Below are 72,089 nucleotides of genomic sequence, written 5' to 3' on the forward strand. Positions count from 1 at the left end.
TCACTCGGTTCATACTAGAATTTGGAGTTTTAGGTCCACTCTAATGCCATTTTTCATCAGAATGTAGAGGATGAAACCAAATCTTTATTTGCTATGAATGATGTTCCATGCATAATGATTGCTCGTTATGGGAGACCTTCAAAGGTAATTTACATGGCATGAAAATAACAAGAGAATGTAGGGTCCTTAAATCTCTTAGGGTAGCATGAGGCAAGTTGAGGATACTTTGAAAGGATTTATGGATGATTATACAGCCACAGGCAATTGAGTCTTGCTGCATGAAATCAAAGATCATGTACAGGAATACAGAGAGGTTGCACAGTCGGCGAAAACATTCATATAATGGCAAAGTTAAAGTTAGTTGGTGGGGTAAGAGCGAATGACCAGTACGCTTCCTTGCTTGAGCTATTTGAGGAGGGTCTTTCTGCAGGGTCATCCCCTAACTTGTTGCCTTCACTCTTCTGTTTTGGGAATCCATTTGTGTTGGGTTTTATTACTCTGCTCACATTAACACTGCTAACCAGTGCTGATGTGCTTGTGCTTTCTCGTTTAAACATGGTGAAATTGGCTTACACCCAATTGGCGCATAAAATGTTTACTTGTAAGTCCCAAGTAAAGTGGTACTACATGTACCCAGGGCCTGTAAATTAATGCTATCAGTGGGCCTGCAGCACTGTTTGCTCCAACCACTTAAGGAGCCCTTTTTCAACATGTTTCAGGACTGCCATTGCAGCCTGTGTGTGAAGTTTTACACTGTCATTTGGACCTACCAAAAGGAACCTTTTTGTCAGGCCTAAACCTTCCTTTTTAAACATTTTAGTCACACTTAGGCTAGGCCGTAAACAGACCGGAGGGCAGGATGCAGTGCATTAAAATAGTTGGACATCTACTTTTAAGTTTTACATGTCCTGGTAGTGAAAAACTCTTTAGTTCTTCACTAGTGCAAGGCCTACCTCTCTCATAGGATAACATTGGGTTACCTTATTACATTTAATGAATGATAACTTTCAATTGGGAGCAGGTGTCTAAACAAATTGTAGTTTAAGACCCTCTTTAATGGTAAAGTCAAATTTTAAGTCACAATTCTGAAAATGTTACTTTTAGAAAGGTGGTATTTTCTTGTCCCAACCATGTGGTGCTCGTTTCTTGTATCCTAGGTTACATGACTAGGTGTAGCTGGCAGTTGTTCTTTGTGAAGTACTCCCAGACAGTGAGACAAAGGGGTAAAAGGTGTTCGCAGGATGGGCCATCTCTGACTTAATAGGGGAAGGAGCTGTCACCTGATTGAAGAGTTGCAACTGAGAAACTTCTCATCCAGCTGGATCCTTAGTAACAAGAAATTATTTCACTCATAAATTATTAGCAAGCTATTGCTAAGTACTCTATATTGATTGGAAGGTGATGCGTTGCACTAAATTATGAGCACTGTTTGGTGTATAACTTTGAAACAATAAAGAGATTTTAATAAAGGTCTTCTAAATAATTAAGTATGTCAGAACTCCTAAATGTTAAACATCTTACTGGGAAATATTGAGAGATTATTACAAAATGAAAGCCCGACTCAACTTAAAAATCAAGGACATTCTTAAAATCTGCCTATATCCTGAAAAGTGATAATGACAAGAGAGACACCCTCAGAAATGTATTAAGACAAGAATGGGGAGATGAGATAATATACACATCTGCAATATGGCTAAATCCCTTAGAATAGACTTGTATTTTTGTAATATTGTCTAGAAAAAGTGGTACTCTGGGATAGGCCAGCTGCAAAGAGGCGAGGCAAATAGATTTATATAAAAATATGTGAGAAGGATATATCTTCTAAACACCATAACTGTGACATTATTGGGGATTCAGAGAAATTATAAGTATGTATTCAGCAGGACCTATACACACAAGAAATTAAACAAGAACAGACCAAATTAAACTTATACCCATAGAATAATATTTGTTCTATAAACACTTCTAAAAACTACTGTCACAAAATTACGAATAAACATGAATAGAAGTTAATGGAGAGAAATATCAACAGGTGTCTGAAAGATAATGCCGGAGGGGATAGAAACTATCTCCTCAGACTTTAACAATAGATTGAAGGCAGATGCAACTACACCATCTAAGGCCAAGGAAAGAGTGTCTCCTATTAACACAGTGATAATGGATTATCTTTAGTTAGCTGAACGCTCTGTGATTAAATTTCTCTTCTCTTTGAAGTCCATTCATAAAACTTGTGGAAGTTTATTTTTGCATTTGCATGGTTTAAATTCAATATACTTCTGGTAGTAGGATGAACTCTCAATTGTTAATCAATCACATGTCCCAATGCATTTCGGATCTAAAAATCTTTAGCAGAGATTTTTGGTTGATCATCTGTTAATTGGAGGATTTTAAGTTGTGTAAATGATTGGAAATGCAGGTAATTGTTTTGATTTATACAACACGTATATATATGATGACTTGCACATGTAGACTTTCTTATATAGGCATGGCAGCAAGGGCTGCTAAGTTGGACTGAGCACAGGTTAATTTCCAAACAAGCAATTCATATCCCAACAAGCTATCAAAAATCAGCAGTGGCTAGATATTTTTATATCACATACATAATTTACACCAAATCAGATGTATAATTTAGTGAGTGATTCCACACCCAGTTGAGGGGGTAGGGATTAACAAAGAATCATACAATAAAAGGAATGTAAATTGATAGAGGTTCTTGAAGCAGTGAGCCCACATTGGATCAGTGAGGATCAAATTTAATGCGCTTTGTGTAAACACATACCAAAATGCTAAAGATGACGTAGTAGGTATATATTATTTATGGCATACCATTTAAAATAGGAATATTTAAATGTGGCATCCATTTGGGTGTACTGCATGAGGAAACTTAAATACAATATTTGTCCAGATCCCAAACACATGAACACAACAAACGTCAATGAGGCATTAAGCATAAGGAACTTATTCCAAAATTGCTCTTAGTGGTTAGCGTTTCACATGGTTCAGCCAATACCATGCTACATATTTACATAAACATTGAAATACTATTACATTGGCTGGTAGTAGCTTTATCTCTTCTGCAAAGTCCATGACCTGGTGTCTACAACTGTCATCAGAGGTTTTTGTCCTCTACATTAGTAGAGGTTATCTACTGATGATTAAAGATGATGCTTTGGTAACAAGAGTAGATTAATCACAAACAGGAGAGAATGTTGTTATAAATAGGATGGAGACGTGCACTGCTATGGAAAAATGATTGTCTAAAAAAATGTGAATGTTAAAATGACATTATGGTTAAATTAAAAAGTAAACTGTTAGACTGATATTATGGTTAGATGAAAAAATTTAGAATGTTAAAATGATATGGTTTAATGATGATATAGCAAATAAAGTCGCTTATACTGTTTTTTGATTCATTTTGCTTAGATTTTTTTGTGGTGAAGATTCTTTTAAACCGAAACGCATTGAGGTATGTGATTGATGACAACTGATGGTTTCTTCTCGGGCTCATTTCATATATATATTACTAAATCACAACTATCTGTAGATGGAACTTAAATTTAAAAACTATAAATAAAAATGTTTATGGCTTTAATGAAGAGAATTTAAGAATAAATAAAACCGGTGAGTGTTAGTGCAAAAAGGCGTTCCTCGTTCTATTATTGATTGATAAATGCAAGGCGCCTAATTTGCGAGCACCCTCAATCAGGTCTTGAAATTAAACTTTCTGATACTTTCTCCTTAACCATTGGCCACTGCTGAGAGCACCCTCCCCTGTCACTCCACTAGTCCCCACTTGACACAAACTCACCTTTGTTCCTAAAATGCAATTGACATTTAAGGGAGATATTCCCAAAAGGCAAGCCATATTAGTCTGTTAAATGTGGAAGTAAACTAGGGAGGAAGCCTCTGAAGTCACCTTGTAAAAGTATGTTTTATCTGGAATTGATCTTTTACTCCCGGATCACACCCCTAAGTGTTTGTAGACCTATCATGTCCAGTTTTATTGTTAAATTGTGTCAATTATAGTTTGACCAATGAAGGATGTCAGTCAAAACATGGAGGATCTCTTGTCATCCAGTTTTGAATGTATGCTCTGAGCTCCATAAATGGAGTGAGCAGGACAACCATCACTAATAAGGCCACACTCTATTAGTCGCTATGTTTTGCCTCTCACAGTTTTATGCTCATCTTGGTAAAAAATTAATATAGAATTAGAGCCCCCTGTAGTGGGCTCTATCAGGCCATTAAAGACCCGCTTCAGCATTCAGCTCGAGCTTTTAACAAGGGAGCGAGCCTTTAATGGCCATTAGAGCCCACTACAGAGGGCTCTAAGGCTATTAGAACATTCCATCACTAGAGGGCAGAATGTTTTAATTTGCAAAACAAAGGCCTCACAAGCCCCAGGGAGGTTGAAATCCCCTCCACTCCATGAGACCTTTGTTCACAGCATCAGCTGTGAACAAACATTGGAATGTTGATTCTCCTGGGCTTCTAACAGCAATTAGAAGCCCAGAGCACTCCAATGTCTTCAATAGAAGGCTCAACATTCCAATGTTCTAATATACAGTGGTACAGCTGATCTCAGTCTTCTAAGTATGGCATTCAAACTAAAATATTCAGTGGAATTCTGACTTTTCTTTCTGTAATCCCCTTATCCTTTTCCTGCACAATTTAGCACTGCACAATATGCTGATTTCCGAAGCGAATATATATAGTTTATTTTTCGCTTGACGTAGATGCTATTTACCTTCCCTTCATCTTTCTGCCCACGAAACCATTCCCTGAAGCTCTGGTGCGAAGGATTAGGTTAGTCTGCAAGAAATAACCTGTCAAAATGTCGATTCGGTCTCTTTCCAGGTGTGTGCTAAAGGTTTATTGTAATCAGGAGGCCCCTGGGAGGCACCACGCATCAGCATGCTCTGCAGCACAACACTAAGTCTGAACACAAAGTAGGAACAGCAGTGCATACAAATGAGCCTCAGAGAGGAACAGCCACCAAAATAGAATGCTTACTGCAAGGAGACCTTGCTCGTGTATACAATTCTGCCCTCTCGCCTCAGCTGTGGAATACTTGAACCACACACTCTTTTGAATTGCTAAGTGGGGTATTAAGGACTGTCTGTTGCACACACTTTACAGTCATATTAAGGGCTGTGTGTTGCACACACTTTACAGTCATATTAAGGGCTGTCTGTTGCACACACTTTACAGTCATATTAAGGGCTGTGTGTTGCACACACTTTACAGTCATATTAAGGGCTGTGTGCTGTATACACTTTACAGTCATATTAAGGACTGTCTGTTGCACACACTTTACAGTCATATTAAGAGTTGTGTGTTGCACACACTTTACAGTCATATTAAGGGCTGTGCGTTGCATACACTTTACAGTCATATTAAGGGCTGTGTGTTGTATACACTTTACAGTCATATTAAGAGCTGTGTGTTGCACACACTTTACAGTCATATTAAGGGCTTTGTGTTGCACACACTTTACAGTCATATTAAGGGCTGCGTGTTGCATACACTTTACAGTCATATTAAGAGCTGTGCGTTGCATACACTTTACAGTCATATTAAGGGCTGTGTGTTGTATACACTTTACAGCCATATTAAGGACTGTCTGTTGCACACACTTTTCAGTCATTAAGGGCTGTCTGTTGCACACCCTTTACAGTTATATTAAGGGCTGTGTGTTGCACACACTTTTCAGTCATATTAAGGGCTGTCTGTGGCACACACTTTACAGTCATATTAAGGGCTGTGTGTTGCACACACTTTTCAGTCATATTAAGGGCTGTCTGTTGCACACCCTTTACAGTTATATTAAGGGATGTGTGCTGCATACACTTTACAGTCAACAGAAGGGTGACGAAGTGGTTTGCCCAGTTCTGCAGCATGTAAGACTTTGTATTCATTTTTTCAAATAAAATACAAGCAATACATATTGTTTCTCCATTGTGTACTAATTAGCACACATGGTGTAAAGACAATTAGACCCAGTTCTGACAGGGTTAGAACTTCACAGGTATGCTGTGGTCTTTTTATTTCGCCATCTCGCCGGAATGTAATAGATCTGTTTTTATATGTTCAAAAGTTAGAAAGAAACCCTCATGAAACTGGTAAATAAAAGGAATCATGAATTCTTCAACTGTTTTTTTATGATTGTTAAATTACTACTTTTACCATAAGATTGTTGAATTTTAATACAAGTGATAGTGTGTGTGTGTGGGTGTGCTACGTCTGCGCTATCCCAAGACAGGAACCAGCAAATTTTCATCACACAATCTAATAGTTGTGGTTCAAACGTCGTTGCTCTATTTCTTGACAAGTTCTGCAGCACTCAGAAATATTGCAGATTACAAAATGTCAAACAATAAGATTACATGTTGCTAGCGGGACAGCTGCTTAACATTGTCAATGTTCTCTAAATGTGATGAATCACTCATGTTTATTTAGCTATTTAAGCTATATAGCAGCAAATAATGAGCGATTGTGCCCTGATTACTTAGCACTAATGCCCTGATTACATTACGGGAATCTTTATTACTGTTAGTCCTACTCATACTTAACCCAGTCATTACCAATGAGGATTGCCACCAATCACATGAAAGTTAAAATAAAAGGAATGCTTTCACTATCCTCAGTCGCCCTCAGCTAGGTGCTATAAAAGAATAGCATTCTGCAGCACTTCTTTTAATCCAAAGATTTGTCGAAGGGCTGGACGTTAGGGAAGGCTGGTGTAATGACTGATTCAAGGACGAGTAGCACTAAGAGTAATGAAGATTACCAGTAAGTAATTGGGCACTACCTCTACTTCTCTCATCCTTGACCTAGTCATTAACAATGAGTTACACCAAAGCAATAAGGCCTTCGATAACATAAAATATTAAACATGACGGACACATAATGCAAAACCTGGTGATTTCATGCAAAATAAAGTGACCAGAAAGAACTGTAGAAGATTGGTCTAGGCCATTTTGGTGTTGCAGATCACAGTACCCTTGAACTAAAGATCCTCTGAGCAGCCTGAATATTGTGAAGTCTGCAATGTCTTCTAAAGGTGTGCCCTGATTCCCAAGTCCCAGTTTTGCAAATCTCATCCAAAGCAACACCTTGAAATTTCACCAAGAAGCCTCCACACTTCATTTGGAGCAATCCTGAACCTTGCCTGGATCATACTCTTCCCCATTCGAAAAAGTAAACAAAATTGTTTCCTTTCTCGGCAGACTCAGAGTTACTTTAGAAGCCTTTAACAAAATTAACAAACTAAGAGCCTGTCTTCATAAATTTGCTGGATCTGCTAAAATAAATGAACAGGGCACACTTAACATCCAACAAAAAGAATAGTTCTTCTTTAGAAGACGAAGAAGGCTAGGAAACAGGAAAAATAAATTCCTGATAAGTATGGACCCATGAGTTAACTTTGGTTACAAAGGCAGGATCCAACCTCAAGGCAACAACATCATTCAGAAACCGCAGGAAAGGCAGACATTACAATAAGGAAGCTTTAAGATAGCCACTAGAAAGAAAACCTCATAAGTGAGAAATTGTGAAGCCACAGTTTCCAAAGGTTCAAAAGGAACAGCCTGTAAAGATCTTAAAACCAAAAGGAGATCCCAAGGATGAATTGAAGAATGAGAGACAGGATACAGGATGGAAAACCTCTTACACATTCTCAATACCATTATTCTGCTTCTTTTTATGTTATCAGCCTCCTGGGAGGCTTTGATGGCATACCACAGCACTTTTAGAGTAGCAAAAATGGAAGAATATCTGAAACAGAGGAAGAAACTGAAGAAAGTGTTTGAGACAGAACACCAAGAATCAAAAGTGCCACAATGTTTAGACAAATCTCATATTTCAGAGCAAAACAATCTTCTAGATCCCTATACCACATCGGTCTCTTGACCGAGACTCAACCTCTCAACTTCCAAGCCAATAGATTGAGATGTAAAGAAAATAGAGGGATGCATTGGTTTAGAAGAGAAGGAATGTGGGGTGGAACCAAGAAGTTTGAAGTGCCTTTTCTTTGACAGGTGGAAACCATGGTCTTTTGGCCAAAAGGGAAGAACCACCACTTTACGTGCTTGTTCCTGCTGAATCTTCCTCAATACCTGCTGAATCAATGGAAATTGAGGAAAGGCAAACATCAGCTTCTTCTGCCATTTTAAAAATCGAGTATTAACTCCCCAGAACCCTTGATCTGGAAACTTGGGACAGAACCTTCTATGAAGAGCATTCATCCTGCATGCACAAAGATCCATGTACAAGTTCTAAAATCTCCTGACGATCTTTTGAAATATTATCTTGGACAGAGTTAGGTTTAGAGAGGAGGAAAAGAATATACTCAAGTAATCCACCACCATATTGTTCAGACCCATGAGGGGGACTGCTGTGATTGACAGTAGATACTTCTCTGTCCACAATGCCAGAGAGCATGCTACATTGTTCAGTGACTGCAAGTGAGTGCTGCCCTGATGACTGATACAGGCCATTGAAACAGAGTTTCAAACCTTACCAATGCATTGGAATGAAGTAGCTGAAGGGCTCTGGATACAGCTGTGAACTTTTTTTCAATTTGATGATATTGATGCTTCTGTCAGAGTCCACCTTGCATGGACTGACAGATTTCCCAGAGCAGTGCCCCATCCCAAGTTACTGGCATCTGTCCTCTGTGCTGGTTGTAAAGCTCTCTTACTGCATCACCATTGCACAAGCAAGAATATTACTATATTTGTTATTGTCTGCCCAATGTGTGTGAACATCAGGAGGTGGCAACAAAATGGAGAAAAATGGATTTTCTCGACAGCAGTGGACATAGAATATCAAAGAACACCATCACCTTGCCCAAGGAAAGGCAGTGTACCTTTCAGAAAAAAAGACCTTATGTGATATATAAAGGGTTCAAGGACGGCTGAATTAAAAGTATCACCCAGAGCAGATGACATCTCCAGTGCCCTACAAAAATGTGAGAATACATACAACATCTGTTGAGTCTCCACTCATGCTGCGGTAGTGCGCCCAGTGGCTCCTTTAGATTCTGCCAGGGGGAGGCCAGTGTCCATTACAACAACTGGAAACCCCTTATCCTGCTGCTTGGTCACTACAAACAGGCATTTGGAAAGCCTGGCTTTTAATCAAAATAATACATTAAGAAAAATACATTGTAACCCCTATCACCCTAGGATGAAGCAGGGGGCAAGGATTTACCTCCATCTTTGGTCTAGGAAGGAGGGCTGTACAATAGTCTACTTACCATTCATTAAAATTCTTTAACAAGATATGGGTACCTATGGCTCTCAAATATCCCTGCGTAATTAAGTGTTCTGGGTGAGTGGGACAGTCGACATTCCCTTACCTTTAATATATTTTTTATTACTCACAAACAACAGGGGAGAAATGGAAATGTAACCCTCCTCCCTTGGGTAAGCTGGAGAATGTTATTCAATACTCCATACCCACCACTGCCCTTAGACAAAGGGAGTTGGCTTAATGCTCATAATATCCTCCCCACCATTGGCCAAGGGCAACAGTTCAAACCCTCATTCCTCGACCAATTTCTTTTTGAAATCTCACGATATCTTCCAATGTTGCCAATTACAGGGGAGATGTTACAAACAAGAAATATAGCCCATAGCTCTGGCCATGGCCGTTTGTTGTATTTGTCCTTAAATGCACAAATATATCTATTTTTATTTACCTGCTCAAAAATGTGAAGCAACTCAGAATACACTACATTTTGAGGGTGCTGCCTCAATTAATACACTCTGAGAGAGAATGAGAGTGAAAGAGAGAGAGCAAGAAATAGAGCATCCTTGGAGAAAGCGCCACAGACAGCAGGGAGCCATCATCTTTAAAGGCCTCATCCACCTGCCAGAATTGAGAGTCAAGTATTACTGGGACAGCTGACCACTGCTGTGGCACCCTGCTCCCGATTGCAAATAGTGTATATTTTTCCTCACTCTTGCATCAATAGAGGCACATCTATAAGGCCAATCAAATTCTCTAGAAAAACTAAATTTAAACCTGAAGTCACAGGGACTATTGGGGCATCAAGAAACATAGCCTATAGAAGAGTGTGTCTTAGAAATTTAGAAATTCCTTGATTTGGTTTGAATAGTGTCAACAGCACAAAGCCTCAACTAATATAACATTCAGAAGTTAATGTACTATCTTAATATTAGTTCTCAAATTCCACCATCTTCACTCTACCTAAACTCCCCCACAGACTCTGAGAAAACGTTTGCACACATACAGTACCACATTATATAATGAAAAATATCACATATCGCATCTATAATGAAAACACATGGACATCCATTTTTAAGAGATAAGCAGCACAATGCTATAAGCAAAGTACCGTTATGCTGTCATATGAGGATTGCACCCTATGACCATAACAATAATCTGGCTACTGATGTTCTCTATCCTAGAAACATTTAAAATGAAAAAAGAACTAACTTCGTACACAAATTAAAAAATGGTGCATCATTATATAATTTCTGTATCATTTTTGCTAACTAATTACACCAAAACACAAACTCTTAAAAGATATCCATATACTTATTCAGTGTCACATGCACATCTCATTTCCACCTTTACAACTTGCTAAATTCCTGTCTTTTACAGTTTTGTGATGTAGCCACGATAGCCTAATTTTCACACTTAACTTCACTTTAATGTTTTTTTTTTCAGTGAATGTGTTGTAATTAACCCTTCCTTTATTAACTAGGGTGAATCCAGGGATAAGTAAAGATTGTTTTGGTTTACATTTGTTTGTGTATCTCATTCTTTCCCTCCAGAAGGCATACCTAATGGTCCAATTCAACAGGTGAGAAGGAATAAGTAAAAGTGCAATGAAAGTGTTTACAACATACTGCCTGTCTTCCTCTGTTTTACCCTATAGCCAGGGGGCACTTTCTACAAAGTCCATTGAGAATTGCCATGCACAGTTTGAGTTGCACACCTTTAGCTAATGTAGGTAGTGTTGTGTAAAGTCCCTTATTTTATGTGAGTCACACCCTGTAGATTTTCTTATCGCCCAAAGGAGGCTACTGCCTCTACTGGGAAAAGGAAATGGACAGGTATTATTGCCCCTCCTCTGTCTTGTACTTACAGAAATGTGAATGTTTAGAATCATACTTTCCTGCCAGTGAAACTCTTACTCTTGCACGGTGTGAGGAACTTTATTATATGGTATGTGTGACCTCACCATGTAATAAAGTCAAAATTCTGTATTAGGTCCAGCCTCGTTCGTTTGTAAAGCCTTAGCTCAGTTTTCGGTAGCTGTGACTCAGAATAGTCAGGTTTTATCACACGTGTGAAGTATTAACACCTTCCATGCTCATGACGAGCTGAGCTCGTCATGAGGCACGGTGCTCTGGTGCTCATGCCGTGGAACGCTCACAAGCGGGGATAATTCCCCTGCTGTGCTGAGCCTTCCACGGGAACGGGTACAGCTGTGACGAGCTCAGCTCGTCATGAGCACAGGAGCACTGTGCCTCATGACGAGCGGAGCTCGTCATGAGAATAGGGGTGCTGTGCGCGCCCCCCACCCCTCAGGACAGCGGGGGAATTACCCCCCCCCCCTCCCACCCCCGCAGCGAAGGGGCTAAGTAGTACCAAAACAGTTGAATAAGAAAAAAAAGAATACAATATAAATCTGACAAAAAATTATAACACATTGATGTATTTGCATCTTTAAATAGACACCTTAAAGACAAAAACCCACTGCTTTTCACTTAGTGCAATAAATCATTCTCACCTACTATGAAGTGCGGTTTAGGGTTAGCCTCAACATGGAGCTTCAAAACAGCTGATAGGGCACTCTTATGGTGACGAACTGTGGCAGGGAGCCAATCACAGGGACCAAAAAATGGTCCAATAGATTGGTAACCTAGCAAATAAAGCACTCTCCAGTCCAGCTCTAGAGTCCAATAGGTGAACCACCATAGGAACAATGAAGTGATGCAAGGGATACAGGAGACTGAAGATGCTCGAAGCCACTGAGGATGTTGAGCTGGTATCAAAGGACTTCCTGTGGTAACTCCTCCGTCCACCAACACGGATGGGGCAGCTTTGGCTTCCGGGGTCTCTGTCCTGGGTGAAGTACAGCCAAAAACCACTTGCCACTGGTCTACAGGTCTACAGTAACAGTGAAACCAGTGGTTCAATTTAGCTTGCAGTAGCAGACTTGCATGTTTTGAGGGTTGGACTCAGTCTCCGAGGCTGCACTTTGATGTCCAGAGGTGGTTGGGCTTCTTGGTGATGGGATCTTAAAGGAGCAGTCTTCTAGGCTTTTATGACTCTGTGGTCATTTATCTGACTCCTGGAGTCACCTTCTCTGTCCAAGGCATGGGGATGGCTTTTCTGTAAGTGAAACTCCACAGATTTATTTTTATTTATTTATTTAACGATTTGTAAAGCGCCTGGTGACCCGGAGGCATCCCCGCGCTGTAAAGAATTGAAATGGCCGAGTGAGGAGAAGAGCTTATTTGGGAAACAGCAGAGTTTTAAGCTGTTTGCGGAAGCGTAAGTAGACAGGTTCCAACCGCAGACAGCGAGGGAGCGAATTCCAGCATGTGGATGCTTTTACTGAAAAGCGATGGCCTCCAGTGCGTACCCTCCTGAACTTAGGAACATTAGCCAGTCGCTCATTATCCGAGCGCAGGGATCTCGAGGCTTTGTACGGGGTAACCATATCTCCCAAAATGGAAGGGCCTTGTCCATTGAGGAGTTTGTGAGCGATGCACACTGCCTTAAACTTGATCCTCTCTCGCACTGGCAACCAGTGGAGAGCCTTAAGCGTTGATCTGGCCGAGGCTCCAGAGGGAAGACTCATTAGCATCCGGGCAGCCGCATTTTGGGTACGTTGTAGCTTGCCCAGAGTAGTTTCGGGGGCTCCTAGATAGACAGCATTGCTGTAGTCCAATCGTGCCAGGATTAGTCCTTGAACCAGGAGTTTCCTTGATTGAGGGGGGAGCAGCGGAAGGATCTTGCGGACTGATCGCATAAGTCCAAAGCATGTTCCTGCTGTTTTAGTTGCCTGGGTTTTCATAGACAAGTCTGGTTCGAGCCAGACCCCAGACTCTTGATTTCCTTCTTAGCGGCGGGCACCTCACCCATAGCATCGGGCCAGACATAGTCCTTTCTTTGATGGTCCTAGAAGCAGCAGGTGTAGTCCAGTCTTTGGTGCAGCCTCTCTTTGCTGGGTCCAGGAAACAGCAGGGCAGTGGTTCTTCAGTCCTCTCCATTTCAGACGTGATATCAGACTAGGGTGCCGGGGGTAGCTCTTTATGTTCATTTCAATAAATGGTGCATTCGATGAGGACACTAACTTACTGGAACTAGGCACCCCTGGTGTCGGAACCCCTTTCACAGGGCCATGGGGCATGCAGGTGCTAGTCGGCCTAACCGTGGTGGTTGAGACCTTTTATTCCTGATGTTCTGGGGTCCTACATACTATGGATTTGAAGTAACTGGTTCAAGTAGCCCTCCTGCACTTGACTCTCAGACTAGTGTGGTACGAGCAGTCCAAGGCTCACTTGGGCAGAAGGTGAGGATACAAGATGGTGGATACAGGATAGTGAACATGGGCTTACAGCTCAAAGTATGCGCAGCACCAGCAATAATTAATTGGCCAGCCAAATACTCACTTTTATGAAAAAAGAGAATTCTTTTATTTCTACCACATACCTCAGAAAGGAGAAATGCAACATTCACAAATAACTACACAGTCAGGGCTATAGTGTTTCTATAGCTATTCCCTGTCTCAATCCCTCTTCGCACTAGTGACAGTTGTTATTCCTAATTCACTAGTGATAAACTCCAGACTATGCCCCACTGGTAATCCGAGTCTCAAGAGACGAATTTCACTCTAATTTAAAGTCAATAGCATTCCAGCACTATCGCTCTAACTTAACAATCAGTTTCCATCGGGTCGACAGGCCCGAAACGAGTCTTACCCACACCGGCAGGAGTGAAGAGTCTAGAATTCCTGAGTGTGCCCTATCCTTGGGTGCTCCCAGCGGCTGCAGCTGAGTTCAGGTGAGTCGGTCGCATGCAGCCCAGTTGACTATACTCAAGGGGTGCAGAGTATATCACTCACGGTTGAAATCCCAAAGCAGCCAGAGGCTCTCTGCTGCTTCTCCTGTGGAGTAAGTGTCTGGTTTCCCACCTGGTGGGATGTTGGTTGCAATGATACTACACAAGGCTATGGCCCTTACTGCCCATCAGTCTTTTCCATGACAACCCCTTCTGGCATATTGGCTTGTAGCCTCTGCACTATTCACAGACTCTGGCCTGGTCACCACAGCACAAAACAAGCTCCATTCATTGTGGCCCTCTACTGGCATATGGGGGTTGCCAACTTTGTCCAGCACACTGGCAGTGACTTGATCCGTGCAGCAGCATTTTACTCCCACCGGGAGTCCACTCAACAGGGCTGCCAACTGGACTTTCCTCCCTCCAATGCTCTAACCCTTCCATACCGGGCACACTGGTCTTGGAAAGCAGGCAGGCGCTGGTGCTCCAGGCTCCTGGGCAGGTGGGTTTAGATTTCCTGGGTGATGTCTCCTCACGCAGCAGGGAGACTAGCAGGCCTTAGCCCCCCATCCTGGTCACAGGCAGCAGTCTTTCAGAGCTTCACTTCCTTACACAACCCGTCTGGCTGCTTGGCAGATGACAATTTTTGGGGTTTCAAACTCCCTATCTTATAGTCTATTTCCAGAGAGCAAAAGGGTCTAAGTCTTTTGATGTTTTATGCTGGGTTCTGCTTCTTCTGAAGTGTCCACTCCTCTGCTCCCTTGTCCTCTTGAAAATCCACAGCAGGAGTGTCTCCAAAACCAGCCGCAGCCCGTGGAGGGAGTTGCGGTGGGGCAGGCAGGTGGGGCGGGGGAGGGGCAGGAATTTCGTAGCGCGCCCTGCATTTCATTTTGCGAAGCAGAGCACGCAACGAAATTCGTTTTATCAATTGAATTGTTTACTTACCTGTAATCATCCATATTCCGGTGTTTATCACCCCCACCCTGCCCCACCCCCGTCCCGCCTGCCTGTCCCACCGCAACTCCCTCCATGGGCCGCGGCTGTCCAAAACTGATTGCCCCACAACACAGGCCATGGGAATGACAAGAGTTCACAGCTGGATGTCAGCCACAGCAACATTCACTTCAAAAGGTTAGACCAGTGCCCCAGCCCTAGTTTTTATGATTTTCTTATCAGCCACATCTCCTCCCTGAGATGTTCCCAGGCCCATTCCTTGTGACCTTTCACTGAATCAAAGACCACCCTTTGAAGTGTACATAGAAAGCCTGACTCTCACCTCTCCAGTGTGTGCCACTTGATTATAGGAATGAAGCAATACACAAATCCGTCTAAGGGGATAACTCCAACTCCACTCTCTGTTTTTCCATACAGGCCTGGGTCTTCCAAAATGAAAACCAGGGCCCTCCATGTATTGTACCATCTTGTACTTTCACTAACTAAGTCCCACTCACTGTAAACTCTATTAAATAGATTGAGAGTGCAAGCAGCCAGTGTCCACCTTCTAAAGCAAGGTCTGCTGGTGTGCAGCTGGGATAAGAGGCTGCACGTGAACAGGTATGCACATTTACGCACAAATGTGCTGGCTCAAACCAATACCTGTCCATTGGTAACCCGTCAGAAGAGGGATCCTTAAATGATGTGTGCTGACCTGCTGTTGGCCTTATAATGTTTGTGCATATGAAACAGTGGTTCACTATGAGAGAATCATGTATGTATAAACGTTTGCAATTGCGCAACAAGGAATAACAAATTAATTGACTTAACACAGTGACATCAGCCATAACCTGATATTTAATACATCTTGACCGTGATCAGTGCTTGAGTAATCTCCCATTGCATGAAAATTAAACAAAACATACAGGTGTGTAAAATACAGAAAATTAAATGCCACAATAAAGGTGTGTTGCTGTTTGCTTTGTCAAGCTTCTTAATGTCAATACCGCAAGAAAAGTTATACAAGTCATATGTTTTCATGGCTCCCTGTTCCATGTTAGTGGGCATTCACAGTGTAAGTCAGGAGCGCTAAAATAAAATAGTGCATGCTCTCTTTATTATATATTATGGGCAACATCTGTACAAAAGTACAATATCACCACAGTTGGGCCTACAGATAGTGATGCACTTGTACTAGATAGAACTGGATCTCGGTGCAGATTTAATGTTACTTTTGTCATACTGTCAGTCCTTCTGGCACATGATGATTTGTTATTTCACTGACTCAACTTCTAATTAGATTCCAGGCTTTAGTTCCCCCTGCCCTACTGGACAAAGTTAATTACTCTACTGGCCAGCTGAAGGGTTACATCACTCGCCACTAGGGCCATTTGCCAGTGCTTGAGTCTTTTCCTGGCAAAAGAAAGGGTGGGAACAGAATCTGCATGTGAGATGTATTTGTAACACTGCCCTGGCCTGAGAAAGCTCAACTCCTCAGAAACAAATGAGGACAGGCAGACCTCTGAAGACAATCACAGGAGGGTTTGCTCTTTAAAGTTTTGGAGCAAAGGTACCAGGCAGCTATGGCAAGTAGGGGCAGGGCCTGGGCTCTCAAGTCTCCTTCTACAGAAGTCCCAAAATGCTGTGCAGGAGTTTTGGGACAGGAGTGTAGGTTGTGTCATTCCAGTAGTGGACAGAAGTGCCTACCTTCTAGAACTTTTCACCACCCCCTTAAACACATCTGCACAGAAGAGAGAAAGAAAGAAAGAAAGAAAGAAGAAGTATTGCACACGAGCCTGAACAAAACTAGATACTTGTCTGGAGTGCAGGAGCACTCTGGGCATAGACTGGATGGGACTCCATGGGCTCCCCTTTCCAGGCCAGTGGAACTGGACACTTAGACATCTGAAGGACAGTAGAGGGATAGACCTGCAGGCAAACCCTAGAAGAGAAGGTTTCTCCTGGAGCTTCTGGAGTACCGGGCCTGCAGAGGGGTAACTCTTCTTCTTTCCTCTCACTGCGTACTATTCGCAAGGTGTCCCGCTTCTTTACTTTTTCCGCTCTCAAACTTATCATTCTGGCTATGGTGGTGTCCCGCCTGGACTACGGGAACGCTCTGTATGCCGGTATCCCTGAATACAGTTTGCGCCGCCTACAACAGATCCAAAACCAGGCGGCCCGCCTAGCCTTCAACCTTCCCAAATTCCACCACTCCACCCCACTTCTGAAATCTCTCCACTGGCTCCCAGTGCGGGCTAGAATCCAATTCAAGCTCACGTCCATCACTTTCCTGGCTCGATTGGACCTTGCACCGGCCTTCATCTCCTCTGAGATCGTTCCCTATGTCCCCTCCAGGGACCTACGCTCTTCTTCTCAGTCTCTCCTCACCATCCCTCGCTTCCGGAGAAAGAAGTGGGGCGGCTCCAAATTTGCCATTCTAGCACCAACCCTTTGGAATTCCCTTCCCCTTCATCTCCGTGCCATCACCCTCTATCCCCAATTCCGCAAAAGTCTTAAAACCTACCTATTCACTAAATCCTTTGAATAAATGCCCATTCCTCTCTCCCTGCTCTTAACCCTCAGTCCCCACTAGCTACAGCGCCAAGAAACCGCCGGTATACGTGCGCTTTAAAAGTGCTTTTAAACTCAAACTCAAACTCAAACTCAAACTCATCAGAGGGCCACAGCCTGACCTCTGCTATAAGACGGCTTCCTTTCAACCTGTTAGCTGTGGGCCCTGACATGGAGGGTATTCTGCCTTGAGGGCTCTTGGTGCCGCTGGAACCAGCCCCAAGCTGAGGGCAAAACCAGGCACTGAACAGAGGACATGCCCTGAGTAGGGAGAGCAGTAACAAGGAGAAATTGAGTCCTTTAAGGAATATAAACATTTAGGGGCAAAGAGGTCTGACACAACCCCATGTAGTGGCTGAGGCCTGACACCAGGAACAAAACAACATCTCTCCATTCAAATTGGGCCCGAGGAAACCTGTGCAGAAATGTGTTCCTCCAGATGAGTAAAATTGGCAGGGCGCGAATGGCATCTCTCACTGGATATCTAAGAATACCCCGGAGGAAGGCCAAGATCCTTGAGGGGCAGCACAGGAAATTGGGGATGGGGGGAGCATGTGTAAGGCCCTCTTATTGGTGTTTTGTCCCTGGGATACTCCAGTTTCTGGTGACTGATGCAAAGATACTCATAAAAAAATAAACATGGAGTGCTGCAGCTCGAGTGCCCTACCCCACGGAGCCTTTTGTCTGCACTGACTACAGGTGAGATGGTTTGTGTATTCCTGCTCCTGCCCTCACCTTCCTCATGTGGGCAGGAGAAGACGCCAGCTCCCATGCAGCACCCAGAAGAAGCTGCACTTAGGTGCCTAATTGTGGAATTAGAAAATAAACAGGGAAATAGTATTTTTATATCGCAGTGCAGGGCTGCAGTTCAAAATCAAGGAGCACACTGTGGTAAATAAAATTACCGGACTATTTTTCCATACATTAAATATCAATAAGGATAGCTCAATCAAATGAGAGGCAGAGTCCGTGGTATCTGAGTCATACGGGCTTTAATTATGATCCTCGAGGAACAGGACATCATGTTCCATCACCACTAAGGTTCAGGAAGGGATATTCAACGCTTTATTAACATCACACATTATATATAGTAAAGCAGTATAATTGAAATGAATACAGTAGGCGTAACAAGTGAAAAGTAAAAGATAAGAACACATGTGCGTAACAGGAGGCGTGTAAGAAGGCGTACACATGGGCGTGCACTTGACATGTCAGAGAAACGTCACAAGAAGTGACATAAGTGGGTGGATACATAGTGAATTCCTGCAGGGTCAGCAGAAACATTTGGCCTAGATGCGCGCGCAACTGAGTATGACGTGTAACTGGGGAGAACTGGGGGCTTTGACTTTAGCACTAGAAGAGGAGACTGGTGTCTGGGATGTCAGAACGACCTGTACCTATGGCATATCTGGTATCTCATGTTTGGAGGATGTAGTATCTGAAGTAAAAGGTCTCTCGGGCAGAGGCCGTTCAATACTGAATGCTAGTGCGTGCATACGTGTCTTGGTGCAATGCGCGGGGCCATGGGCCTACCATGGTAACGGGTTCAGTAAATCACTTGCAAGGAGGACAGGAAGGCCGGGCCCATTTGCTCTGCAACCGGGAATATGTTTACCTATTTCACTAGACCGGAATGTGTTTTCGAGGAGGCTGAGCTGATAACTGTGGGCAAAATACTGTCTTTGACAGGAAGGCCAGGCTGAGCCGGGCACCCCGTCGCTGGGCAGGAAGTAAGGTAGAGGTCAGGGATGCATTCCTAAACTACAGCTTTCAGAGACAGAAGAGACTCGGAGCCTCAATTAAGGGCCTAGCTCGACGGAGCCAAGAAACATGGAGAAAGCGTGTGTGAGATTCAAAAGTGTACCATGTAAAGACGTTGGCACCATATGCCTAGAAGCCTAATTAACGTGGTTTTCATGTAGGACTGGATAGCTGACATGTTAAGGTTGGACGCAAACGCATATGCGTCTCTGTGGCATGCACGGAAAAGAAGTTACACGACATACAAGGAACATGGGTGTATGGATAGGGTGCGAGTGGGGGACACATTGGCTACCTTAAAATTTCTATTACCTCATTCCCTCCTTGGCCCCTACTTCACCCTTTAGGATATGTCTATCTTCATGAGACTATCTATATGTTCGTATAGCATCATTTGCTCATCTTTTTTTATTCGGGAACGGGAACGTGAACTTGGACGGGGAATACAAGCTGTGGCGCACAAGCCGCAAATCGCTGGCCCACATTGCAGACAGAGACAACAACTGAATACTATGACCAATATTATTCCTAGGAATGACAACAATTTCCATCCCCAGGCGGAAATCACACTCCAGAGCCAACCGGACCAAGTCCAAGTGCCTGGATTCTGGTGTATCTGATGAGCTATCTCATGAAGCCTTGTAATTGCTTTATACACTGACGGCGCGTTATTAGGAATAAACACGCAACAACTGGATCCGATGACTCTACAGGCCCCGCCCCTATCGGCCAGGATGACGTCAAGGACAAGGCGATTTTGAAGAACAACAAGTCTCATAGCAGACTGCTCTTCGGTCAGGTTACCTAAAGCAAAAGTAGTCTCATTCACTACTGCTTCCAAAGTTCGTGTTAACCTACGTATTAATTTACTATTTTGAATGGGGCCTATGAAGAAAAAGAACCCTTTATTGAAATCTGTATATTGCTCCAACGTTGTTTCAGTCTGATCGACAATCGGGGTCTTGATCTCCCTTCTATGTCTTACATGCACAAGATGTGGATTTCGATGATAATCAGGTGGGGCTAGGAAAACAGGTGGCAATAGGAACGCGATATAACACGTCCCATCCCAATCTAATGGCAGACGTACATAGGCTGTCTGACCACATATAAAATATGAATGGCGGAAGGCTTTGAAAGTAGACTTTCCTTTATCACTGAATTCGACCACAGTATTACAATCACTGTGTCCTAGATGTACTGAACCATTCTTTCTGACGCATAATTCGCCTTTCACTGGTAAAACTGTATTAGACGGCAAGTCCGAATTAGTCTCAGACTGCACATTCAGAATCATGAGGTTAAGTGTAAAATTACCTAATCCATACACTTCATTTTCTAGATCGGTCCCTGTCCTTCGGGGAAGACCTTCCTTGTCTGGGAAACATATTTTATTCATAACTGTATTCAAGTTCACCCAAATCCAATTGCCTTGGGAAACCGTGGACGTACTGTCTAGGGAGGACATTAAAGTAAACCATGCACCACACGAACCATTATGTGTAAACGGATAAGGAAAGAGGGGCAGAACTCCCTTGTATTTCTGATAGGGAGGGAGTCGGCCACATACCCAGCAATTGGTGGCATTGCTAGTCTGGTGAGAATGGTGTAACATACGAATGAATGTATTGTTGCGCATTGCTAATCGATAGGACAGTTCGTGGGGGGGCAGGTCGCTGAAAGTGTGCTCTACAGTATCATTAGAGGAAGCATGTACATGAGAACCAAAAGGAAAGAAAACATGTAGCATTAGACTTATGCATATGATCGTAAGACTCAGAAGAAACATAAAAATTAATGCGATAACACATCGGCTGTGCAAATTCTTGCAATATTTTTTTCTTTTCTCGATTTGCCTATCTCTCTGACTACTTGGGTCTATCTTATACATGTCAGAAACCTGTCTAACCGCTTCACCCGAGGGGGACTTAAACAATTAAACGCTGTCTGACTTACTAGACCTCAACTTGGCACGGTACTCCTGCTGAGGAGTTTTCTCTAACAGGGGGAGTTTAGAGTCAGTGTCTGAAAGGGGGCAGTCCTTTATTGCAGTCTCTGGACACAATCCATGGCATCGCTTCACGTGGCTGGAGTGCAACCATCCCTTCCGACCTTCTAGCTTTACTGCGGTCCTCGTCGTCAATAACACCAATTTTGGCTGCTTCCACCTCGGCTCTAGAGGGCTTGATCTGTCGAAATTCCGCACGTAGACGTGGTCCCCTGGAACGATTTCATGCGGTTTTACTTGGGTGTTGTCCGGGAAGGCAGCCACGACCTGTGAACGACAAGATAGTAGTGCAGACATCAAGGAAGCTAGGTAATCTGTCAGCATAGTACTGTCAACATCTGTTATTTTTCGGGGCATAGGCGTACCCCACATGTTTGGGGGACGTCCAAAAATTATTTCATACGGGGACAATCCAGTTCTGGAATGGGCTACCATTCGCATGTAAAAGAGGGCAACTGGCAAGGCTACTATCCAGTCTACACCTTTTTCTGCACAGATCTTCGCTAACCGTGTTTTCAGGGTCTGATTATGTCTCTCAACGAGACCAGCGGCTTCAGGGTGTCGTACGCAGTGGAATCTCCACTGGTATCCTAACAGGAGTGATACCTGTTTCATGAGCTCGGACGAGAATGGCTGACCATTATCAGAGTACACGACACGGGGCAAGCCGTATCGCGGGAAAAATTCACGGACCAGCTGTTTGGCAGTGGTTACAGCAGTGTAATCTGGGACTGGATATGCTTCTGTCCATCGGGAAAGGGCACATACGACTACGAGGACATACTTGAATCCTCGGCATCTGTCCATCTGGATATAATCCATCTGGAGGACTTCAAAAGGATGGTCAGGAGGATGAAATCCACCTTGTTCCACGGGGATACCTTTGCCTGGATTGAACTGACAACAGATCATGCAGGTACGCACTTTCTGTTTCGCTGCTGCACGTAAATGCTTGTTGAACCAAAGATTCTGTAAACTGTCTAACATGGCTTTGTCTCCTAAGTGTGCTGGACTATGTGCTGTGTTAATGATAATTTGGACCATAGAGTCGGGGAGGAACCATGTGGCTCTTCCCTTCGTCATCCATCCCTGATCTGTTTGGACCCCTCCTTGTTCAATCCATTTCTTGATTTCATCTGGAGTTGCATGTGTCTGTATGTCGAGTACATCTAGCGTGGGATCCTTAACTGTCATACAATGTGTCAGTGGAGTCACTTCAGTCTTTGTCGGGTCAGTCGGTATGTTTGTCTGAGTCTGAGCTGTGAGTTTAGCTGTTCGATCTGCCAGGTCGTTACCCTGGGAAATAGTATCGGTGACTTTAGTATGTGCTTTGCACTTCATGATGGCTATGGCTGTAGGCAAATGTATTGCTTCTAGCAGGGCTTGAATGAGGGGACCAAGTTGTATCTTGGCACCGTGAGAAGTTAAAAAACCTCTTTCTTCCCAGAGAACACCGAAGTCGTGAACGACTCCGAATGCATACTGTGAGTCTGTGTATATATTTACTTTCTTGTTCTTGGCTAGTATGCAGGCTTGGGTCAGAGCGATGAGCTCTGCTGCTTGGGCAGATAATGTGTCAATACGATGTGTTTCTATGACTTCAGTTTCAGTGGTCACTGCATATGCGGCTACTAACTCTCCTGTGCTTGTTCTCATACATGAACCATCCACGTAAAGTGTCAGGTCTGGATCGGACAATGCAATATCTGTCAAGTCTTGTCTTGGCTTTGTCACGGTATTAATGACTTCCACACAGTCATGTGGTGCTGGATCTGCTGTAATGGAGGGTAATAATGTGGCAGGGTTGAGTATGTTGCAACGTCTGATTTCTATGTGTGGTTGAAACAGTGTCAGTTCATAACCTGTCAGTCGTGCTATGGTCAAGTGTTGAGTCTGGGTTCGGTTTAGGAGAACTTACACGGAGTGTGGAACCTGTACTGTCAAGGGATGTCCTAACACTATTGAATCGCTTTGTCTGATAGCTAGAGCTGTTGCTGCAACCGATTTAAGGCACGCAGGCAAAGCCTGGGCTACTGGATCTAATGTACTAGAAAAATAAGCACAAGGCTTGTGGTGTCCTGCTTGATCTTGTGTGAGAACAGATAATGCTGTGCCATCGCGTTCTGTGACAAAAAGTGTAAAAGGTTTGCTGTAACATGGTGTAGCTAAAACTGGTGCTTGACATAAAGCTTTCTTCAAGTCATTAAAAGCTTGTGTATGTTCCTGAGTCCAAGGGAGGACAGTCGAAGTCGCTGCCTCCTGTGTTGTCAAATGTATGAGTGGCTTGGCTAGGTATGCATACTGAGGAATCCATTGTCTACAGTAAGAAGTGAGGCCAATAAAAGCCCGTACTTCCTTTTGTGTCTTGGGTTGTGGCAGATGTGCAATTAACTGAATACGATCTGGTGTCAACTGTCTACCCCTCTTGGACAGCAAGTGTCCAAGGTATACCACTTGCTGGGCACAGAATTGTAGCTTCGAAGGGGACACTTTATGCCCTTTTTCGGCCAGAAAATACAAGACTGTCAGTGATGCGCGTTCGCAGTCACGTTCGGTCCGTGCTGTAATTAACAAGTCATCAACGTATTGCAGCAGTGCAGTGTCAGTCGGCATGTGAATACTGTCTAGTTGTCGTTTCAGGGCTTGACTGTAAATACTAGGACTTTCTGTGAACCCTTGAGGTGCACGTGCAAATTTGAAGCTTCGGCCATTTAAACAGAATCCGAAAAGGTACTGGCTTTCAGGATGAATGGGAACACTAAAGAAGGCGTTCTTGAGATCGATTACAGTAAAGAACGCTGCTTCGGAATCAATAGCAGTCAATAGGGAAGAAATATCTGGGACTACTGGGTACTGTGGTATTATGCATTTATTCAGTTCTCGAAGGTCGATCACCAATCGGTAGACTGGAGGTGCATTTGGGTCAGTTCGTTTAAGAATCGGAATGATTGTAGAATTACATACATTGGAGTCAGTTTCTACAACTACTCCTTGTGCAATGAGCTCGTCAATAATTTTCAATAAGGCTATCACAGCCTCAGGTGGCAACTTGTATTGTCGGATCCGGGGTAGTACAACACCTTGTTTGAGCGTAACACGATAGGGTGTAATGTGCATACAACCTACATCAGTTGGACCTTGCGCCCATAAATGCTGTGGTACATTTTGCAATCTTGGATCAAAATCTCTCAACACATAATGACCTTTAAAGTCACGTAAAAACAATCTCACTCCTTCCGGAGAACAACATATCACTGCTCCTAGTGCTTTCAATGTTTTAATACCAAGCAAGTTTTCAGGACATGATTTTGTAAGTAACAAGTCTGTAGTAGGAGACAATGGACCAACTGCAAGGGGAACTGGCTTTGACACTTCGTTAACAATAGGCTTTCCTGAAAATCCAAGGGAAACATTCTGTGAGCCTGAGAGGGGTGCCCCTGGAACCTCGTCGTGACTGATGGTAGTTCTGCTCGCCCCTGTGTCAATCAAAAATTTTCTGTCTTTCCCTAATACCTGACTATGTACATAGGGACCCTCTTGATCTACAGGAACCTCGATAAGGGGCAAGCCAACCTCCCTCTCTAGGCTGTTTCATGAATACTGCTGATAATCGGGTTACTCTGACTGTGCATACTGGTACATTTGCTGTGTGACATGTTGCGTGGCAGCAATGGGTTGGGGCTGAGTTACAGCTACTGTCTGTTGTTGTGCATTCTGGGGAGGTTGCGTGTTCTGTGGAATATTCTGTGGAACATGTTCTGGTCTAGGTGGACGCGGTCTTTCTTTCGTCCGGCCTGTAGCAATATTGTATTTCAGAACGGTACATTCGTTTATATAGTGACCTGGCTGTTTACAGTAATTGCAATTTCCTTTAACAGGAACTGCAGGGTGACTAGTCTGTGTCGTACCTCTCTTCTGGCTATCTGCTGGGACGGACTGGGCAACTAGTACTTTCATTTTCGTATCTTTCATACGTCTCTGTTCATGTTCGTGTTCCTCTCTGATTCGGTTCTGGTGGTACTGTAACATTTGTAACATTTGGGAAGGAGTATTTGCTTGCCAAGTACTTTCGACTTTCAGTACTCTGTTTTTAACCTGTGGTAAGGAATTCTCGACTAGTTTGGTCACAAAAAGATGTGGATAAGATTCACTACTTGTTTTCAGGCCGCTATTAATAATAAAACATTTCTCGAATCTAGAATAAAAATCACTAGTGTCTTGGTCTTGTTTCTGTTTGCAGGCTGAGATTGCATCCCAGTCTTTCTTTTTAACTGTCAATAACCTAGGCAAGACTTGTACTAATAATCCTGGTAATGCTTTGGCTTTGTCCCCAAGACCTGTACCTGGGACTCGCCTATTTTCTTCGTCTTCTAATTCAGTCCAAATAATCTTTTTATCTCCCACCTCCCATTCTTTTTCTTTAAGTTTTTCGTAAATGCCGGCAGGCAACAATACCTTTAACATTTTAAGAATGTCGGAATACGTATAATCTCCCATGAGTAACATATCTTTTAATTCACGATGGAACCCTGCTGGATCTTTATCATGACAGGGCACTAATTTCTTAATTTCCAATAATTCCATTTTGGTCAGGGGTGTGTATACAAATACTCGTTGAAGCTCACCCCCTGGGGTCTGGACGGGATGAACTTCTCGTAAAGGATTCTGTCTGTCTATATAGAATTGTTGTCTTACTGGGGGTGGAACAGGAACGAAATGTGGAGTCAGGAAAGTTCTGTATTTGTGGCGTTGTTCTAGGATGGTATTAATTAAATCGGTACCTAGGCCTCTCCATCTTTTTAGGAGTAATTCCTCCAGTATATTATATAGGGGACCTGGATCAGAATGCTGACTTTCATATAGTGTAATGAGGTGTTGGATCATGTACATACCAACTAATCGCTGTTCGTCTGGAGAAAGGCTCAAAAATGTGTGCGCTACTATGTCATCTTTATATATACTAGTATTTCCAGCCCGTTGGACTGCTGACCGGGCTAGTTCTTGTTCAGGCATGGTACGAAGTTCACTACAACCTATTCTTTCTTTCAGTATTTTATCAGTGGCTTGGAATACATGAACATTGTTCTGGTATGGGAGAGAGGAAACGTTTCTGTTTTTCCAGACGAATTGGTCTGTCAAAAGGTCTGTCAAAAGAATTCTGTCTTGGAAGTCTCGCTCTTCCTACGTACGCTATTCTGCCTTGAGTTCCTGTGTCCATATCATCGTCCTCTGAGACGTCATCATCTGCTTTCTCATCTTCTCTCGCTGTTTTATCCCTTACGTGTATGTCTAGAATTTCTTTACGTATCTTTCTGTACATGGCTTCTATACAACTTTGTTTATCATGTTTTCCATTAGCTATGTTATCACTCCATTTAATCAGAAGTTTCATTTCTTCTATGTTTTTACCTGGCCGGTCTTGTTCCCTAATCAAACAATTTATCAGGAACTGTAAGATCATACTCTGAGTCTCCACCTTTTGGTGTGCCATGCTCTCGTGAATACTTTCTGGTTTCTCCCCCGTTCTAATAAAGTGATATATGTTGTCTAAGTGTTTAGTCATTTCCGGTAAAATAGTCAAATAGTTTGCAACACGTCGCAGACGTAATGAATATAATATCATCTCTCCTTCGCCTGGTACTGGATCATATCTACAATCTGTAAGGTACTGTCTAAGGGTTGCGAATGTAGCCGCTTTCGGTGTGCGTTGTAATGCTGCTTCTCTGAGTGTAAGTCGTTGTAGTGGAGGCGGGGTGACAGGAATACCTCCTACGGCGCCTCCTGAAGCAGAAGCGTAACCATCAACTAGATGTGTTGTTGCTACTGGTGTCAGAGCTTGAAAAGTAGGTGTAGGTAATGTAGGCAGACTCTGTGTTGTCAGTGTAGCAAAAGGATTGGTAGGACCGACAGTAGGAGGGACAGTAGCAGTAGTAGTGACAGGATGGGAAATGACGACGGGTGGGGGAGTCGAGTCTTGAGGGAGTGGGGGTAACGTGTCCTGAACAAGCTGAGCAGGCTGAATAGGCTGCTGTACATTATTAACAGGTGGTACGCGTACATTGGTGTATGCTGGAGCTACATCATCTAAATAGGAAGAAAGGAAAATGTCTGCTGCGGTCTGTTGGTGACGGAGTTTAGTCGGGACCAATGGTGGTGGCAAGTTACAGGGTACTTCCGGGGTCGCTTTAGGCAGGCCCTCGGCAAGAACAGGATACATGCCTGTAATAAGGGCATTTCTTTGTCGGTCTAATTGTTCTATTCTGACCCATTCACCTTCTTCTAGTAACTCTCTTTCTCTGGCTTTTTCAGATTCCTCTCTACTTTTCTCTGCCTTTCTGATTTCTTTCTCTGTTCTTCTATGAGCATTTCTTTACGCCACAATTCTATGGCATCTTTCTGGGATTGTCTGGCTTTCTTCTTCCATAATGCTTCTTCTACTCTCATGATGCAATCAGCATCCCATGTCCCTGAGACAGGCCATCTATACTTCTCTTCCAGATCTTTAGTATAATCCACCCACAAATCTAGATATAGTATGGCATCTAAGCCGTGCTTGTGGTACATAAAATGTCCAGGAGTGTCCCTAGGCGGGACGGGAACTGCTTCTTCGAATACCCCTTTCCTAGTTCCTATCTGACGTAATTTCGAGAACAGTGGCATATTTGAACTGACTTGAACGTGAACACAGTAATGAATAGCAAACAATCATACATACCACGACATTAAACACATTGAAACATTTCAGACTGATATTACCTGGAACAAAGAAAACATATATTCTGGAAATCTCGAGAAACAATACTAGAATACTGGATTACTAGATGCACTGCTAAAACAGTACAGACAATACCGGTCCCATAAAGAGACACGTCATACCGCATTCACCTAAGTGAACACGTCTGGACCAGGTCTATGTACCTAGACCCGTCTTGACCGGGCACAAATTAATGAACCCGTCTAGATGCGTTCCCAACAACGGTACTCACCGGGAAGCAGAAACTGAAGGCCTCGGAAACTGGACTGGACTGGACTGCGTCGGGCTACGATTTCTCCTACGCATGCGCTTCGGAACAGGTGGGCCTCCGGATACCTCGGACCTTGCTCTCTCGACTTGGGGCTCTGGTCGGGATCCTCCGCATTCCTCACCGCCTCGTCTGGATGCCGGACCGCAGTCTCCGTCTCCTCCGGGGGCCTGAGGGAGATAGCAGGAAAACCCGCAGGTGTGCACTGGATCCCTCACGGCTGTAGAAGGGGTCAAGGCCTGCGTTACATCGCCGGCGAGTGGGGAAGGGGGGAGTCCCTGTTCGGGCGCCAGATTATGTGGTAAATAAAATTACCAGACTATTTTTCCATACATTAAATATCAATAAGGATAGCTCAATCAAATGAGAGGCAGAGTCCGTGGTATCTGAGTCATACAGGCTTTAATTATGATCCTCGAGGAACAGGACATCATGTTCCATCACCACTAAGGTTCAGGAACGGATATTCAACGCTTTATTAACATCACACATTATATATAGTAAAGCAGTATAATTGAAATGAATACAGTAGGCGTAACAAGTGAAAAGTAAAAGATAAGAACACATGTGCGTAACAGGAGGCGTGTAAGAAGGCGTACACATGGGCGTGCACTTGACATGTCAGAGAAATGTCACAAGAAGTGACATAAGTGGGTGGATACATAGTGAATTCCTGCAGGGTCAGCAGAAACATTTGGCCTAGATGCGCACGCAACTGAGTATGTCGTGTAACTGGGGAGAACTGGGGGCTTTGACTTTAGCACTAGAAGAGGAGACTGGTGTCTGGGATGTCAGAACGACCTGTACCTATGGCATATCTGGTATCTCATGTTTGGAGGATGTAGTATCTGAAGTAAAAGGTCTCTCGGGCAGAGGCCGTTCAATACTGAATGCTAGTGCGTGCATACGTGTCTTGGTGCAATTCGCGGGGCCATGGGCCTACCATGGTAACGGGTTCAGTAAATCACTTGCAAGGAGGACAGGAAGGCCGGGCCCTTTGCTCTGCAACCGGGAATATGTTTACCTATTTCACTAGACCGGAATGTGTTTTCGAGGAGGCTGAGCTGATAACTGTAGGCAAAATACTGTCTTTGGCAGGAAGGCCAGGCTGAGCCGGGCACCGCGTCGCTGGGCAGGAAGTAAGGTAGAGGTCAGGGATGCATTCCTAAACTACAGCTTTCAGAGACAGAAGAGACTCGGAGCCTCAATTAAGGGCCTAGCTCGACGGAGCCAAGAAACATGGAGAAAACGTGTGAGATTCAAAAGTGTACCATGTAAAGACGTTGGCACCATATGCCTAGAAGCCTAATTAACGTGGTTTTCATGTAGGACTGGATAGCTGACATGTTAAGGTTGGACGCAAACGCATATGCGTCTCTGTGGCATGCACGGAAAAGAAGTTACACGACATACAAGGAACATGGGTGTATGGATAGGGTGCGAGTGGGGGACACATTGGCTACCTGAAAATTTCTATTACCTCAACACAGACAAAAGTGCGATCGGGAAGGCACTGGGTCACCTCATTTCCCAGGAGGGCAATGTGGTGCTAGTTTTGAAGTGTTGAAGGGCCACCTTGTTACCACAGTGGGCCCCCTTGAGATGAAGAGAACCTGTAACACAAAATTTAAGTTGCCACCCTAAATCTCCCAGGGGCTAGGTGTATGACCTCAGTAGACGTTTCAGCATGGAGCTTGGGGTTTGAGCCATAAGCAGCGGAGCCCAGGGGAGGGGAACTGTGTGAAGCAGCAAGCTTAAAAGTAGAAGACTCATGCATAAAGTTTATTGAACAATTATAATGCTTAATTGACAGTTGTCAACTTGCAGTGAATCATTACATCTTAATGGAAGGCATAGAAAAGCTATCTTGACTATGGCAAAGTTACGGTGAATAATTGCATGTCTTAATGAAGGTTATGAAAATGCTTTATTGACAATTATAAGTTAGCAGTGAGTCCTTACACACCCTAATGAATGTCATCATTGTAAGATGGTACCATCAGTTGTGATTTTGACGGTGTTCCATTGGTTTATTATGACATATTTCTGCATTTCTTAATATGGTGACATCCTGACAATGCCAGCAGGCATGCTTTTGATAACTTTATTCTATTATATTGTGTCCAGTGATTATGGATGGTACCAGGGACTTACAGTTCAAAAGTAGCTAGGAGTGGGAATTGTTAGGAGGGTGTCACCAATGGTGTTTACACCTGCCATCATATGCATATTTATAAATTAATGCATAGTTGTTAGAAATTGGGTTACTGGTTGACTGGGGTGTAAGCAGCAACCACAATCCAAGTCAGGGTAAGTCAAACCCCAAATGAACCTGTGCTCGCCCCCTGTAGCTTCCACAGAGCAGTCAGGCTTAACTTAGAGGCAATGTGTAAAGTATTTATGTAACACTTCAAACAGTAAATCAGTAAAAACACAACACAAAAAGATCCCACACCAGGTTAGAAAATAGGACTGAATATAATAGAATAAACAAGACAAAAATGACAAAAATCCAACTGATTGAACCAAAGATATTGAATTTTAAAGTTTTGAGGAAAAATAGTGTCAAAAGGCTAACACACCCAACTGTGAATATCTGGTCTTGCTGACTGGGACAAATTCACAAGTTGAGGCAGACCGCTGTAGAGCGTTGGCCGGCTGCAAGGAATTAGTTAGGCCAGCTGAACACAGTACCTTAAATCCTGGTTACGGAGCGTTGCGGGGGTCCTCGCAGCAGAAGTATTAGTTCCAAGATGCGGCAAGGCTGCGGTGACAGGTTCTGTTGCGTTACATTGAGGATACCATCGATGAGGGCTTGCTAAAGTCGGGGATGAGTCATTCATTTGGGGAGATGCGCAGGTTCCAAGGAGCTGCGAGGCTGCAATGCAGAGTTCGTCACCGTCATTGTGGCTGCTGTCAATGAGAGATGTGAAGCCAGCGGTGAGGAAGCGTTGCACAGTGGCAGTTCTGAAGGCAATGCAGGTTGCAGCGGCAATGCAAGTCTCTGCAATGGGACCAATCCACGCAGCAGCAGAGATGCTCCAGTTCCACTGAATCCACAGAGGTTGGCACAGCACCCTAAGCCCACTTCCAAGGGTTTAGGACTGTGGTGGCACCAAATGGTAGGGTAAACTCACAGATGTCAGAGTCCATGTGCAGATGTAAGGTTGTTGGGAGCCCGGTACATCCCTGAGGCTTCAGATGCAGGAAACCAGCCAACTATCCCTTGGAGTCACTCTGGGTTCAAGTGATGCAGGTCCAGTCCTTCTCACCCAGGCAAGAGGGACGCCAGCAGCAGGTCACCTCAGGAGCCCAGCAGAGTGCAGTCTTGCAGAGAGTCAGTCCTTCAGCAGCACTGCAGTTCTTCTTCCTGGCAGAGTATCCAAAGGTCCAGAAGTGCTCTTAAATGGTGGTGTCTGAGGTCCTTCTTTTATACACTATAGTGCCTTTGAAGTGGGAAAAAAACTTCTGAAGGCATGCCTTTGGAGTGCAAAGATGCGCTGCCTTCCCTGCTCTGGCTTCAGACTAACTACAGGGGTTATGCAGTGGAGGCAGGACACAGCCTATTCAGGTGTACATGAGTCTGGGCCTAGCTCCCCCCTCCCATCCTGCCAGGGATGGCCCATCTAGTCACACCTAAGCTTCTATTGTGTGTGGGAGGAATACACAAAACCCAAATGCCAACTATACCCATTCATGTGACCAGAGACAGGCAGAAGGCACAAAATGGCTACAGCAAGAAAATGCCATCTTTCTAAAAGTGATGCTATAACAAAAAGTTCTGTCTGTGACAGTTAGAAGTGTCTTGATTTGAACGGACCAAGTCAAATTAATTTGTGACCTTGTTTTGTATATTTATTTCACATCAAATTTAGAAATTATTTACACATTCCTTTGTTACAATTGAGTATGTCTTACCGGACATTGTCCTCTATATTAATGGAGACCTTTAAATCAATCAGGAATGGGAAAACAGATTCATCAAACACGTATATCTGATCGTTAAAATTTCATAAACCATATATGACTCAACATTGAAATGTACAAAACATTAGGAAACACTGGTTTACATAGATACATCACAAAACAACCTGATAGAATTATTTTGACACTATCTCAATGGCAAAACTGATGTGTCAATGCCAATCTAACTAGTAAGAGAATCCAGAGTAAATTGTTACTACGAGTTGGCATATATGTGACACTCTTGGTACAGGCTTAGGGATTCATGCAATAGTGATCAGGCATGAAGTGGATACTTTAATTGTATATTCCACTGGCCATCACATGGACTCTTCTGCTGTTACCCTGGCGTTTCTCGTCGACGGGTTTCATACCCCTATATCTTCGGGGTTCTCTTCAGGACCTAGACTGGCTGTTTTCTTAACTTGTGCGTTCACTCAGACAAAACTGTAGTATTGTCTTTTAAGTCATTTGTGGAAGAGCAGTAGTTTCCAGCCAGCATAGAATCTTTATTCCTTATGTCGGGGGAGATGATTAATCTGCAGTTCTTTTAGCACCTTCTCCATCAATAATCAAAAGAGAGCTTCATTTAAAGGTATTTTGAAGAACCGTGAATTGAATATCTCAGCTAACCATTCCATCCGTAGTCAGGCGGCCTGAATTCAGACAGAATGGTCAGCTGATATATTCCATAACTACGGATTCAAGAGACACCAAACAGAAATCATTTATCTCTTCCCACTTGGAAAGTACACTCATAAAATGTGATAAGGCAGCTCCAATGTTATCCTATGGGGGAGATAGGCCTTGCATTAGTGAAAAAGAAATTTAAGAGTTTTTTTACTACCAGGACATGTAAAACTTAAATGCATGCCCAACGTTTTAAATACACTGCACCCTGCCCTTGGGGCTGTATAGGGTCTACTTTAGGGGTGACGTATATGCATTAAAAAGGAGGGTTGGGCCTGGCAAAAGGTTTATTTTTCCAGTTTGAAATGGCAGGCTATAACTGCACACACAGGATCTGCAATGGCAGGACTTGGACATGTTTAAAAGGCTAATTAAGTGGGTGGCAGAATCAGTGCTTCAGGTCCTCTAGTAGCATTTAATGTCAGGCCCTGGGCACATGTAGTGTACTTTTATTAGGTACTTATAGCTACATTAAATATGTCTATTGGGTGTAAGCCAATGTTAGCATTAACATTAATGTACCCAGATTCAAACTCTCCAGGATGGGAGTCAGATCTTTTACTTATCTTGGTCCCTCACTCTGGAATTTCCTTCCCTTAGCTATTCGTAAAGAAACAATCTACACCCGTTTCCGCAGAGCCTGGTTATTTAACCAATAATCTCTACAAACTGCCACTTCCTTTCTAACCCAGTCCGCTCTGGCGCTGGGAAACCCTTTTTGCGTAGCTGTTGCGCCCGATAAATTCAATAAATAAATAAAATAAAAATAGCATGTTTTGAGCAAAGCACACAAGCATCTTAGCATGGCTAGCAGTGGTAAAGTGTGCAGAGTCCTAAAGCCAGCAAACAGGTCTGAAGCCAAAAGGTTAGGAGGAAACCATGTCAAGGATGCCAGGTCTAACAACTGTTTTGAGCAGGGTGGGCCTAATAAATTATCTTTCCTTTAATAAAAAAATACTTACTGGACAATTAATTATTGGGTGCTGTGTTTTGCATGGCTGCAGACGGAGGTAACCCATACCACCTTCCCTGAGTAGGCCTTGACTACTCTGCCTTTCTAGCAAACACAATAAGATGATGGACGGAGTGCTGAAACTTTTCAAACAATCACCACAAGCAGGAACAGCCCATGCAGAGAAGAGCGGTAGTGCGGTGGGGCAGGACAGGGGGGCACTCAACCGATGACTTGGGACATTTAAATAAATAATTAATATTCGTCGTCTGTCCAGTCCCCCACACCCTGTCCCACCGCTCTTACCTGCATGGGGCGCTTCTGACCACAAGTCAAGGGATCTGAGTTAAATCCATTGTACTTTTGTTCACCATGCCACCCCAGTTTGCCCAGACATGGGTCCCGTGCTTGCTGTGCCACTGGATCCAAGCTAGCCCGGCTGATGTCCGAAACCGGTCCCAGGATGCTTGTTTCCAGTCCAGTAAGGACCTGGCCTGGTAGTTCGGGCTGGCCTGTACCTTGGGGAGCTGGGTCATGACTGATTTGCATATGGCTGGGTGTAAACTGGGGTGGCATGGTAAGCAAAAGAATGATGGATTTAACCCAAATCTATGCCTAGAAAGGAGTTTTGAAAAGTTTCAGCATGTGGTCCACCATTTTGTTGTATTGCTACTCAGCCTTTCTACCATGAGAGAGTCAGGTGCAACAACGCAGTATTTGGTCAGCAGACTGAGAGTTGCAGACCTATTACTTGTGAAGGACTCATATCCTTTCCAGCGAATAACCCACTTTCCCACACATAGGTATTGGTACTTAAAATATTAGGGTATCATTTGAGCCAGTTAAGCTTAACAAAACTGCAGTTGGATAAGTCCACAAGTTTCCTGCTCCTAAGGAAAACTTTAAATTACCTGCAAAGATCTCCTATACACTAATATGTAACTTGATTCGAGGGTCTCTGGCCCTTAGGGACTACCAGGGTATCAAGGACTGCATTGGGCACCACTGTTATTTGGAGGTTATACATGGTAGATTTCCTTCGCCATCAAAGTTGGTGCCTCCACATGGCACAAATAAAAATGTGTAGGTACTTGCTGGAGAAGCACTTACACTTGCAGGGCAAGAAATGGGACTGCGTCCTGAACCCCTTGAATCAGTGCACACACAAACATTGTAATTTATATTAATTATTGCTTATTATGTCCTAATCTAACATAATTCACATGAATTATGATTATTATAATATTAGTGAATAACCCAGCCATTATGAAAGTGAACAGAACACAGACCCCAGACATCATTCATTACACAACCATACTGAATTAGTCTAAAATATCATATTTGGATTGCAGTTTTATATTTTTATTCTTGAGTCACATGGTACTGCACACATGCGTGTTGCAGACTAGAAGATCTTCAGTTAAGTGTTCTCACAGACAGCAAGCCACATAGCAACTAGTGTCTGTAAGAAAATGTTTCTTTTTGTTGAGAGTACCCCCCTCAAGTAATGTTAGAAATTTGATTTTTAGCAGGCTAGGGCATGCGCCAAAGCCAAGCAGAAACCACCACTCTAGTCAAGATAAGAGAGTTACACTCCTAAAATAACCCCTGCTCACCCCCTTGGTGGCTTGGCACGAGCAGTCAGGCTTTTCTTAGAGGCAGTGTGTAAAGCATTTGTACATAACCAACAGTAATACAGTGTAAGCACGACAAAAGGACACCACACCAGTTTAGAAAAATACCCAATATTTTATATACTTAAGACAAGACCAAAAACGATAAAAATCCACAATACAGTACTTAAAAATCCACAATTATCAAAATACGCCTTAAGAACAGTTCCTTGATGTCAATAGCTCCGTCCGGGGCTATCACGGCGTCGTGAGCAAACAAATCCAAACAGTTCTAGCTGACCACGGCGTCGCGGGCCAGCTATGGTTTCGAGAAGACCCACAAACAGTACCTTTTAGAAATGCAGAGCATCGGTGACCTCTCTTTGAGCTTCCGAAAACACGGCGTCCGCAGGCCTCAGTTCCGGAGATCGGTGCAGGAGTCGTTGGGGCCCTCAAAGTCACACACGTTGCAGGTCGATCTCCTCTCTGTTGGAGTAAGGAGCGCTGGCTTCGGCAGGCGTTGTGTGCTGCGGTGCGGCATGCAGTGTCTTCAGTTTGTGGTGCGAGCAGCGGCTCGTTGCGAGCAGCGACTCAGTGGCGGCATCAGATGGCGTCATCGGTGGGACCAGGGTCGTGGTGCAAGATGAAGGCGGTGCTTGTCTGGGTGCTGGCAGGTCACGGTGCAAGCAGTGTTGTCGTCATTGCTGAAGCGCTGTCGTCAGCTGACGAACTGGAGTTGATGGTGCCAGCACCGGTAGGCCAAGTCTGTGGTGCGGGGTGAGGGCGGTGCTTTGTGTAACTTTACGAGCGGTGCCCTCGAACCATGGTGCAAGCAGCGGCGTCAATTTCGGCAACATTTGCGATTCCTTAAATGCAATTGCAAAATAATGAAACACACATTTTGCGATTCCTTATTTTGCACCAGATTATCCTTAATGCATACCATTTAGCAAATTCACATTCGCAAATGCCAAAATTCTGCGAATTTCAGCATAGCGAATGCGAATTTGCGTGATACATATGGCCCTTAGTAACTATTAAAATGTGTTATTTCATTATTTTTTAGCTAGTCCCATTTTGGAGATATGGTTTTTGTATGTAATATTGCATCCAAGTGCCATCCTATGGAACAGCCAACCCTGTCACAGTGAAACTAGCTTGAAGGGGCTAGTCACTGTAGGGACACGGTTAACATTAAACCTTCATATGATATACTTTTAAATACCATGCACACCTGCTAGGATGGTTTAAGCCTTTCGAAAGAGGTTATTTTGCTATGTTGAATTTGAAGTTAACCACTGCACAGCCAGGCTGATGGTGCAGGCCTGCATCATGTTTATATTGTCACTGTAGTGGATGGCCCAATGGGTATTGTGGATCACTGTTGACGTTTTACTTATAGGCCCTGGTGCACCTTAGTGTCGTATACTAGGGACTTATAGGTACGTAAAATATGCCAATGAGATGAGTACCAATCTAATCATATTGAAAGGAGGCATATAAGCACTTTACCAGTGGCTGGCAAGGGTAATGTACACAGAGTAACTTAACCAGCAATAATAGGGTTCAGCAAAAAGGCAAAAACATCTGGGGTGGCCCTGCAGAAAGAGCACATTTCCAACAGTGTCTCTCTCCATCGCCTCAATTTCCCCAAAATCATTTCTATGGAGCTGGGAAGACATATTCATTCGGCACCATCTATCTGAATTCAATGATTTCATTTGAAGCATTCAAAATCATCAAAATATGTTACATTTAGTCTGTAGTGCAGGAATAAAGTTGCTAGCAAGGTCACCTTGAAGAGATGTTTTTCTTTGGAGATGTGGCCACTGTTAACATTCAGCAGGAAAGAGTGTAAAATGTAACTTTAACTTTAGCAGTGAACAGCAGAAGAATTGTGGTAATTTTCCTCACAAAAAATATATTGCTCTGTCAACTTTGCACAAATGAAGCAAGAAACACACATTTATTGTACAGCCTCACTTGAAAGCCTATAATGTATGGTACGTTAACATGATGCATACATTAGACAATGTAAATCAACACCAAGGACTTTAATGTATACTAGCATCAAACATATAGAGAAGTATGCTGCACACCACAGTTGACAGTGTCACTCATCCTTTTCTTAAACCAAGACTACCTCACATTTTTTTGTCTAATGGAGCGCTGGGTGCTACACGGCACAACTGTTCACTATTTTGCATCAAGGGAGCATACCATGGATGGTACATGGGCGCTCACGTGCAACCAAACCTGGCTTTTGATGCAAATCCCTGTCTATTAATATTTGTTGGTAGGGATTTGCGCCAATAATTATACCTCCTAGAGGCAGGGATAACAGAGGAGCAACGTTTTAAAGTCTCAACATTTGTCCAACGTTGCATGTGTGTTGCACCGTACAAATAAATATAAAGTGGACAAAGTATTCAGCATCATTTGTTTATGGGAAGTGCCCCTATGCTTGATAGAATGCACACCACATTGCACTATGATGCGTGGGTGGGTGTGTTGGCATATGGCAGCCTAAGGTCCATCAGCGTAGGGAGACAGACAAAGAGCGCCATATTTTAGTAGGTATCTCGCCTTTATGGTCTCTCCCTTTGACATAAAGCAGCGCCCCAGTATGCCCACTGCCTCCTGGGCGACTCCACTGAGCGATTCCCAGGTGGGCCTGTTTGCAAGTGTGCTTGTTTCTGTAGTAGGAACACATGTATGTACAAAGGCGAGCTTTAGAATGAGCCGCAGATCCTCTGAAATACAATCCACATTACAGTCGGTATCTTGTGCCCTCCAGTAACACCAGCTGAAATTGCAAGTTGTGCAAAGCTCTGCTTGAACGGGGGCTGCAGTTTCTGTGATGCAGCTGAGTGTTTCATTGCAAACTCACTCCACGAAGCCTTGCAGAAACGAGCCATTTTGCTGATTAGATTCACTTTACTGATTAGTCTGAAGTATTATGGAATTGCATGGTTTCCAAATTTCACGGACAAATTAAACTGCAAAAGAACTTATTCCGCGAACTTTTTACAATTGCAACGGTGAGTGAAACCTCTGTATCAAGCAGACAAGGCCATGCATTTTTCTCTCAAACTGGCCTGTAGACTGACAGTGGAAAAGAGCTGCTAGAAGAGTTTAATGAATTTAACACAAAAACACACTCAAAAAGGAATTTAAATAAGAAATGCTACCAGTTTTTTTTACAGAGAAAAGCTACTTTTTCGGGGTGAATTTGCCCATTTGCTCTGCAGAAAGAACAAGTCAATGAAGAGGAGACATTTAAGAATTGAATTGGCATTTCTGAGCCCCTGGTTCTCGCGACATTGCCCAGATCTGTTTGCTGCATTTCATTTCAGTAAGCTGGAGTGATGCCATTAGCTGTATATGTTGCATTAGCATTGATTTCTTTCTGCAGGCAGAGCTCATGTAATCACATCAAGCACGTTTTTCGACCTTGCACATTAATGTGAGAGTGCCAGGGACCCTAATAAAAGTTGCAGCTCTTACCTGGCAGTGTGGGTTATAGCCCTAGACCAGTGGCCTCCAACATTGGTCCAGGAGGGCCAGAGCTGTGCCTGATATACAGGATCCACAGGACCCACATGCAAAAAATCTCAGGGGGAGTAATGTGGGTCTACGTGGGAGTGTTGGGATACTCCATTGGATGAGGGTAGGCTGGTAGTGTAACCCCAGCGAAAAAGACTAGATGGTAAATTCGGGATGTGACATCCTGGTGTTAATAAAAGAGCCTGCTGGTTCCAAGGCGGGTTAGTTATAAATCAGGGCTAGTCTATTGTGCCGTTATTGCTGGTGCCACGCACTGGCTCGCGAGGCACCTGCATGGGACTGAGGGTGGTCAGAAACAGAATTGCGGCGAGTGGGCCCCAGTTGCATAGGCCAGCAGGGCGCTGATGCACACAGAGCGGCAATATGAACGGGAAGCCATTGCACCCCATTGTGACTCATCCCATTTCCATGTGTCTATTGCCACCCCTTTGTGGTTCACGTGGACCCTAAGCCTGTAATACCGCTGCTCCAAGGGTCATCTTCAAATGATTGCCTTTTGAACCTGAACCTTGGATAATAGTTCACCACCAAAGGATGGGCTGAAGAAATCACTAGGAACACATCATTCTTCAAACAATACACTGATCCCCAGCCAAGGGGAATGACAGAGCATCCGGACAATGAAGATGAAGAGGAAAGACTTAGTGATGTTGGAATTACAAGGTCACCCGCCGAGAACTCAAGCCCTTTGTTCCCGTAATCTGGAGAAAACCCTGAATGGGATCATCTGGTATCTGCCAGCAGCCAAGGAAGTGCAACGGGATGAGGCCAGGAAGAGTCCAGGGGACAGAGATACTCCTACAATCTGAGAAACAATCCCAAGCCCTCTTGCAGACTGAGAGATGTTGCAACTAGAACTGCCCCATCTACATGTACTTATCAGACTGACTGCAAGCCACTACCAGTTCCAGGGACGCTTAAGACTCATGTTTATTTTTATGTTATGATTTGGGGAGGGATGTAATGTCGTGGGTCAATGTGAAAGTGTTGCGATGCTCCACTGGATGAAGGGTGTCTGGGAGTGTAACCCAAAGAAAGGAGCCAAGTTGGTACATTTGAGATGTGATTGCCAGGGAGCGGTTAATGGTGTGGCAGAGCATGGGTGCGATGGTGTTGGCGGCTCTGTTGAAAATGTGGTGGGGACAGGAGTCCGTGGGGGCCCCGGAGTGGATTGACTTCATCATCTTCATTGTGTCTTCGGTGGTAAGGGCTGTCTAGTTGTCGATCGCTGGCTTCAGGGTGTCGGGGGTTGTTGATGAGAGTTCAGTGTGTTGGTTGTCTTCATCGAAGTTGTAGATGCTCTTGATTTTGTGGTGGAAAAAGGTGCTGAGTTTGTCGCAGAGGTCTTGTGAGGGAGGGATGTCAGTGGACTCGCTGGTGGGTTGGGCGAACTCCTTGTTGATGTTGAGTTCTTTGCTGTTGTGTGCATGAGTGGAGATTCTGTTTTTAATTGTTTTTTTCCTCGTTTTTCTGATGAGTTTGTGGTGGGCGTTGGTGGCGGCACTTAAGTTGTTATGGGCTTCTGTGGATTTGGGGTTCCTCCAGGCCTTTTCGAGGCGGCAGCAAGTGCGTCTGGACTCTCGAAGTTCGGTGGTGAACCATCTAGCTTTCTTGGCATGGGTGTTGTTGTTTTTCTTGAAGGGGGCTATGGTGTTGCCGCCGTCGGAGATCCATCTGTGCAGGGTTCGGGCTGCAGCGTCGGTGTCGTCGTTTTCCGTGATGGTTGGGGTGGAGTTGCTGAGTGATGAGGTTCAAGGCCCTGCATTGACTCAATCAATCAATCAATGTATTTATATAGTGCACTACTCACCCGGAGGGTCTCAAGGCGCTAGGGGAGGGGGGTCCGCTACTGCTCGAACAGCCAGGTCTTGAGCTGCTTCCTGAAGGCAAGGTGGTCCTGGGTCAGGCGGAGGTGGGTCGGGAGGGAGTTCCAAGTCTTGGCGGCCAGGTAGGAGAAGGACCTTCCTCCTGTGGTGGCTCTCCGGATGCGGGGGACGGCGGCGAGGGCGTGTCCGGTCGATTGAAGCTGGCGTGTGGGAGCGTAGAAGTTGAGGCGGCTGTTGAGGTATCCTGGGCCTTGGTTGTGTAGGGCTTTGTGTGCGTGGGTGAGGAGACGGAAGGGGAGTCTCTTGTTGACCGGGAGCCAGTGCAGATCTCTCAGGTGTCCGGAGATGTGGCTGCGACGGGGGATGCCCAGGATGAGTCGTACTGAGGCGTTCTGAATCCGCTGGAGTCTCTTCTGGAGTTTGGCGGTGGTTCCGGCGTAGAGGGAGTTGCCGTAGTCCAGACGGCTGGTGACGAGGGCCTGGGTGACCGTCTTCCTGGTCTCGGTGGGGATCCACCGGAAGATCTTACGTAGCATGTGCAGGATGTTGAAGCACGACGAGGAGACGGCGTTGACTTGTCTGGTCATGGAGAGGGAGGAGTCCAGGATGAAGCCCAGGTTGCGTGCGTGGTCTGTTGGTTTGGGTGCGCTGCCCACTGCGGGGGGCCACCAGGAGTCGTCCCAGGCGGAGGGTGAAGATCCCAGGATGAGGACTTCCGTTTTATCCGAGTTCAGTTTCAGGCGGCTGTTCATCATCCACTTGGCTACGTCTGTCATCCCTTCGTGTAGGTTGGCTCTGGCGGTGGCGGGGTCGTTGGTGAGAAGGAGGATCAGCTGGGTGTCGTCAGCGTAGGAGATGATGTCGAGGTTGTGTTGACGTGCGATGGCTGCGAGGGGGCTCATCTAGACGTTGAAGAGGGTTGGGCTGAGCGGGGAGCCTTGAGGAACGCCGCAGATGACTTCGTGTATTCTGATCTGAACGGGGGGAGGCGGACTCTCTGTGTCCTTCCGGCGAGGAACGAGATGATCCATTCCGGTGCCTTCTCCTGGTTTCCGACGTTGCTGAGGCGCCGCACTAGGGTACGGTGGCAGACAGTGTCGAAGGCCGCAGAGAGGTCTAGGAGGATGAGGGCCGCTGTTTCTCCGTTGTCGAGCAGGGCTCGGATGGCATCGATGGCTGCGATCAGGGCGTTCTCGGTGCTGTGGTTGGCACGGAAGCCAGACTGCGAGAGTTCGAGGGATCCATTCGTCTCGAGGAAGGCGGCCAGCTGCTTGTTGACGGTCTTCTCGATGACTTTTGCAGGAAACGGGACCAGCGAGATGGGGCGGTAGTTCTTGAGGTCGGTGGGGTCGGCTGATGGCTTCTTTAGTAGAGCGCTGAGTTCGGCGTGCTTCCAGCTCTCCGGGAAGGTAGCGGTGTCGAAGGAGTTGTTGATGATGTCCCGCAGGTGGGGTGCGATGACAGCGTCGGCCTTGTTGAAGACGTGGTGAGGGCAGGGGTCGGTCGGAGATCCGGAGTGGATGGAGTTCATCGTGCAGATGGTGTCTTCGGTGCTGATCGGGGTCCAGGCGCGGAGGGTGGTGGTGGGGGGCGGTGGTTCCGTCGTGGCATGCGTCGGTTGAGTGCTGAAGCTGTTATGTATGTCCGCGATCTTGTTGTGGAAGTAGGAGGCGAGGGAGTTGCAGAGGTCTTGCGAGGGGTGATGTCGTTGTTTCCGGCGTTAGGGTTGGAGAGCTCTTTAACGATGTTGAAGAGTTACTTGCTGTTGTGTGCGTTGTTGTCCAGTCGTTCCTTGAATGCAGTTTTCTTGGTGGCGTGACTCAGTTGGTGGTGTTTTCGGGTGGCGAGCTTTAGGGCAGTCATGTTGTTCGGTGTTGGGTCTCTGCGCCAGGCTTTCTCGATGGCTCAGCAGTTCTTCTCGGAGCTCTTGAGTTCGTCGGTGAACCATGGGGCTTTCTTGCTGCCAGGTCTGCTAGGCGGGGCCTTCAGAGGGGCGAGGTCGTCTGCGCAGTTGCTGATCCACTTCACGAGGTTGGTGGCCGCCTGGCTTGGGTTCGTAGCGCTGGTGGGAGGGTTCATGCTCAGGGAAGTCGCGAGCTGGTCGGCTGTGATCTTGTTCCAGCTTCTGCGTGCAACCTGTTGCTGGTGGTGGTGGATCGTGGTCCTTCTGAAGCTGAAGTGGACGCAGCTGTGGTCCGTCCAGTGGATGCCGGTGGCGTGGCTGAAGGTGATGTCCTTGCTGGATGAGAACACGGGGTCTAGTGTGTGTCCGGCGTAGTGGGTGGGGGTGGTCACCAGCTGCTTGAGACCGAGGTTGGCGAGGTTGTCCAGCAGGGTGGTGGTGTTGCGGTCGTTGTTGTTCTCCAGGTGGAAGTTGAGGTCCCCGAGGAGGATGTAGTCAGCAGAGAGGAGGGCGTGCGGGCTGATGAAGTCGGCGATGTCTTCGCTGAATTGTGTGCGTGGTCCCGGGGGTCTGTAGATGAGGGTGCCCCTGAGGGTGGTCTTGGGGTTGATGTGGATCTGGAAGTGCAGGTGTTCGGCGGGTGTGAGGGTGTCGTCCGTGTTGGTCGTGATGCGGATGGTGTTCCTGTGGATGATGGCGATGCCTCCTCCTGTCTGGTTGACGCGGTCCCTCCGGATGATCTTGTAGTCATCCGGGATGGCGATGGCGATGTCGGGCGCTGAGGAGGCGTTCATCCAGGTTTCCGTGAGGAAGGCGACGTCTGGGGCTGTGGTGTCGAGCAGGTTCCAGAGCTCGACGGCGTGTCTGTGGATGGAGCGGGTGTTGAGCAGGGTGCACTTGAGGTGGTTGCTGCTGGTGCTCGGCTTGGTCGGTGCTGGTGTAGTGTAGACTCCCTCCTGCGGTGACCCCGCTTACACTCCTGTAGGCAGGGAACCCAGTGTGTGTGGGCCCCTCCCCTCATGTCAGCTGCCACACCTTGAGAGTCGCAGTGAGGAAGAGAAGTTGGTGTCCACGGCCCACCCTTCTCGATCCACATGGGACGTGATTCCAGTCCAGTGTGCTGTTATTGCTGTTGTAGCGCTCCACACTACATGACGGTCATTAACATAGTTAGCGATCATCATGAAACTCTAGCAAGCATGATTCTTCAGTTCTTTGTATTGTTTAAATGTATGTTTACATTTTGTGAAGTTCCTGGTTCCTACTTCCTTATTGTTTTAGTTACACACCACATAACTCCATCCAACAGCCCAGCCAGGAGGGCTGATCAATGGTCGGCCATGTGCACCAAAGGCTGGAACTGGAACTGTAAACATTGATTTTGTTCTCAAATGTTCCATCTTCAACTCCTAATGAATTTCATCACTGCATTTCCACTCTACTTTTATTTCATGTCATACATTTTGCGTCATTAACAATCACAATTAATCTCAGCAATGTTAAAATGATGTATTTGGGGATTTGGGGGGCGGGCTAAAGGGCGCCAAATGAGAGGGCCACAGATTAGCCCGAGGTCAGGTCGCTGGGCAGCTAATCCTTTAAATATACTGCCCAAACACGTCCATCCCTGATTTTAGATATTGGGACTGGAAGCGCTGGTGCACTGGGAGGCCAACAGACCACTCATTAAAAAATGTTTGAAGTCAAAGGCACTAAACTGCCAGAGACATGCTGGACCACCACGTCTAAGTGTAAACAGGGAGTGGAGTGGAAAATGGAGGGAAGCTGGCATCTAGGGGTGGGTAGCACTTGTGGAATTTCCATCCACGGAATTCATAAAGAATCCATGATTTGCATGGAGTTCCGCAAGCGGGAGGAATTCGGCACATTACATGGCTGATTTTAGAGTTGGAAACTTGCTCCACACTGTGAAATCAACGCGAATGGCACCACTCGGCATACCAGAGGGTGCTGCTTCTTTCTGCTGCTTGAGTAGATTTTTAACGCGAGTGGCAGCTTTCTCAATGTGAACCATGTGAACCATGGCATTAAGAAATCTCGCCGGGAGTCATTGTAGCACACAAAAATTGTGCTAGGGGATGCAAATTCTCACTCGCACTTGCTAACTTAGCATTGGTGAGCCATGTGTGAGAATAAACTCCCCTACGCAACGGTTGGCAGAGTTTTGCTGGAACTCAATGTTCCAAGCAGAACTCGGAGTTGGCAAACTCTATGAACTCTGCCAGCAGAGCAGATTTTTTCACCCACCCCTACTGGCAGCTCGAAGGCCAGTGAAGTCCTAGCAGCATCAGAGACGGAGGTTCAATGAAAAGGGGCTGGATAAGAGGCCCACTTAAATTGTGGAGGAGAGGACTTAAGGCAGGAATGTACGTATTCACATAGACCACAAACATGATGTCAGCCTTTGGCATGATGTGGCCTGGAGCGGGCCTCTGAATCTGGCCTCTGCAGATGGCTCAGCTGGTGAACATGAGAAAGTTCATCAGACTGTCTGCACCGTAAGGGACACATAGAGGCAGCGAGAACTGACTAGGAGACTCTGGAAGACTTGCTCCTGCCGTTCAGTGCCTGAGAGGATGTTAAATAAGAAAGCCTTGGTGAGTGAGTGGCCTGCAGCTGTAGAATTGAGGGTGACATGGAAAGGATCAGGGCCAGCTGCTGGATACTAGTGCAAATGGGCGCGGGGTCAGTGATGCGGTGCTGCAGGAGTGGAGGGCTGCAAGACACTACTTACATTTTAAGTGCTGTACAAAAAAGTGGTGTTCAGAGGACAGCTCTGGGACCAAGTAGAGCATGCATATATGGGGGATGATCCCAGCGGAGGAAGCCTCCTTCCATTTGCAACATGTTGGAATAATATGGACCACGGACTGGGAGGATACCATTGTGCAATAAAGCTAACAGAGAAGCACGAAATGTGCTATAAAACTATCAGAAACTACAGTGCTAACAGGCTGGGGGAAATGTTAAGGATTGTCAACTGCCTCTCTCATTGCTACATAATGGAGGTGGTGATTCCTGCTCCTCACTGACGACAGACCGCAAGTCTACCTGGTGACAACCATGTGAAAAGATAGACCAGTTGATGCACTCAATCAAGTGTATTGTCGAAATCCACAATATGCAACTATTAACGTGCTGTCTTGGTGTTTTCACTGTCCTGATGAGCATCAGTAGTAGTATGACATTGCTGGTAGCAGGCTGCTTGCCAGTCCCAAGATGCACAGAATAAATAGGCCAATAGGTTCAATCAATTTCAAACAACATAAACTGTCTGAACACCAGGTTTTGCTTAATTACAAGTTATTTTTAATCTTGGAGTATTGTATTGATTCAATGCCATACAATAGTCTCCAACATATGGGTCATCATTTCTTTTTTAACATACATCCTCTGTGTTAATTCTCTTCAATAGACTCCAGTATGAAAAGAAACCCAATGCATTCCGGGTAAGCAAAACCCTTCTTCAGGGCTAACTGAAACAAAACTAAACACAATCTAATCAATAGAGCAAAGCAGTGGGAACCAAAACACCACACAATGTGAACCAATATGCGGGGTTGCAAACTACATGCACAGATGTCTGTGATAAATCTACTAAAGCATGCGCAAACAACCTGCGTCTGCATTAAACCATGTGTTGCATTGATGTGAGTGATTTCAAAATAAACTGCATTTGTGCAAAACAAAGAGGTTAATCGAATGAAAGGAAATTATGAAATCAAATAAAAAGAAATTATAAAACCATCACGGACAAAACGTGATACCATAACCAGAGTGAATGATTTTATTGTTTTCTTTCATTCGATTTTCAAAGATTAAAAACACTCGAAATTGAGCAAAATTTGTTGTGCAGCTATTTAGCGTGAACTTGATTGAGCCTACTGTCCTATTTAATCTGTGCGTCTTGGGACTGGCAAGCAGGTCTGCTTCCAGAAATTTCATATCACTAATGGTGCTCATCGGGAAAGTGAACTCACCAAGAAACCACGTTAATAGTTGTATATTGAGGATTTTATTTGGCAATACATTCGATTGAGTGCATCTAACGGTCTATCTTTTCACATAGTTGTCACCAGACAGACTCGTGAACAGTCATCATTGAGGAGCAGGCATGACCAAATTTTGCTCAATTTCGAGGGTTTTTTTTATTCTTTAAAATCGAATGAAAGGAAATTATAAAACCCTCACAGAAACACAGGTAACTTTCATGTTTACACAGTTGACTTGCAGAGGGTAAACCTCCTATATTCTGGTGTTGGTATTCCACTGGTGTGTACAAAAAAATTGCCAACTTCACCTTACTTGACACCTCCCAATTGAGGAAAACAAACCAGTATTACTATATGGTCTGTTTGGCATATTTACTTAATACCTTTTTGCTTTTTATTTCATTATATTTAAAAAAGTTTAGGTACAAAAAAGACACCTACATACATTCAACAATTCCAACATAAATTTTCAAAGCAAATTACATTCCACATTGCATATATAAACACCACATAAATTACATTACATATATAGACACCATATTCATTTTGATCAACAATTAGACTCACATAAATGATATCTAACTCAACAAAGGACAAAGTGAACATTTAGATACTATTATTCAACAAGTAGCAAATTAGTGCATATTAAATTTGTCAAAGTCATTAAATGGACTGCAAATTAATGCATTCCTGATTCAAAAGCTGACGCGTTTCGAACCCATTCCTGTCACTTTATGGGTTCTCATCAGGGCTCTGTCTCTTTTATTTATCTACAGGATATATGTAAAAAAAGAAAAAATGAGATTCTATTTTAGTATTTGGATAAAATTCTTGTCAATCACCTCTCTACCATTCGCGGAATGACGAAACCAGTACCTGAATTGTTGCTGGTCGTATGCTCTAGTATTCACTTTCTAGATTGTGTGTTTCTTTATCTATAATGTAAAGTATCAATATCAGGATTTTTATTTTCTTTGTGAGCTCGGGAGTTCGTATGCAAAAGCATTGCTACACAGCCTACCTTTTACGATCTTTGTCTTTGTGTTTGCACCCTTATCGATTTTTTATTTCGTAATGTTTACGATTACTGTGAAAAAATGGAAACATTTAATTTAATATGTTTTTCCATTGGGTTTGTTAGTCTACTAGTTCTCCTATAAAGGCGATTTTAAAGGCATACCTCTTTTTGCTTCAGCGCCTTCATGCGCGGGGTGCTGCACGTCTCGGATTTATTTTATGCAATGGAAGGAGTGGTCCTCGTGTTCCTACAAGTTATTCAAAGACAAACGGGGGAGAGTTCTATCACCCGTGTGCACTCATTTTATATAAGTGTTTCAGCATTGCTTCTAAATCGGTTAGGCATACCTGCTTTCTTTAGATGCGCGGTCCCCCGCTGTATTTAAAAAAATGTCTTGTTTTACTTCGCAATTGCAGTGTTCCCCTCCATCGCTGGTCACCTGTGATTACACGGAAACACGAATTAAGTGTCTGATGCATGTAACTTAGTATCTATTCGCATAAATGTATTGCGCATCTTACCTCTTTGTTGTGTATGCCGAGTATAAATCTGCTGTGTCCATTGACCTCGTGGCCATCTTGTAACGTGTTATTTATATGCATGCCTACAATGGATGGGGGCCATCTTGGAACGGACTAGTTTCCAAGTTTGATGGGGGCCATCTTGGAACGGACTAATTCCCAAGTCTGCTAGTGTGTTGTATTGCTGTACCCACCTTTTAATATTCAGTATTCCAGTAATACCCCATACTTTTCAATGTACATATGACAGTCTACAGAAGTTTATTTATCAGATTAGTTTGGGGGTCAGTCATTCATTATAATCGCGAAACCTCAGACAATGTATTCAGCCCGGTTAAAGCGCTGTTAAATTTCAAAATCAGATAGGCTTCTTTATGCAGAAGTAGCTTTTCTGAGTCAATGGGGCATTTTAACTGATTTACAGTGTACAAAACCGACCATTTAAAATCTGTCTCCCCATGCTGCTTATCAATAAAGTGTTCAACCAAAGGGACTGATATCACCTTGTTTTTAATGCGTGACCTGTGCTGTGTTATTCTTACTTTTATTTGTTGATTAGTCTCCCCTATGTACATTTTTGGACAGGGACATGTGACTACGTACACAACATTTTTTGTTCGACAATTGGAAAAACCATCATGTTTCCATTTGATGTTATTATGTTCGAATTCCTTCCCCTCGATCGTGTTAGCACAGGACACGCAATTTCCACACTTGTGGTGCCCTGCAATAGGTTTTAACCCCCATTTAGAGAAAAAGGTCGCTTTTAGGTTTAGCTAAAGCGATTTCAGCACGGACTACAGTTTGGCCAATGCTTCTGTTTTTTTTATATGCAAACAGTGGGCGAGGGAAGGGGCATTGCAAGTTCTCTAGGAGATGCCAATTTTTTAAAACCATTTGTCTGATCTTATGGGTGTCGGGACCAAACGTAGTCACACAGACTAGTCGATTCAGTTCTCGTTTTTCTGTGTGGCTCCTGTGGCAGGGGAGCCACACAGAGTTGATGCAGTTTCATGAATGGCTCAACTCGAGGCACCCAGACATATAATTCTCTGTAGAGTCAAGTGGTACAAGAATTACCTTTTTGGATGTAAAAATTGTATGTGTCGACGGCTGCCTGCAATCGTCACTATATAAGAAGAAAACTGATAAAAATACAATACTACATCATCAGAGTGCTCACCCCAGGAGCCTGAAGGCTAACCTCCCCCTCGGCTCAGTCCACAGACCCGAGGCAACGACGGAGAGTGCGTGGCCTCCTTCTTACCTGAGCAGTCGCCAGGCGAGGTGAGGTTTTCTCTCCCTGCATTTAGGGAGAAGATACACCTTTTTCCTTTGAATCCATGGGACATTGGTCGTTATTCACGATAAGTATGTGTTGCGGTAGCTCATTATGGTCCTGAAGAAAGCCGTTAAAGGCTGAAACATGTCGACCTAGTAACACTCATGATAGATAGCAAACCATTTTTTCCATGCTATCAGCATACTGCTTTTAATCATGCCAATTTGATGGTCAAACCCAATAAAGTTACCTTATGTCATCGAATTAGGCATTTTTAAATATCAGGAGCACTCTTCCTTTATTTCCTGCACTGCAACTTTTTCTTTCTGCCCTGTCTGCTCACATCCTGTCTTCTGTGGGTTGGATGTTTCGACCTTAAGGGTCCATGATCAGGCAACCTTAGACTTTGGCTGAGGATGAGCCTATAGGACACCTTTTCTCCCACTACCCAGATGACGATACTCCGCTTTTGAGTGGGCTGATGGGTACTGTTTTCTAGTCTCAAAGACTTTGTATCTTCTCCTCTTTCATTTTCTTTTTGACATGACATAATATTGTCTCCTTGTAAGATCAACAGTGTGGTCTGCATGCACATTTTTTGGACACCACTTGGGTCCTTATTCTCACTCAGACTGAAGGTACCTCCTTTGTTGTTTCGCTATACAAGTTGGGGGACTAGGTACCTACTTTGTCTATAAACCATTTCCCCTCGGACCCTCCAAACACTCAGTATATTATTGGTTTAACCTGCCTTATGGTCAGCTACTCTGAATCAGGAGGAATTGTACGCAAATTGGAGAGTATGACCATTATGCAGAAATATTCTGTGAGGAAATGCAGAACAGAGGCTAATCACGCAAAATGTTAAAACATTCCTATAAAAGGGCTCGCTGTACACCACGCGAATGCCTGTTGGAAGTTAAAGAAAAACGAGAACTGAATCGACTAGTCTGTGTGACTAGTCTGTGTTCCAGCAAAACTCTGCCAACCGTTGCGTAGGGGAGTTTTTTCTCACACACGGCTCTTTTTTGTACCTAAATTTTTTTGGATATAATGAAATAAAAAGCAAAAAGGTATTAAGTAAATATACCAAACAGACCATATAGTAATACTGGTTTGTTTTCCTCAATTGGGAGGTGTCAAGTAAGGTGAAGTTGGCAATTTTTTTGTACACATTTAATTGATGGTCCAGCTGACTTCATGGTTAAGGACCTAACTCCTTAGTGTCGGTATTCCACTGGTGGCACATGCTATTCTTCTTTTAATGGACATGAGTACTTTTCTGATTGTTGACGTGTGCATGCCAGCATCTCCATGGCATTCTTATTTTATTTCACTTTGATTTGTGGTTGCATGATAGACACAGTCTATTCACTCTGGTGATTCTACCACATGTGTTTCTGTGAGGGTTTTACAATTTCCTTTGATTCAATTTCATAATTTCCTTTTGTTTAGCCTCGTTCTTTTGCCCAAACGTGGTTTGTTTTGTAATCACTCACTGTTGGACTTAGCCCTTTTTGGCAGTTTAACCCCTAAACTTTTTGCCTTTTTCTCTGACATGGTGTTGGTGGTTTTAGGCCTCTGGGCACTTTAGCACTGAGGTCTAGTGTAAAGTCCGTGCACTCTCTGTGCACATTTAGTAAGGCTGGCCTGCCCTCCCATAGAAATGCATTGGGGATTCCTTGATCAGTGTCTGTCAGTGGTAATTCATGGAATGGGAGGAGCAGAGTGGTCGTTTTTAGTATGTATGGACTGGTAATAATAAATGCTGCGCAGTGGTTGGAGCAGATTTATTATGACTAGTTGGGAAATGCCACTTTTAGAAGTTGACTTTTCTGTGTGCTGTTTGCCTGCCTGCCTGATGTGAATTGCATGTCTGGTTTTTCCGTGACAGGGGCTGGTGAGGTGTGAGTGGCTCCAGGAGGGGCAGCGTGAGTCAGCGCTAGACTGAATGGGACATCTACATTTTGAGTAGTGGGAGGAGAAGTCCCTGGTCGCTGAATAGGATGGTGCCTGCCCTATTGAGTGCTGGCTCCGCCCCCCCTGTGGTGTGTCTGATGACTACCCCCACCTAACAATAGAGAAGAGGAGCCCTGTCAACAGAGTGCTCCAATTCCCCCCTGAACCAGTTTCTGCTGGTTCCCCAAGCCCTGTGCTGGCGCAGACAAAGGGAAAAGGTCTATAAATACTGGGGCTGTGACCCCAAGAAAATGTTCTGTTCTGTGCTGGGGAATTGCTGCTGCTGGGGCCCAGGAGGAACCGCCATGGGGGCTACCTCCCTGCTGGAGGTCCATGTGTGCTGGCCTTCCTGGGCCCAGCTATGCCTCCTGAACCTGGAGGAACTTTTTGGCTTGGACTCTGTGATTCTAGTGCCTTGTGAGCGCTGTGAGCGCTGTGCTTTATTCCTTTATTTGCCCAGCTTTTGCCCTCCTCCAGCTCCATGACGGGGGGTGCATTAGGGCGCTGCAGCGTTGTGCTGCCGAAGTGTCCCGAGGAAATCCCGGCGTGGGGAATCCCCCCGGGTTATGAGGAGGAGTAGGAGCTAACCCCGCATTTTTGCCAAATCTTACAGCGGGTGCCCACCCCGCGTTTATGAGTGCCCACCTGTGTTCTACACTTAATTTGGCGGGTGCCCACCCTGGGTTTTTTGGCCGAGTGAATCACCGCTGTGACCTGGGAAATTCAGAAGCCAGGCCCCCTGCCTGGTTGGAGGTGGGGCTGGAAGGAGAGCGCCGGCCTCAAGACCCAGGCGGGGGCCCAACCCGCTCTGGGACGTACACAGAAAAGTCCGGAGCCTCACGAATCCCACATAGAAGTCTCGGGTCCCAGGTGAAGTGAGGAGAGTGCGACGGGTCAACGGGGCTCCCTTGAGAGTGAGGGAGCCCGCGTGCAGCAACATTGTGGCCAGAATCCAGGCGGGGCTCTCATGAGCAGAGAGAGCCCCGCGTGTTGCTGCCATGCAGAAGGGAAGACCCGAGCCCCGAGAGGAGGAGCCACCGGACCCCCAAGAGGTTCCAATGCAGCTTTTCCTTCTCGTGTACCGGATGGGCGAAGAGAGGAGACAGAGTCCTCGCAGAGAGCCCGGTGAGTGGGGCTCAGTTGTACACTGGTTGGGGGGGTGTCGGGGCACATTGCCGGTGCCCGCCTCTCTGTGGTAGTGCTTAGGGCACCGTGAGTGCCCGTGCTGATTTCTCAGCTGCCCCGCCTGACAGTAGGCAGCTGCAACATGGGGCCACTTTTGTTTTGGAGTCCCAGAGGGGCCTAAGGGGCACAGTTGTGCCAGGCCTCATTTCCACAGCTGCCTCGCCTGACAGTGGGCAACTGCAATGTTTGGGGTCATTTTTTTCGATGAGAAAAGGGGTGAGAAGCACCCCAGCGCAGTGCTCACTTTGTGATTGCTGCAGAGGCAGCCAGGGGGCCCTTAGCGAGGTCCCCCTTAGAGCCTCGACTTTGCGGGACATAGGGCACTGGGCATTGGAGCCCAGAGGAAGGCTGGTTGGCCTGAGGGTTAGGTCTAATGTTGATAGGGCGTAAAGCCCTCATGTCATGCAACTTACATCAAGATTTATGCCTAATGCTTTTCCCTTAGGTGTGACCGCTGAGAGTGCCTAATGTAATGAGATGCATAATGTGATTTATGCGATATGATTTATGCACCCTGATTTATGCCTCTAATGATGTTGATACTCGTGAGGTTGTTGCATAATGTGTTTATGCTGGTGAGGCCTGATGCGTAATCTGTTTATGCTTAGGACGGTGTCTGAAGCTATTGTGATAATGCTTAGGTCATTATGGCACCAGTAGTTACCAGTTGTGTTTTGCATTTACTTACCTGATCTGATGGTTCTGATCGTGGCACGATTGGCCTGGTCCTGTATATAATCCCCAGTGAATATTGCCAGGGCCAGTTGGCACAGTGTAAATGTGTGACTATGTTTCTAATGTGCTTATGATAATACAAAGGCTAAATTAATATAACCTTGGGTGGAGTTTCTTCTGTGATGTGCCTAGTTTGTTGCTGATGTGTGTGTGTGTTGCGCAAATGCTTTACACAAGCTACCAAGGGGGTGAGCAGGGGTTATCTTCAGCTTGTAACTCCCTTGACCTGCATAGAGTGGTGGTTTCTGCCTGGCTTTGGCGCAAGCCTTAGCCAACCAAAAGTCCATTTCTAATACTCACATCAATGCAACATATGGTTTAATGCAAACACAGGTTTTTTTTGCACTCTTAATCGTATTATCACGGATGTTTGAGCATACAGTTTGCCACCGCGCACATTAGTTCATGCTGTGTGGTATTTTGGTTCCCACCGTCCTGCTCTATTAAATAGATTGTTTTTCGTTTTGGTTTCATTTACCTCTGAAGAAGTGTTTTGCTTACCCGAAATGCATTGGGTTTTTCATTTGTACTGGAATCTATTGAAGAGAATTGACACATCGCAGAGGATGTATGTTAAAAAAGGGAATGATGGCCCTTATGTTGAAGATGGTTATATGGCTTTGAAAGAATACAATACTCGAGGACTAAAGATAACTTGCAAAATTTGGTATTCAGCCACTTTATTTTGCGTGAAATTGCTTGAGCCTATGGGCTTATTTAATCTGTACATCTTGGGACTGGCAGCACGCATGCTGCCAACAATTTAATACTACTACTGGTGACAACCTTATGACATACATGATGGGAAAAGTGGACCATAAGCAATCCGGTTTCCCTTTTGAGGGACCCAAAGGTGGGAGGATGGTAGAAATAGAGGAGATCACAATGCTTACCATTAATGAAGTAGCAGGCCAGGGTTGATTAACCCTTTTGATGCTCATGACGAGCTCAGCTCGTCATGATGCACAGTTGAGCTGTGCTGATGACGAGCTGAGCTCGTCATGACACCAGCAAAATGGCAATTTCCAGCACAGGAGGGGGAAAACGCCTAGCAGCCAAGGTGTTAATCAACCCTGGCCTGCAACTATCACTGGAAATGAAAGGCAGCCTGGCTACTATTAGCCAAAAAATGTAATCACTCACTTAAAGATTTGATGACATGGAAGATAGTCTGAACAAAGAGCAATCATGCTTGGATATGGAGGAGCAGAGAAGCTTGGATGTAGAGGATGATGCGGTAACACAGGGTAAAGCATAAAACAAACTGCAGTCAGAGCTAGAAAGAGTTCAATTCAAGATGGAAGATTTGTAGGCCTGATCTCAAATTAGTAATATTCACATAGAGGGCCTGCCTGAATCTACAGCAATGGACAAAGTGGAGGACTTTATTGAAAAAATGCTATGCAACTTATTTGGAAAGGAATCAATGTCATCGATGTTTAAGACAGAATGTGCATCATTCACTTGGCCCCAAACTGACTCCAGCTCCTGGACCCCCTCCAGACTCATAGCGGACAAGCTTCCTAACTACCAAAACCAATAATGAGTTTTATAACTGGTGTGGGAGATGAATATTGAATATTGTCCAATATCAAGGAGCAACATTATCATTCTGTCCCAACTTTACCCAAGCTGTTCAAGACACAAGAAGAAAATTTGCTCCAATAAAGAAAAAACTGAGGGATCTGGACATGCACTATGTAATGCTTTATACAGCAAAACTACAATGGTGCACCTCACGTGTCCTCTGATGCCAAAGACACAGAGAATTATGTGCAGAAAATACCAAGAAAGAATAAGGCCGATGCAGTGGATCAGGGTGCTCCTTCAGGATACGCGTAATCCTCAGTGATAGAATGAATACTGGTATCCAAGCGAACGTGCTAGATAAGAGTGATGAGTGTATGTAGGTTATATGGAACGCTAAAAGAAGAAATGAGTAACTGTTAGTTTGATTGACATTGCTAATTTGATGGTGGGATATTCAAGTACTGATTTATTTATTGACAGCGGCAAATCGTAAAATTAGCACATGATGTGGGGTATGCACGTTTGTTGATTTTTGGTTGTGTCAATGAGGAAGATCATCACGCCCGCTATGTACTGACATACTTGGTTTATGTTGTACTACCATACCCAGACTTCAGAGGTATATAGATGGATTAATTTACTGAAACCTCACTTGCCATGACAGACACAGGAATGTTTGGGAACATGTAACGGCATACGCTGGCTACCCCCAGCAGGGATGGCGGGTTTAGATTTGTTTTTTTAAATTATTGATGAGCAAAACAAATCTTTTGTTATGTTGTCCCCTCATCGAAGTAAAGGGAAAGTCATCAAGAAGTTGGGGCTCAATGTGGGTACAGGCTGGGGATAGTTAGTTTGACCACATCTAGTTGAACATATGTTTCATTCACTAAAAGAATGAAACACATATACTGAGCACAGAATGAGATCATATATTGATGTAGATTTGGAATCACTAAAAAGGCAAGATAACAGGGGTGGGGTACTAGGACCACGTTTCCTACATGGGACGTCTGAGGAATTAAAAACTACAGAAAGGCAAGACAAGCTATGGCTTAGTTCAACAGGTGCAAAGTAGAAATAGAGCTACTACAAAAATGCATATAGCTTCTGGTGTCTCCTCAAGTTTTGCACAAAGATGGGCTGCATGTAGATACTTCTCTGCATACTACACCTATTTCAGATTACTTGCAGTCCTGATTAGGAAAGGCATACAGTTCACAGCAGCACAGGTTGAGTTGGATGACATAGAGAGCTGTATCATGGTTCAGGATTGGACTGGGGAGATGCAAACTGGTGATAGTCAGCATTTATGGGCCAAACAACAGAGTGTTTTAACTTTATCATGCAAAAGATGACTGGCTGGCCCCAGCGTACAGTTCTCTGGGGTGCTGACTTTAACTTTACATTAAACCAGACATTGAAAAGCACTAATCCTGGATAGATTAGATACACTCAGGTAGTACTAAAGGCCATTTTAGCACAATTCAATATCATAGACCTACATAGACCTATTGCGAATTAGGTACCATGACTCATGAGTAAATACCCATTTCTCTTTAGACAATGGGGTGGCTTCTCACAAAGACCTTTGTTTGTGTACTAAAGATATTAGTACATATACATAATATAGATCACCCGGGCCCTAAACTGTCATCACATGCACCAGTATTGCTCATGTTGAATGTCCCAGGAGGTGGGACCTGGGTAGGACATGGAAACTACAGCCAACTACTTTATTGGTTCAAGTATTTAGAGACGACATACAGAATGCCACAAAAGAGTAGTTTGTGACTAATAAGGGGACAATTTAAAGATGTGCCATTCTTTGGGATGCATTTAATGTAGTTATTAGGGGCGAGTGGATTGCCAATGGACATGGTATCCTCTGGGTATTATGTGGAACACTTTCTAAATATGAAGCTGAGCTTAACGTGCTCGAACAACAACAGGTTGAGACATTGGGCACTGTTGACCTCTTGGAACTAACCTCTAAGCAATGCTGAGGACCTCAAGTTTCTGTGCAAGTATGCAGCAGCTAGGAAATTTGGTGAGGGTGAGAGATCTGGCTGCACTTTAGCAGGAGTAAGATCAGCCTGGGCCACAACTGACATTCTCTAGATTGGCTCAGCCATGAGTATAGCTCAATAGGAGACAAATGAGATTCTGAATACATTCAGGGGCTGCAATTCGAACCTATACACAGCGAAAGCTGATTTAGACATGAAGGATGTTAATACATATCTGGAAAAGGTGGCATTGGCATGGCTAGTGCGAAATTACTGACAGCCCCTATACACCCCGATCATAATAGAAGAAATAAAGGAATAACAGGTGCAATGAAGAATGCTTTAGTGCCTGATAGTGATGGCTTGCAAGTAGAGTTTTATAAAGCACATGCTGATGAATTGCCCCCTTGGTTGTTAGAGTTATATAACACAACTTTCCCCTGGTGGGAATTGCACCCTCTCCTAGAGAAACAGTTGGTGTCATGCTCCTTAAGCTTAGCAAGCCTTCCGCTCAATATTATTTTATAGGCCGCTCTTACTAATAAATATGGACACTAACATCTTAGTGAAATTGCTCATAGGATGCTCATGATTCTTCCTATCTGGTTCTTCCGGACCTGTCTGGTTTTATATAGGACACGTCAACAGTTAAAAACCTCCAATGCCTATTTGTATTGACCCACCAGGTTGACCCTGATGTGTCCGTGATGGCGGCCTTTCTGTATACAGCTAAGCCCTTTATTCCATCAAATGGCCATTTTTACTAATACTCATGATAGAGCGAATGGGTATGGGGAAAGCTATAGTCAACTGGATCAAGCTATTATACACTAGGCCAGCAGCCAGAGTCAGGGTGAATGGTCATCTACCAGCTCCAATAGTCAGTAGCAGAGGTATGTGGCGGGGCAGCACCTTGTCATCTATTCAGTTTGCTCTGGCAGTAGAACCACTAGCTAAAATACTCAGGAAGAACCATTTTCATAGGGGTATACACTTTGGAACCTGCAAAACCTTACTCTTGATGTATATTGGTGACATTTAGCTGTTAGTGAGAAATCTGAGACAGAAGTTAACTCTGATTATGAGTTACATTACGGTAGGTGGTCTGGCCTGTTGATAAACTGGACTATCTCTTCTTTAATGCCCCTGACTAAGGAAACATGCCCAGTAGATCTAGACTATGCAATCACATGGCAAATTGGATCCATGCATTATGTGGCTATCCAATACCAGTGGAATGAAGAAACACTTCTTAAAGAAAACTAAAGGAAATTTTTGACCTCACTATCAGTTTCAGTTGAGAAATGGATGAAATTGCCACAATCTGGGGCCTGATAGCTCTGATGAAAATGGTTTTATTACCTCAACTTCTAAGCTTGTTTCAGAATATTCCAATCCATTTTACTAAGCAATTCTTAGGGTAATTATAGGCTGTAATTATAAAGCTAGCATTAGCAAATGGACACTACTAAAAATGCGTTTATCTAACCTATCCCCAAATAAAATATTGACCAGAATGACCAATAAAAAATTCAGGTTGATACACTTACAGTATACTCACCAAGTTTATTATACGCCAGTTAGCATGGTGCGTTTTGGGATGGCATCCTCTGTTTCATTGGGGTGCATGAAATGCTGATGTACTGCCTTTGGTGTGGGACTGTCCACTGATCTAGATATTTTGGAAAGAAGTTATATACACATTGGAAGAAATCATTGATTAAAAATTGGAAGTGACAGCACTGATGGCTCTTTTGGGGTATGGCAAGGAAATTCCACAAAACAGATATAAATTATTCCTCCTGGCATCACTGCTGGGCAGACGCAGGGTATCCTTGTCCTGGGGATGTCGCCTAATAGGGACCGTTGGATTGCACACCTGTTAACAAGTCAGGAGACCTCTGTGGTATGATCAGTGCCACTGGAATTATGCATCAGGAAAGGGCCAAATTAGGCAGCAGGGTTGGGTAAATTATGCAGCAAGACAAGGCAAATTGTGCAGCGTGATGCTGCGCATGTATTTTAATAGTATTACTTAATTATTTTGTGCTTTTTACACCTGTTAACACTGTCTGGACATTGAGTGCACCTCATTAATACTAGTTTAATACCCAAATACAGCAATAAGTAACAGAAAGGTGACCAGTCAATATTTGCAAAAGACCTTCTACTACATGGCAACATGTTATGCTATGCTTTTAGTAACTTTTGGACTGTTTGAGCTAGAAACAAAATACTTTTGGTTAAAATCTGCAGAGTATGCAGCAGATGATGGATGATGTGGCAAATGCGGCCAATCTATAATCATGCGGATATTACAGCAGCCTTAAAATCGCTTAATTCCATTGGCTCCCTGCTGCCTAGCGGCTCCTGCCCTAGGGACTTACGGGCTCCTCTGTGAGCATATCTCGCTCACATGATTGAGGAACGATAATCAAAACTTACAGAGCATGATGTATGATATTGATTAAATATTTGAAAGATTAGTGCTGTTGGCACTCCGCATGATTATTGCTGGGCTGTATTTGACACAATGTGCATGACTCACGCTCATGTGTGCTAAACCCATATGTTCTCTCATGAAGGATGCAATGTGTAAAATAGCTAGATGAAACTTGCAAATTACCTCTTAAGATGTCCATGCATTATAATACATATATATGCACTCTGCAGTGCACATAGAAAGAGGGATAAGCCTCACAGGATTGTTTTTATCCAGGAAGGTGCACCTTCTTGCACTAAAATAATGCTGCATGCAACACAGGCACCCTTGCACCATGGTGCAAGAGTGCCCGCATTGGCGCTAGGCAGCCAAAATGGCATCAGCACAGGGTAAAGGGCAGGAGGTGCTGCATTCTTTTAAATACGGCACATCCCTGCCCTTTCCCTGTCACGCAGCGCAGTGCAGCACGGTGGGTTGCTGCCCTGCACGACTTTTTCATTCATATGCCCGTTAATGTACTCCAGAAATTGCCTTACATTCATCAAAAACTCTAGACCTGTAACAGCTTTCCTAAAACATTATTTGCACTTATGGCCCCTCAAAAAAAGGGAGGTATGTCTACCTCAAACCAAATCTCAGTAGCAAAGATTGAGGCAGGATCACACACTGCTCAAAGGCTCACCCCAGTGTGGTGTTCTACTCCGCTACTCGTGACAGGTCCACTTCAATGAAATCTCAAGGCTACGCCACTTTTGAATATTCAATAATTTCCAAAATTGGTATAAGAAAATGCACGCGGGAATTTTTAAATGAAATCTAAGACTGACCTTGATATATTAGAACTAATGAATACACTAAAAGGGGGCTCTTCCAAGGGCAAAGAGTGAGGTTTCCAAATCTTTAACAAAGGGCATAAAAAAGACAAACAAGATTGTAAGCACTTCTGTGGCCAAGAATATAAAGGAAGAAACCGCCTTTACTTCATAAAATGCACTCAATGCCAAATACAGATGCTAGCAGGCACAACATTTTAGACGCAGAATCTCTAGCAATTGACTATAATACATGCAATTAATCTGAACTTTCAATACTTGTACATTCAATTATGTTGGCTAAGCTTCCCTTACAACTGGGTGCCCTAGTTTTCATCAGTGATTGTTCTCAGAAGTGCAACAAAAATCCTGCCTTCTACATTAGAGGGCATATTTGACAATCCAAGATACAGGCTCAACAAAGAGGAGTGTAAGGCATTCAGAGGCAACACCTTCTACAGACCTTGACTTTATAAACCCCTGTCTTTAGCCAAAGATCATAAATCATACCTGTCCTTAAATGGTACTGCTCTGCTTGATTTCAAGTATGCTATCCTCACACTCTGATTATTAAACAGAAAAGACATTTTAAATGTAGCTTTTCCAAAATTTGAGACTAATCTACAAGGGTTACCAATTCTTCATAAGCAGCTGTGAATATGATTCTCTTTGCACTTGAATCTTTTCAAATGATAGAAATACGTCTAGTGCCCTCTCCAACTTATACTACTGAGACCTCTATCATAGAGGTTTACAGAGAACCAAAAGATACACCAGGAAGCTTAAGGGCAAATGGAAATCCTAGTAATGTCCCTTTCTGCTCTTCCTCTCAGCTAACTATTCAGTTTTCAGAGTCAGGCTGAATAGTTCATGATGCTCTAAAGAACAAGGAACAAAAGTCTATTAACTGCCAACGAGAATCATGGGATTGGCTTCCAAGAATAAGGACTATAACAGAGCTGTTGTAGTTCCACCACCAAGAATGTGGTCATTCTTCATTTTAGGTGTAGCGCTTAGCAGAAAAATAGTGGTATGGGATACTTAGCAACAGTCAATAATATGACCTGAGGTCCTACTGGCTTGGGGGGGGGGGGGGCAATGCTTGAGGAGATGGTGGAATAGGACTCCCAGTCGATACAGGAAAGTTCCAGGCCAACGCCCTCTGAGCCGGGGGAGGTCACAGAGCACGAGGCGACCCAACATAGGGATTAGGTTGCTTAGACCTCAAATTCTAGAGACCCGGCAGCAGGGGAGAGGGTGGGGGGGGGGGGGGGGGGTGGAGGGTAGAGGGGTTGGGGGGGTGAGTTTCCTACAGTTAAGTTATGTATTAAGCGAAAATGAAGCTGCAAAAATGGTGAACAGAGGAATCTCCACAAATGTAACCATCGCTATAAAACTTGTCTTGCATTGTTGCTGACCTGCGAACCACCTCGGCAGAGGCGGGAAAGCTGTATGTTTGTATCTTGCTTGTTTTACTGATTTGGAGGTATAAACCTAATAAAGAAATATTACAAAAAAACTGTCAATAATATGCCTTCAGGAAACATGGTCACTTTAACATTAGTCCCATCCCGACTTTTATATTATTAGGAAGCCTATATGCTGCTTTCAATGAGGTGTCTTTTAATTCCGCTAAACACAAAATATGCATGGAATTACTAATTCTTCTTAACAAACTCAAGCCATTTATTATACATTAAGGGCCAGATGTAGGAAGGCAAATACCGGTCGGTAACGGCCGATTTCAGCCGTTACCGACCGGTATTTGAAGTTTGGGATGTAGGGTCATGTCAAGATACAGATTCTGTAATTTTACCGAATCAGTAATTTTACTTATTCGGTAAAATACCGATTCAGTACAATTACTGAATCTGTATCTTGACATGTAGGTAGCACTTTAATCAGTGCTACAGGGGTTTAAGAATTAGTTATTTAGCACCAACTAGAAGTTGGTAGTAAATAATGAAAACCCTTTAAAAAGCATTTTTTTTGCTTTTAAAACAGTGCCATATTGCAAACATACATGCCCTAAGGGCATGTATGTCTGCAACATGTGCACCCATGCACAATTGAGGGGTGCAACAGGGTGTCAAAGTGACACCCTGCCACCCTTCTATGTTTCCCCCAATTACCGAATCGGTATTTACCGATTCGGTAATTGACATTCATTCCTATGGGCCACCAGGCCCATAGGAATGAATGGCAATTACCGAATCGGTAAATACCGATTCGGTAATTACTGAATCATACCGATTCGGTAATTAAATCGGTGAAATTACCTACATCCCGATTGCCAGTTCTTAAATGCCGAATCGGTATGATTCGGTATTTAAGTATCGGTAATCTGGGATTACCTACATCGGGCCCATAATTACTAATTTCCCCACCAGCCAACAAGACAAAATATGATATCTAGCTGTGTAATACATATATTCCTCTGAGATCATCAAAGAATTTCTCTTGGCTAAAAGCTGGAGTAAATTGAGGATTTACATTTAAAGGACACAAATTAATAGATGGAGACTTTAGTGTCAAATTTCCTCTTCCCTTTGTAAATTAAAGGAAGAAGCAGATTGGCAGAGTTCTTGGGGAATGCCTGAACAGGAAATGACAAACTCAAAATCTGATAAAGAGGGGAAATGCTTACTGGGTAATGTATTAGACGTAGAGTGTCTTAGGGTAAATTAAAGGACAAAAAACTACAGCCAAGTATTCTCAACCTATAAAACCCTAAAAGGGGATCAACGAGTTGCCTCTCTGGAGTTTATTTCTATTTATTTTTCAGATGCGACTAGTCTTCTTGGAGGCAAGCTATCATAATATATCGATTTTATTATTTTATGATAGTATAAAAATGCACCAGTCTGAATCGTATCTCAAGGAGGACATTTTGACATCAAAAAGCAATTGAAAAACTTTTAGTTCCCAAAGAGGATCAAATTGTTATGATAACACGCTCCTGGAAGCGCAATTGTAAGAAAATGGATGATCAGTTAGGAAGGATGCAAGTTCTTCTCAAGTAATACGTTCAAAATCTTGTCAGCTCCAACACACAAGTTAAATGAATAAACCTGTCCTCTTTCCCTGATAGCTATGACATAGAGCAGACAGGCTAACTAAAGGAAAGGGTGTAAAGTATTTGGCAGTACCAAAACAGTTAAATAGCCAAAAGGGAACACAACATAAATCCCAAACCATTTTCTAACATAGAGAAACATTTACAAGGAAACATTACCCCAAAATGACTAAAATCTAAGAAAGGAACCAGAGATATAATTGTGTTACATTTTGGGGCAAAACACACCAAGAAAAAGTGAAGTGGCAATCAGAAGTCACTTTTTGTGGTTGACCGGGAGCTAGGTACGTTTTCATGATAATCACAATGTACCAGGGGTCAGATACCCCAAGTGGGTCATCACCATCTAAGATTTTTTGTTTGGTTATAGAGACAGATCTTGAGTTTGCCAGATGGTATTCTGTCCATCAGGGTGGCAGAGGGCATTAAGTCTGCCACCCTGATAGGCAATTGCCTGCAAATTCAACAATCGCCACTGGCCTAGCTGTGATCTCAGTAAATTGACAGCAACTGCCGTCATGATGGTTTCTGTCAAGGTTCCAAAATTTGACAAAGCACTTTCTGACACCACGGTCAAGGTATCGTGATTGGGGAAACATGGCGGCAGCAAGCTGAGCTGCTGCTGCGGTGCTCCGTCTAATGCTCCCGTTTTTTGTTAACTCCGGTGCGATGTGCTTTGCTGCAAAGAGCGTTTGACATTACTGAGCCCTGTGGAGTCTGTTACTTTCTTTTGCTTACTTTTGGATCTTGCTGGAGTTTGCTGAGGTGCTGAGGTTCCATGGCGTACTGATTGGCGTTTTGTTCGGTGTCCCTGCCTCATGTGTTTGGAGGCGGGTGATCTCCCTCCCGTCCCTTCCCCAGCTTCGGCTCTGGTCTCTCTTGGGCATCGGCAGGCGGCTGACGCGGTTAACGCAGGGACCGCAAAGCTCGGAGACTTAGCTGCTGGCTTCCCTTCATCGTCTTTGGGATTGGGATTGGGTCTAGGTCCGGGGGTGCAGTTTTGGTGCAGGGCCGCCCTGGAGCTTAGGAGAGGGCGGCGGCTCCGGAGCCTATTGCACGCTTCTCGCGTTGCAAACGGAGGTTCCAGAAGTTTTCCTATCGGTGTTAGGGGAGAAGAGACACCAGCAGACACAGAGTCTTTACAGGAACCAAGCAAATCTTTAGGAGATCTAGCGGAACCCACCCTCGAGATTGGAAGTGATGGTGAGGTTGTGGTCTTTTCTGAAAATAAGATCAACCCAGTGAAAGCTGTGCAGATAGCGACTAAAAAAAGAGGTAAGCGTGGGGGTAAAAAGAAGGGCTTGGGAGATAAGAGTGCTACGGTGGGACCCGGTGAGAGCGAGGCAGTTCTAACATCGGTGGTACCAGCACCAATACCAGCATCTGCTAAGCCAGTTAAGCTAGTACCTGCTGTAGCATTTGCGGAGCCTCTTTCTCCAAGCTTAAAAGTTCCAATCAAGAATCCAGACTTGGGTGCAGCTAGACCTAAAAAAAACTCCTCTTATTTATGCACGGAAATCAAAGCAAAGCGGGCAAAAAGCTGCAAGGCATTAAAGGGTTGCAATTTACCGATTGGTGCTGGGCCTAAAATTACTCCATCACTGCGTTCCTACTTCAAGGCTATTCCACAAGTGTTGCATCTCACAGAAGATTTAACTTTGGTTCAGCCTGTTCCCTTGGGGGGTCAATTGCTGGATTTAAGAGGGGCTGGTATCACTGCTATGGAGGAATCCCCTTTCGTGGCCCTTGTGGATGGTCCTAGATTGGACGCAGATATAGACGATGATATAATCGTAAACACGATCACAGACACAAATGCAGAGGCTGCAGAAAATGTACCGCCCTCCCAAGTTGTAGATACAGCCCCAGTATCATTAGGAGAGGCATGTGTGGCCTCAGAGGGAATAGCGGCAGAGAAAATTTTGGAGCTGGCAATTGCTCAGGAAGAGCCTCTGCAGGTGGCTACTGATGCCCCCACAGACACCTTCACGACTACCTCCCTGCAGTCTATGTTTCTTTTTTTGACCAGTAATAATAAAAATGGTTTTGAAGCATCTAAAGCAAACCAACTAGAGATAAGAAATTTCTGTGAATCCCTAGACAACAAGATTGATGGCCTTTATGTGAGAACATCAGCCCTGGAAGAGACTGTTGCGGGACTAGTGCTCCATTTAGAACAGGCCAAAGGCGATATCACCAAGCTCAAGAAAGAAGATTTTTTAATGGCTGAGAGGTTGGAAACTTTCGAGAATAATTCTAGACGTAGTAATCTACGTATCTTGAATGTCCCAGAGGGTAGCGAAGGGTCTGACATTAAGTTGTACGTGGTCTCTCTTTTAAAAAAGCTCTGAATTTGGTGGAACCATCTGAAGATCTGGCCAAAGACATCCAACGGATTCATAGAGATCCTTTCAGAAAGAATCCGAACAGAGACAAACCGCGTAAAATTCTGGTGAATTTTCATACGTATACCCTTAAAGAAAATATCCTTACTGAAGCATAAAGCATTGGTAGGGAAAGGGTTCAATTTTCAAATTAGATCAGACCTTTCAAGGGCCACTCTTGAAAAGCAATGGGAGCTTGGAAGGCGCCTAGATGCATTTAGAAGTGCAGGCGCATCAGCTCAGCTTAAGTTCCCTGCCTTACTGAGAATAATGTATAACAATAAAATGTTTAACATTAGGTCTGTACAAGAGGCAGATGAGCTATTGCTTAGTATTGGAGGATCTAAGGGTGGTGCGAAGGGCTCTTCTGGTTGAGTTTTCTCTTTCTATTGATCCTTTCTAGTACTCTCTAGGGGTTTTTTTCTTTTAAGGAGGCAAGAGGCAGTAATAAGTCTATGGAGACTATAAATAAGGGAAAGAAAACAAAGGGAAGGAAAAAATAAATAATAATAAATAAATATAATTTTATTTCCTTCCCTATCTTATGTGAAAAAAAATAAAAAATAAAAAAATAAAAAAAATGGGCTGAGCATATTGGGAATAATGGTTGTCTGAAGAAGGTTAGATCGCAGGGCTAGCTGGTTCTATACTTAGTCTAAGCCAGGCAACTGCTACTCCACGCACAGTCGTCACTTTTGGAGTTTTTAAGTTATTAGTTAGCACTTGGGAGTATTGGGTCGAGGCACTATCTTCTGGACCAGTTCCGGATAGATAGGGCAAGGGTTTCCCGGGGCGGGTGGAGGGTAGTTCAGGGCACAGGGGGGAGGGGCGAGAAGCAGTAATAAAAAAAACTAATTTTCCATAGGTTTCTGGAGTGTAGGTGGTTTGAAGTCGTTGGACATAGTATGGCAATATTCAGCTTAGGGCAGAGTTTTTGGCTTGCTGCGGTTGTGCGTAGTTGGGGGAAAGCATTGTTGACCCCTTATGAGTAATGTGAGAGTTGTCTCCTGGAATGTGAATGGCCTCCGCACCAGACCTAGGTCGGATAAGATCATGCAGTATTTGCGGGATTCTGATGCGCAGGTCATCATTCTCCAGGAGACCCATCTAACAGAGGCGGAAGTACTCTCAATGGTGGAGAAAAATAGGTGGATCGACTTTTCTATCTCAACCTCGCAATCTTCTAACACCAGAGGAGTGACAGTCATCTTTAAAAAACCTCTGCAAGTTAGACTAGTGTCGAAAATAGTGGACCCAGGTGGCAGATGGGTCATCCCTTCAGTGATAATAGCTGGCACGCAAATGACGATAGTGGGCTATTATGGGCCTAATATAGATGACCCATCCGTACTAAAGTCTATTTTTTCGCATTTGTTTTCTTTCCCTTAACCGACGATACTGGCTGGGGACTTTAATATAGTCACAGCCGACCTCTGGCTCTTTCAAAGACTAGGGTTTTCTTACTTAGGTCTATGAAGCAGTATGGGCTTGTTTGTAGATATTTGGAGGAGCAGGGCTGGAAAGAAGCAAGGGGTTTCTTTTCACAACCAGAAATACCACCACCAGTCCAGGATAGACTTTGTTCTAATTAACTATTGTTAGGTCGATTGTGTGAAAAACATTATGTATCTTCCACTCCACTTATCGGATCATTCGGCAGTCTTTATGGAACTTGAGGGTTTCCCTAAGATGTCTAGATCTTGGACGTTCGACCGTCGCTTCTATCAGCAGCAGATGATATATCCTCCCTACTTATTGAAACACAGCTCTTTATAGAGACCAACCTTGGGTCAGCTGCCCCGGGGATAGTTTGGGACGCTCTTAAGAGGCCTCATTACAAACAAGGTCTCATTTCGAAGGAAGTGTTATAAAGAGAAGGTAGAGTCCATAGAGGCAGAAATGTTGGAAGCGCAAGAGGAAATGGATAAAGCCCCATATGGTGTTTCTACTCAAGCTCTTGATAGTAAGTTGTTATCTTTGAAAGCGCAATTGGGGTCTGTGCTGAATCAACGATTGCAGGACAAATGGGATGCTAGCAAGATTGCTCATTTCCAATTTGGTGAGGGGGCTGGTAAATTGCTGGCCTGGAAAGCTTCAACCGACCGGGTACGCAATAATATCGAGTCCATAGTCCATGATAACATGCAGTACTCATCAGATGGGGATATCAGGAGAATCTTTAGAGACTTTTTTCAAAATATCTACTATGAAGATAAAATATTGGATAAAGAAATTATTGACAATTGGTTGGATAGGGTGTCTCTTCCATCCCTATCGGATGAGCAACGGGCCTCTCTGAATGTTAGCATTACGGAGGGGGAGGTTAGGGCTGCCATCCTTAACAGTGGTAAGGGGAAGGCTGCTGGCCCAGATGGTCTCCCAGCCGAGATTTATAGGGTCCTGGAGCGAGCAGTCGTTCCCTTTCTAACTAGGTTATGTAACCAAATCTTGCAGGACGGAACATCTCCCCCTGTATCTTGGGATAGTGCTTCGATAACCCTAATTTTAAAACCAGGGAAATTAGCACTGACCTGCGGGTCATATAGGCCTATATCCATCTTGAATGGAGATTATAGGCTTTTTGCCTCAGTCCTTGCGAAGAGGTTGAGTATAGTAGCGGGTATCTTGCATCAGGACCAAAAGGGGTTCGTGAAGGGCCGTCAATTGTATGTACTAACCTATGATTTGAGAGGGGCTATACATATAGCAACAACGCACTCACTCCCTTTGGCAGTCCTAACACTCGATGCAACCAAGGCCTTCGACAGGGTGAATTGGGCTTACCTTTCGGGGGTCTTGGATAAGTTTAATATTGGGGAGAACTTTGGTCGTACTGTAAGACTTCTATACTCAAAGCCTTCTGACTGTGTGTTGGTGAATGGCGAACTGTCGGATCCCTTTCCCATTACTAGGGGAACCCGTCAGGGTTGCCCTCTTTCCCCTCTATTGTTCGATCTATACATAGAGCCTTTCGCTCAGCGGTTGAGGGAAGAGGAGACTATTAAGCCATTCGTCTTTGAAGGGTGGGAAAGAAAAGTGGCATTTTATGCCGATGACATTTTGTTATTTTCCTCAGACATAAGTTCAGCCTTTCCAGCAGCCATTAATCTTGCTTTAGAATTTGGTGTAATATCTGGCTACGAGGTTAATGCCTCCAAGACCGAGGTAATGGTGTGGAATGATACAGATAGTGTTTTGGAGGTACAGCCTTCTACTAGTCTTCGGTACTTGGGTCTGAATATTATCAAAGACATTAACAAAATTGCAATAGCTAATTTCACTTATGTTGCAAGGGAATGCCGTAAACTCATGCAAACCTGGTCGCATCTTCCGTTAACTTTGTTGGGACGCGTTAATTTAGTTAAGATGACTATCTTGCCAAAGGTGTCATTTCTCTTTAATACTATACCTCTTTTTTTGACCCATCAGTTATTTCTAAGTTGCAGGGAGATATAACATCTTTTATTTGGGATAAACATATCCCAAGGATTGAATGGAAGAAGCTCAGGCGGCGCAGTGAGAAGGGGGGCTTGGCAGCCCCGGATCTACAGATATAGGCTTGGGCGTTGCAACTTATCCATGCTCGAATGTTGTTAAAGATGCCTGTAGGCCACGGGGTTGGCAGTTTGTTCTCAGCTATGCTTAAAGGTTTTTTGTTTAAATTCGGAGACCCCAAATACTTTAAGAAAATTAAGTTGAAGGTTTTGCAGGGGATGGCGAAAATGTGGTTTAAGGTGAGGACCTTAGTAAAGCTTGGTTATTTTTCTAGCAGGGCCCCACTTTGGGATTCTCCTGGAAGTCCTGAGTGGCTGAAAGATAGCTTGGCTGCTCCTTTGTGTGTTAGTGGCTTGGAGGTATGGGGAGACATATTTGTGGGAGGAAGCTTGTTACCATGGGAAGTTCTAAACGTGAAGACAGGATCAAACCTCTCTAAATTTAAATATATTCAGATTACCAGCTGGATGCAGCACTATACCTCGCAAATCTTAGTTCGAAGTGGAGCTCCAGTTGGGGGTGGCAACCAACTTGAGACTTTACTTCTGGACAAACCATCGGCAAAAAAGAGGTATCTGTGTGGTATAACTGTATATTGGAGGAGTCAGATGATGAATTACAACTACTAGAGGTGCTGTGGGGCTCTGCCCTTGCTTGTCCTAACCTAAACCATCTGTGGTCTATATCATTTCAAGTCCTATGGGATATTGTAAAGCCCGCATGGTTGCTTAGAAACCACCTTTACACGCTTCACAGAGCATATTACTCACCACAAAGGCTCTCAAAATTTGTCCAAGGTTCCCCGGTGGCCTGTGCTAGATGTGGCCTGTTGGAAGCCACCGATGCACATATGTTTTTTGAATGTCCCTGTATCTTAGCTTTTTTGGATTCCATTAGTAATTTGCTTTCTGATTCTTTGGGTTTCCACATTTTGATAGACCTACCTCTTGTCATTTTGGGAGTGTGCGATGGAGTTCGAAGCCCTGCGAAAAATCTTATCTTCTACTCCATTTTGCTGGCAAGAAGGGAAATTTGTATAAAGTGGAAGGATCAGAATCCACCTTCGCTACCTGACTGGCGAGCTTCGGTCCTGCAGGTGTCTAGACTTGACTTGGCAAGAGCTGGGAACCGAAATAAAAGATCCTTTTGGCATCTGATGAAATGGAATTAACTGTCCAGGGTTTTTTTTTCCCCCGGTCCTATGATTATGCTGCTATGGTTTACCTCCCTCTGTTTACCTGGTTGTATCCTCCTGGCTTGGTTGCAGTATCATCCACGATTACACGGTTTACAATCACAGGCCTAAGGTACCGCTGTTATGCTAATGGGTTGCAAATTAGGTACAATTTATAGCCCTTGCCAGTCATGCACTGAGACAGCATACGGTACTCAAACAATCTGTAATATTTGAAACCTGGTGGAATATGAGGACAAAAAAAATAAATAAAAGGATATCACACAGCCTACCCTAAATAAGGCAGGTAGTGTAATGTCTTCCATCCGATGGCTCCTACTTCCTTGGGCCAATAGGGAAAGCTTTCTGTTCACAGGACCAATTGAGGCTGCGTTGACAGAAAGCTGACACTCCCCTCAACCGTAAATCGGACTGGCAGAATGCCATTTTGGGGGACAGGATACTCAGTCATGTTTGCAACAGAGTGCCCTGCCTGTCTAAATCACCCCCTTAATCTTTTTTATGGACCTCATATGTCTCCAGCGAGGCAAGCCTGAAACTGTATCCAATAAAGTCCTTTTGAATTCGGACACCTTTGCGGTGAGATTGTGCTGCTGAAGCTCCAGAGTTCTTCGAAGTCTAAAAGCTCACAACTTTTTAGACTTGCTTGGTGTCTTCTAAGGCTTGCAGGACCACAAGGGCAGCACTTAGGGGTCGGGCTCACTGCAGCAGAGGCCCCTAGCAGCGTCCAGTCCAGGCCCACTTGCTACTAAACAGCTAGTCACTCAAAGAAAAGGCCTCTTGCAGCCTGATGTGTCCCTGCAGCCCCAGAAGAGTTCAGCCTACTAACCCTTCGAGTCCACTTCTCAGCCCTGGGTACAAGTAGGAGTAGGTATAGCCCCTCAGGCTTCCACACAGGTAGCATATCTATTTCTCCTCTTATCTTCCATAGGCTCAGAAAGTGTTCTTATGGAACGTGGGTAAGGTGCAAGTTATGTAGGATTTACTAGCCAGTGAGGGGTGGTGACTCCTGGACACTCCCTAACCAATGAAAAAACATTCTCAGGGGCAACCGTCCCCACTTTTGCGGTACAAAAGGGGGTGGTGATGGACGGAGCATCTGAATCAATCAAACACTCACACCCAGTCAAAAGATCTGGGTTTAATCCATCACCGTTCTTTAGCCCACTCTGCCACCCCAGTTCAGACATGGCTATATGCAAATCAGTCTGACCCTGTGCCTCATGGGAACAGTCAAGCCCGAACCGCCAAGCCATGTCTTCCCTGGACCGGAAACAAGCTTCCGAGGACCGGATTCTGGCATTCCAGCCGTCTTCAGCCCCGCTTGCTTGAATCCAGTGGCAAAGTGAGCAAGGGACTCACGTCTGAGCATACCCTGCCACACTTATGGCGGCCAAAAGCGGTACAAAAGGGGGTGGTGATGGACCGAGCATCTGAATCAATCAAACACTCACACCCAGCACATTCTGTTTGACCTACTGCAAGCTATCCCACACTGCAATATTTCAGGTCAAATCCAATGCAGCAGCACCCTTCTGCCCTTGGAGGTTTCTGATGTCGCAGGCAGTGGTGTGATT

This window comes from Lissotriton vulgaris, chromosome 9, assembly GCF_964263255.1.
Source record: "Lissotriton vulgaris chromosome 9, aLisVul1.2, whole genome shotgun sequence".
Taxonomy (NCBI): domain Eukaryota; kingdom Metazoa; phylum Chordata; class Amphibia; order Caudata; family Salamandridae; genus Lissotriton; species Lissotriton vulgaris.